The following is a 60,948-nucleotide window of genomic DNA, read 5'->3' on the forward strand; positions in this document are numbered from 1 at the left end:
TCACCGATCCAGGTGTAACATTTTATACTCGACGTTCGTGTGCAGGCCGCGAGCATTATATCCACAGAAGCAATTCTTTCTACTGATTTCTTCGTTCAGAAATCTGAACATTTTACCAGGGTTGTGTATAAAGGCTTTGAATGACAAGGACTCCTACATTTCCTTCATATTAGGAGGTCTTCTTTGTGAATATTAATCAAATTACAGTGACAGGAACATACAGGAAGCCTGTTGAACAGGAACATTCGGTGTTTGTTGATTGATTTGTCGTGATTCTTTACTTGACATAAAACTTCGAATGAAAATGGCAAAGAAAAGTACCTAGTGCCTTGGTGGTAATTGGTGGCAATCTTAAGAAAAGTGTTCAACAATTATCAGCAGCCTATAACCACAGCACGCAAATATCCTTTTTAAGCATGAGCGATTGATGTTGTCGTTTGTACTCTTGTAATCACTTGGTGCTGGCGTGTTATCACCGAGGAGGAAACGGTTGGATAATAACAGACTTCGTCAGCAGTGAATCTGACATGAGGCCACTTATTTCCCGGTTTGCACTCAGATGTTATGTTTAAACGTTTGTATGTGAGTACAAGATCTTTAATAATGAACTAGCTTATGAAGCCCAGTGCTGTATTGTAGGTTGCACTCAGTCAAGTTTTAAAGACAGTTTAAACGTCCCGACCATTATCCCCCAAATCATTGGTTTCCTGTGACCTTACACACATCTCTACCAAAGTATTTCTTAACAGTCCACCTTGTAAACAGGTGCCACACTTCAAATAATACATTACTGTATTATGGTCTGAATACAGGAGCTTAGTTGGTAGCTACCTTGGTACAATCCACCTCAACAACACCTACTAGACTGCTGCCATCTCGAAAGTATATAGCAGAGCAATTCTTAAACTTCTTTAATTCTTAATAAAGGAGAAAAGAAATATATATATATTGCAGAAAGATACCTTTGTGTGCTTAAAGCAGCGACAGGAATATATTGCTGAAGAATTCTTATGGAGACTTAAAGGCGGTGAGAAGTATACATTGCAGAAGAATTATTTTCTCCCAACATCAGTGACACATACACATTGCGGGATGATTCTTCGTGCAGCTAAACCAGTGACTGATACAGAGTGCATTACTGTATGTCATGTGTACTGAATTAAGGGATGGAGATGTTTTAGAAAACTTTGTTGTCGCTGCTGCTGTTGCAGAGGTCCGTGACAAAGTTTACAGAACCAATCCCACGGGTAGTGACTAATTGCAGAACCACAGATATCTGTAGTCAGTGACAAATACAAATTTAAGAATTGTGGTTGTGTGCCCACTGTTGAAATAGGGATACATTGGAGAACTTTCTGGTTTCAGAAAACTATGGCAGAAAAATTGCATTGCATTCTCACAACGCAATAGTCAAGACGGCATATTTATTTTTTTTTTAAATTAAGTGTTCATGTCCTGTAATTTTTTTTATTTGCTGTTCAATTTTCTGTCATTCTTAATTGACTGCCATATACAGTCATTCTTTATCCAGTGTGGATTCAGTGACTTTACAGTCGTTCTTTATCCGATCCATCAATGACACCTTCCCTTTCCTTTACATTTATAATTCCCACTCATTCCAGTGAGTGTCTTGCATTAATATTATCGGTTTGTACCAGACTCACTCTGGTGGACAACCTCGTGATCACGTTGGAAGTCATGGTTACAGCCAGCAAAAAACGAAGCTGTCGAGTAGTGGAGGTTATCGGTTGCAATTAGCAGCACACAGCGACGCCTCCCGTCCACTCTGTCACTGCCATGATTACAAAGGGCAGGCAACCCATGCTTCCTTTCACAAGGGGAAAAGTTGTGAAGATAAGAAAGGAGTGATGAGGTGTGCGGGTGGGGATGGAGTAGTGTTGGTTGGGGGTGGATCTACCCCGTAGTATGGATCGCAAAGCATATTCTAGCTGAAGCTTTGAATGATGAGATGGATAACGTATGGAAACCCTCTTTTCGTTGAAAGCCTTCTGGTCTCCAGTCCTGTCTGTTTTCTCTCCGACATGTTCGTAAACTGCTTCAGCAGCCGCTGTCATGTCAATGGGAGATAGGGTGCTTATTTCCCCAACACAAATGCAACAGACAATATTGCTGTCCACTCTCCACTCACCCAGCTCCCAACCATTTCCTGTCCCTTTCTTCGTTTGCTGGTACTGCTGGGGATCCTAATCGCTCTCTCTGTCGAAACAAAAGCTGACGTCCGTTAGGGCCTGTGAGCAGACAACTCACGATGTCTAACTAGCAGAAGTACCTGAGCTATCAGGGATAGCAAAAAGAAGTGGTACAGATTTATTTTGACTCGGTTTTCTTCCTGCCTTGCTTTTGACACGGTGAACCACTTACATTTCAGTGCCCCTCTCTCCTAATTTAAGAATCAGTTATAAAATATATAAAATATGCAGCAGAGGTCTGAACTTTCTGGAGTTTGTGAAGAAGGTATTCAGGGCAGCCAGCAAGCAAGGAGTTGCAGTAATCAAGTCTGGATAAAACAAACACAGACAAGAGTGTTGGTAGACAGCTGTAACCTGTCTATCATAGTAGGCAGACTGACAGACAACTGTGACTTGTTAAGCAAGAGTCATGTCTGTAGTGACAATCCCAGATTCCTGATGGAGGACGCAAAGGTGATGCTGATTTCGCCCACCTTGATGTGACTTGGTGGACAAACGAGTGAAGATGGATTTCTTCGTCTGGAACATAGGAGGGCTTCCGTTTTATCATCATTGAATTTAAGTTTATTTGTGACCATCAAGTCTTTGACTTCATTAATTCAGACTTCTATGGTGCTGGTAGCAGATCGAGTCTCAGTGGAGTGGAGCAGTACAGCTGTGTATCATCACCATATGATTGAAGAGAAACGCTGCTTGCTTTGTACTTATCCCTCTTTCTGTTACAAATTTGCTAAAGGTATTTAAGCCAGCATCTTTATTATCTCTCATGATTTTCTTAAAATATGGTACATCCATCACTTACTCGCTGGTTTCCCCTTTCTATCCCCTCGTTGACCAAATAGCGCCAAGATAGAACTCAGTTGCCAGAGATACCATACATACATGAAGTCACCGCCCAGTCGAAAACAAGTGTCAGACACAGATTTGAAGACGACTACTTTATAGTTTAAACATAGTCCACTAAACGACTATCATGGTTCAAACATAGCTGTCAAGTCCACGGCTAGATAGGACTGCCGTTATTGTCAACTTTCGGTTGAAGCTACCGTTGCAGTCCAGGTGTTGGAAACTCAGCAAAACCCTCCAACGTTCTGCACGCGGCGCGAGAAAGTAACCAAGGCTAAACACAGTGGCAGAAAATCAGCTGCAATTTGCGTGGAGCTTCGCAAGGCCCACCAGTGGGGCCAGTTACACACCCCACCTACCCGTCCTCCCCCTCCAAGTGCTAGAACGCCTCCTTTTATCGTCGATCTGTTCAGTAATCAAACTCGCCGCTTGAGCCGCGCCATCTTGTACTGCGATTCCCATGGGAGGTTCAGGGTCTCGACTAAGGTCTTTGTCTCACAGACTTTCAATCAGTCAAGACTTCGGGAGAATCTTTGTCTCACTGACTTTCAATCAGTCAAGATTTGAAAAGCGGTACTTTGGGACTTTCAGGCGAGGGGCGGGGAGTAGTCTTTATATTTTGCTATGTTTTGTCCCTTACTGGGGTATGGGTACCTCGTAGTGTAATGACTAAAACACTACTTTGTCACCACTGCAGTAAGAGACCAACAACTGAGTTTCGGAACACTCTGTGATCTGTTAGCTAGCCCGGCCGTCGGAGGTTTTATCAGTGTACTCCGATTCCCTCTCCCCCCTTGCATCATTCCACCTGCGAAATCATATATGGGTGGAACCACTGCTCACTAATAAACCAACCAACGAACTCGCTAACCCTTACTAGGGAAGGGGGTATGGGATGGGTGACTAATTAAAGAACCTTTTGTAACCCGGCAGCTGTTTCTGGTTGATAGGATGGCGGGAACCACTACACCCGAAAAAACAAAGTTCCACTTCTGGCTGCACACACCAAACCCTGACACTCTGTCTCAGCTGACAGACTAAACACAGTGAGCAGGCAATGCTGACATCACCCAGGCAGAAGTTTTCTGATAGGTCAACGGCCATGGCTGATGTGCCCCAAGATGAATTCCAGAGCCATCGTGCCCACGACTTAGGGGGAGCTACATCTTAGCTGTGGATTTGGGCTGTCAACCATCCTAACGGTGATGACCATGTGTTATAGACTGCACTTAGGACTCTGTTTAAGGATGTCACATTGCAAACTAACCATGCGAGACAGACCCATAGAGCTCTGGCCATATCATGCAGTTAAACCTGAAAAAAACAATTCATTCAAAGCTAGACGTCTGACAAGCATCGTCCTTCGACCGCAAAACTCTCTAGCGGTTTTTTTTTTTTTTTTTTTGTGGTAAACTTTCGAATGACGCTTGCCACTGTTGTACTTTCAAAAGAAGATTCTCATTAGACGTTCGATTTTTTCCCCTTCACACGCCGAGGCACTCATTTATTCTGTACTTTCGAGCGAAGATTCGAAGAACCACGCAAGCGACTGGCTTCCAATAGTACATATGCGCAGACTGTACCTAGCCGGTCAGGCATGCCCATAGCAGATTGTGTGTGTGTGTGCGCGCATTGCCGAAACGAAGCTTGTTATGGTTGAGTGCGGGCGGTGATAAAGGATTCTGGATATGTAAACAACTGCGAACGTGGAAGGAATGACTAAAGGGAAGAGTTTGATCCCCAGAGCTTCCGTTAATGAAAGCCGCTGCTCTTAAGTCTAGTCTACTGTTTATCCTGATGCTTGTTCAGTTGTTCTAAAGAAAAACCCAAAGAACATACAAAAGTAGCTTCGGTCATCTTTTGGACAACACACCGCAACATGGGCAGGCTTCTTCCTCCATCCAACCATCCATGCCTAGAGATGTAAACTCAGCATCACTCCACGATCCATTGATGGAGCTATCCATCCATATGCACCTGCCTTGCCATCCGATACTCAACGTGCATCACTAGGAAGTGTGTAGGAAATCTTCGATCCCTCAACTTCAGTCGGATCATGTTGACATATATTGACGTGGCACACGGGAGATTTTAAGGCTACAGTCGCTGTAAGCAAATCGTTCCACAAATCACCGAGCGCCAAACAGTGACGTCTGACATCAGGCTGCTAGCAATTTGATCCATCAAGCAGCCTCGCTTTGCCGAGGAATACTGGTGGTACTCCACTGGGGGAAAGACAGAAGGGAAGGGAAGCAAGCAAGGTTTAAAGACGCTGCCATCCCCCAAATTGTTTCCCTTTGAGAACTCAAAGCCTCATCCGTTTTTTGGAGCAACAAATAAAAGTGATAGCCAGTCTTTCACAGAGGAACTCAGTAATTACATTGCCATAGATGCCTCCCTTGATAAGCAAAATATGGCGTGCACAATGTGTATTGTCCTTCACAGGAAGAAGATTTTGGCTGATCTTTGAAGAATATCACACATAAACACAATTAAACGACCATCGCTATTCTAAATAATAAGTATTTAAAACATGATGATCAGCAAACTTGCGCGTGAGCTGGACTCATTCGTCGTTCCAGTGGCAGTGGTGGCGTCTGTTGGATTTGTTGAATTTACTATGAAGTGTATTGCGGCTTGTACGATGTTTTGATATTTGGACTGCGGGTTATTGTTCGTGCTGTGTGTGGACACGTTCCTCTGAGCACCGACATTTTGTCGTCTTATTCTGACGTCACCTTATTTTGAGGTCACCTTATTTTGACGTCACCTTATTTTGACGTCACATCGTCTTCTGCACCTTCTGTTATTTGTGAAGTGCCTTGAGCTGTCAACAGACCAAGGTAAGGCGCTATACAAGCAAACACTTTATTATTATTATGATTAATTAATTAATTAATTGATTAAACCGTAATCACTGCTGCAATTGGAGAAGTGGGTAGTCTGTAACACCTCACTTTCCTATGACCTGACTAAGGAAGTGGACAATAGTTACCTTTGCTGTTTCAGTTTCCGGTCAGAATGATAGGTATGTGTATTACCATTTATATATACAAAATGATATTGACTAGAGCATATTAAGAAAACACACACACACATGCACGTAAAACTCAAATAAACACATATGTACAAATAAATTAGTTTTTCTTAACAGCGGTGTTTATCGATTGAGGATTTTTAAAATCATGAATAACGTAAGTCTTTTTTAAAAATTCTGTAAAGGTCCCGCAAGTTGTCACATAATTGGTTACGAATACGTGGGTTCCAGACTTCCAGGAGACCATGTGGAAGTCCTACAACAAACAGAAAACTCCAGAATCCGCTGCTAGAAACAGGACGCATGCATTGGAACTTTTGGATCCTATTTTCGTAGTATATTTCTTGTTCCTCATTGCAACAAAACCTTCTGTTTTGTTAGGTTAAGTTTTTTTTTAGATGGAGGAGAGGTCGTCACAAGTCAAAGCTGCCATTATCAGCTTGTCGTCTGCACAAGCAGATTGAGAGAGTCATTTGCTGGCCTTCGGTTCCACCTTCAGTCCATCCCTCATGACCATCACTGAAACTTCGGCTTGGCTTCCATTCTGTTGTAAAGGCGACCAAGTCTCATCATCTCCTCAGTCAGGTAGGTCCTCGCAATCAGCACGGCAGGGATGTTTATGGAGCTGCGGGATAAAACGTATTTGGATCCTAACGGTGGATGTCTGTCAGACAATGCTTCACACTTTTTTCTTATTTCATCGAAAGCTTTGTCTCGTGATTTCATGTATTTCTCTTCCAACATTGTTTTTGTCGGTCTGCTTCCAAGAGTAGGCCTGTTTTCAGCTGCTAAATCACTGGCGGCATGCGCTTAGGTGAACAAGACCCCGCTAACTGTATCATTAAATGTGTGGCTCTGTCCCTCGTTAATCGCCTCGACAGCCTACAATCACCGTCTTTCTCGGTAATCATCGCGACAACCTACAATCACTACGACCCATTCTCTTGCGTGATGACACAGCATCGACCCAGATGTCCGATGCGTCGAGCTCTGCTTACCTTCTTGTACCTTCCATTGTCCCAGGTATCCTGTAGCTGTTTTTATATATTTTACGATACCCTGCGTTGTTTGGTATTATATATTGTAATACCCTGCTTTGGTTGATCCAGGTGTCTCCTGTTAACCTCATATCGTGTACTGCGTGGGCCCATATAACCTGTTATTTTTTAGTCTTTTTCGTCCTTGTTGCAGCCATATCAATACGTCATTTTCTATCTTGTCTGACCATGAGGTCTCCTTTGGCATTTTACTCAGATTTCCTTTGCCAAGCTCTTCCCAGCAGAGTAACTACCACAGATCATTAGTGTCTGAGGCTTTCTTAAAGTAATGCCTCACCTCTCAAAACAAATGACTAAAATCATATTGATGACTAGCGAGGTCTAGAAAATGAACCTCAAGGAACTCATTCACAAAACAGAGAGCAGGCAGGTAGGTCCTCAGAGGGGCTCGCCTGGGACAGAGAAACCGAGTTCCTCAATCTTTAAGAGTTCGCGCTTTGTGAGTTTTTCTGGGAAGTGGGGAGGGACGACCTCGGTGTAAGGCATGAGAAGATAATCATCGCCCACATATCTAACTTTCCAGTCCACATTCCAACCAATTACATCTGGTAGCGTGAGGCGCTTACTGTTGGCGGAGAAAGCTCTTCGTGGATGCTAACGTCCTCAAAGCAAAAGTCGCGCTGTGACCCCGTGACTGTCAAGTGACACTACTCGTTTGATGCCCTACTCACCCGCCTCCTCTTCGTACTCAGGTTGAAGTGTCATGTTGCACATAACGCCCTAATTTCATGAAGCGGATGCAACAAGCAGTCCCTGGGCGGAAATGACTCCGAAGACTGTGAAAACACTGATGACGGCATATGAAAAATAAACAAAGATAATCCAGTTAGGTTAAACCTCAAGGGAAGCCACCCGACTAATCTGTGCTATGAAGCTGTCAAATACACAGGCTATTTGATGCTATGAAACCTCTTTCTCTTGACTAGTGCCCACCATCTACAATCAGTATGACCTCGTCATATTCTTTTGTAGTAAACATTTCATAAATCAACAACCAGTTTAATAAAGATATCAATAAATATCTCTGCCGTGCACCGACTGAAAAGTGAAATAAAAATTGTAGTGGCAGATTCAGAACGATTTGCAGCTGATTTGTTTCTGTATTTGAATTTTCGCTGAAATATTAACAAAGTTTTATTAAATAAAAGATGACGCACCAGAACTAAAATAAACTCCAATATTGAGGAAAGAGTGCACTAAATTATTGATGCCATGGAAGATATACTACCAGAGGCAGCGGATATCTATCGAGAACCAATATTAGATACAAAAAGATGACCATTTGACCAGACTAAGGGATAACAAACGAACATAGGAATGCGAGTGTGGCGTTGCCAGGACAACTCATCCTTCGTGCAGCCGGTTGCATCAGGAAGCCCAGACCTGCTCTCCACTCAACGTCGTCCCGAGTTTGTCCAAATCCCCGAGCTGCCTTGCACTGAACTGAGCTCATTCAATGCCTGCTATGACCACCACAGTTAAGCTCAGTCCAGGGAGACAGTCTCACGAAAAAGACTGCCCCAGGATTCCAGTAGAGGGGCACAGATGACAATCCAGTCATGGTTCATCTTCCAAGTGTTCTTGAAAGAAATGGAAAACCACTCTAGGGATTGTCAGATTTAGTGGCTGCGGAAGCCTGGGCTGCTACTAGTGAAGTAACCATTGATGGAATACTACGTCTCAGAGTGCCAACAAAAAATCCATTTCTGAAGTCGCTGCTTTCATAGAATTTCGCGGTCAAAAGAAGATAATGTAGACTTATATGCATATGATTTCCTTCGGTTGAAACCCTCATCATGCAGCAGCAGCAGCAGCCACAACAACTGTACCACCCCTAAAGCAGGAGGAATGTCCCAATCATATCTACTGATGTCAGATGAGCTTCTTGTCTTGGGATGGTACCCATGTCTTAAAAAATAGTTTGACATACAGTGCATTAAGTCATTTTAAAAGATTATCTAGACTGCGTGCATGTGTCAAGTGCAAATTCATTGTAAAGGACGAGTTTGAAGACACGTGACAAAAAATACACCGACATATCACAACTTGCCCCAAAGCTTTCAAGTGCGATGCTGTGTTGCTGTCAGATGGATTTATTGTATTAATATATTAAAGACTTAGTGTAGAGTCGGAATGTAATGTTTTCCCCCAAACAACTCTCCAGTCATGATACCGGAAATCAACTCGTTTACAAATTAGCAGCTTTTCTGAAGGTTTGCCAAACTAGTGCGAGTTGACCTCTCTTGTAAACGATATAAAAAAGATCAGCACCGTGGTTTAGCAGCAGAAATGAGTTGGCGAATTTCATTGGAGTCAAATAGGAAACAGGAACAGTCGGTTGCATCTGTTTGGAAAGAATGCTGGAAGGAATTCATTGTGATGATGATGATGGTGGTGGTGTGGTGGTGGTGGTGGTGGTGGTGGTGCACGATGATGATGATGATGATGGGAGCTTTAAAAGCTCAGATAGAAATCCTGTTTCATGGAAGTTAATGGAATGCCAGGGCTGTGTCCAGTCCAGATTTCCAGATCGTGAAGTCGTTTGATGAAAGGAAATTCTGTCAATAATCAGAAACATAGATAAAATCGTCAGGCGACTGATGTATCTATATGATCACCAAAACGAAAAAAAACTGTCTCTTTTTCTTGTTTTTCCTCACATGCAAACACGCATGAAGGGGCAAATTTCCCCAACATCTTACCAGCTCCAAAAACGTCTCAACGCTCTTGAGGCGACAGCCCTAGTGGTTTGGCTGGAGGCTGGGTCCGGGGCGAGTGACAGTGTCTGGGAGGATATGTGGCACAAGCGCTTCACATCCAAAAGTCCGCGACACTAGGTGGCGTGCACACTGCACTCTGGGCGCCGGCATGTCGAGTGTTGTGTAAACACGTTGAGCTCATACAATCATACATTCTGCAGCCACCCAGCACTCTCTGTCACCTCTTTACTTCACATCTTCTCGCTTATCCCTGAGTTCATAGACTAGATTTTATGTCTGCGGGGCACTTTGAACTTTTCGCTGATGTCTAGCACGCGCATTCTGCTAACTTTCGTATTTAAAACTGAAAGCCACATATTCTGTTACCTTTTGAACAAAATTTGGGAATCAGCTATTATAATGTTAAAGCCGCTTAATAATGTAATTATTGAAAAAATAAATATGTTGAGGATTTAATGCACGTGCTTGTTGGCTCTATGTGCATTTGTAAGTGTGTGTGATATATATAATATCAATGCAATTATATAATGAATGTATATATATATATATGTGTAGGGGGGGGGGGTGTTCTTTGTCGGAAGAACCCACATTACATGGCGTGTGGCTTCTCTAAAAATGGTGTATAGAAAAGTCATGCTTACATGACACCGACTGCTCACTGCACTATTATATTTTCCCACTGTTTAAGTGTATCCCGTGCCGCCTTTGGCGTTGATGATATTCGTACTTTTTTCTCCTAAATTTCAATTCTCAACATTAATTTCTGGCACGTTCTTAGTCGTTTTTCCAAGGACTTAGTCCAAATACGCGTTACAAATACAAGATAAAAGGTCAAAGGTGAAATTCGTATTTATTTGACAGCTCGGGTGAGTCAACATATAAGGGATGAACACAGAGAGGATCGCTATTAGGACACAGTGGTTCTTGTGTTGCCGTGACAACAGAGCATTGTGGCCATTTCTTTCTTTAACAATGACCTGAAGCAGGGGCTCTCAACTCTCCCCTCTCCCAAACAAAAACTATTGCAGTGTAAAGGTGATCCGTGCAGTAATCTGCTCTTTAACACCATTAAGAACGAAAATGTGACGAAGGTGAACGATCAAAGCAATTTATAACGCCCTGCAAGTATCAGAAGACAGGTCTTATCTGAAGGTGTCGACGTTACTGGGGCTGTGGGCCATCCATGTCTGGCGCCCAGACTAATAAAACACATGGCCGCCATTAACTCCGTCAGTGGGGAAGCGAGCGTGAAACCCCAGGAAACCGTGGCTGGTCTCGCCTCTCCCTCGCACCTGTGGAAGCGATTCACGAGGCGGGGATTTCTCCACTCTCAGATCCTCGGCGAGACCCGTGACGGACCTTGTCTGTAGCGAAACGGAAGCCGGCGAGAGCGGTTATCGCCACGTCTCACCTCAAATTAAAATCTGACAGATGTTGGGCGGCGCCAGGTGGGCTTCTGCTGTGATGAGTCGATGTCAGAAGGACTTTCTCTTGAAGAGTTTGTCTACTCAAAACCTGTCCCTAGAACCAACAGCAAGAGACAGACAGACAGACAGACAACAAAGTAAAGGTAGTACAAGCTGCTCCTTTCCTAGCCCTTACAAACCCTGACAACACAAACATCGTCGTGTATCATGCCGACTGCGCTCATTATTCTGTATTACACAAGCAGCTTCACACTCACCAATGTTCGCAGGCAACACATGTCACATAGTAAGCAAGACAGCGCTTTTAATGAACACTCCACGAAGAACAATGAATCCAGAAAAAGCTGCTGTATCCTAATACCCGCGCCCTCAACAAACAAGATTGGAGTAGGGTCCTGTGTTCTCACCCCAGCAAGTGTAAGCAGAAAAATCAGCCGCATATAATGGGGTCGGAAATGAACCACAAAGAATTCGGGGGACTTTGATTAGCTGGACTTTACACCTGCTGGAAGTACGAAGGTCTTATGGCACTTTTTCGATGTACAAGAACAAAACATCACAAGAACCGGCTTTGTTTTGTTTATTTTTCGGGAGTGGGTAGTTTATTAGCTTTTTGTTTGTCTTTATGTTTGTTTAAATACTTTTTTTTCACTCGTGTAGCGACCTTGACACACCTGGCAGTTGAAATTATAACCATACTGTCAGCTCAGTGGCTTGTTTTTATCGCCATATACAGAAATAAGTCAGCAGTGTTTCTTCACCAAATATTAGCTTCTCGACTTATTTTCTCTGTTATCGTCAAGTGGAGTCGCTTTCGCACACAGTCGATGTCTCATCGGTATTTTTCTGTCACAAAATTCAACATTAAGGAAACGTTAGACGTGCAAACTGTTAGAAAAGGTGCAATGGCTTTGTGTCTTATACTATGTCTCATAGACTTTCTCGGCAACAGTGAACCGTAACGACATTGTTGTCCTCGCAACCATCGCACTCTTCGCAGTTTGGTGATACACTTTGTTTATCCAGTCTATGGTGCAATGACTGGCAGTTCTAGCTACGTTCATGCATTATATATGTGGCCAGGAACAGGTCCTGAATGAATACATTGTGAGGAAATGATGGCAGTTCTCACAACACAAATGAAAAAAATACTACACACCGGTTTACACTCGAGAGATGAGAAAAAATTTAAATTGTCTTGTGGTGCTTATGTCGATGTTGTGGGCTTTTTTTTTTAGGACGATTAACGAATTTTATCGTTATAGCAGATCAAAACAAAATGAAAATGTGATATTGTTTGGATCGTCAGAAGATTAAAGGTTACACACGTGAGATGAAATTCATACCCCTCTGTCGTCTTTACATAACTCTTTTTGGCTGTAGGTTCACAAGAGCAGTTTTGTTCCCCCGAGGAAGACTTTTGTCAGATATATGCACTTTTTTCTAGTTGACTGTGTTCGCATGTCCAGAAATTAGAGTAAATAACCTCATCATGGTCTCAAGATTACAATCATCCGCTCATAGAGGTCAAAAAAGTCCTCTGGTACCAGGAATCTACTTGATAAGCTTACGTTGTGGATGGTAGAACCAGCGAGACCGGATGTTGCGAATGCTTTTATCAAGCCAGGACTTAATTAAGCGCCTTAAATAAGTGTATTCCTGTATTAATGAGTGTCGATCTCTTTCTTTGCCTGAGTATGTTCTATCTGGAAAGGAAATAGGGGTTATAGTGATTCAAATTTTAGGAAACATTATTACTGCAATTAGTCTAAGAGTTTGATAAAAAGATTTTGATGAACCTTTTGTTTCTCGAGAGCAATTTTTGTTTGCATCTATATTAAGCACAACGAATCTTCTCTCATACAGAAAGAAAGTTTTGTTCAAAAGTTTATAATGAAGATAACTTGTCGGTCCAAATACTGACTTTGTAACTTATATTCGTATAATATACATAATTCTGTTTATGTGCAGTCGTCATACGATATAGTTTTCAGTGTTGGTGCAAAACTGTTAAGTGTTGTTCCACTTAATAACGACCTCGAGTAAGCACTTCATGACGAAAGACAAAGGTCAATGAGTGATGATCGGAAGAGGACAGTGCAAGTCGACCATGAAATTCTTCAGCAGCTTTTCGATTCATAGCAGAAGCTTGGCCACAACCTTTGGTATCAACCCCCATTCTCTTACTTACTGGAAGGAAGCTATGTCGCACAAGGTACACATGGGTCAACTCTTGTTTCACTCTGAGATGCATTTTCCAGATGACCCCGAATACGACGTGCCGATCAACAGCACGACCCAGAGATGAACGAGACGATGTCTCGACGAGGACGACGACATTCTGGTAAAGGTTAGCGTGAGCGGCAGCAGCGAACAGTAAGGACAAGTGCAAAGGGATCAGAGGTCTTCTGGCAGGCTTGGCAAACAACACCGCGGTGAATGATGGGGCTTGAACGACGTCATTGTTTTGGTACGATGACGTTTTATGGTCATGAATGAAGCACACTGACGTCCTCACTGTTCGTGCACGTTGACGTTCTTTGTCATGGGCGAGATGACCAGCAGAACGACGGTCGAGACTGAAGGTGACAATGACGAAGATCCAGAAGAAGAGTTTGTCCATGACCCGCGCCACCTCCTGCCATTCACAGACCGCCACGCGCTCTAGCTTGCCTCGCTCATGTGCTTCCAGCACCGCCCGTAGGTACAGGAGGATCTCGCGCTCTGTTCTCCCCGCGCATGCCTGCGGGGTCCCGCCTACTCCGCCTCCGTTTCCGGTGTGCTGGCTGTTGGCGGTGGAGGGGGCTGTGCCGTCGGCGGGTCTGCTCCAGTCCCCAACCAGGCCGTTGAGGCCCAGGTCGATCACATGTTGCCGGTGCTGCTGAATGTTATTGTGTTGGCTGAGACAGCTCTGGTTGTTGTGGTTGTGGTGGTTCTGATGCTGGTAATGCTGATGAATGACGTGTTGTTGCTGTTGGTGTTGGTGGTGTTGGTGGTGTTGGTCGTTGCATTCCTCCTCGTTATCGGTGGGGGAGTTCAGCTCGTGGAGGCCGTTCTCCAGGTAGGAAGATGAGGTCGTGTGACCGAAGATGGAAGAAGGCTGTCTGCCGCAAGGGGAGGTCAGGTTGTTGCTGGCACACCTGCGGTAGGGGCCCTTGTTCAGGTAGCGCAGGGACATGCACATCATGCGCGCGATAGCCAGCGCCACCAAGCGGACGATGGGATGGGGACGGTGAAGCATTGCGCCACGGTGGTGACAATTGAGAACGAAGACTGACAACGCCACCGACAGCGCGCTCATCGCCATTATCACCGTCAGGTAGATACCTTGAACAGGTACAAACACATAGGTTAATCAGGTTTGTTGACAGGTATACACAGACACGCATCTTGCTGTCGAAAATGACTCACAGATTGATAATAATAATATATATTATTGTTATTGTCAGTCAAGTGCATGAAACAATTAATGTAGAAATAATGATCACTGTCAGGTAGAGGAACAAAAGGTACAGGTAGCGAACGGTTATTGGTGGTTTTCCCAGCCTATTAGATGGAAATGTTTGTACATGTTTTACACCTCAGTGAAGGGGCAGCAGTCGACTTCATCACGCCCAACATTGATACATAAATCACTTTCCAATCCATCATCCATCATCCATCAGTCTACAATACCCCTGCAGTGTGCAAGACTAAGAAGTAGCAAAAATCTCCATTCAGTCTCCCACTGTCAAAGGTCAAAGGACACAGGTCAACTCACCGACGAGAGGGACATACTCTGAAGTGGGGGGCATGTTCTCGGCCACCAGCAACATGAAGACAGAGAATGCCAGCAGCACGGTCAAGCCCAGGGTCACCTTCTCGCCGCTGTCCGGCGGCAGCAAGAAGCCGGTCAAGGACAGGCTGGAGAGCAGCATGCAGGGGATGATGACGTTGAGCAGGTAGTACAGGATTCGACGCCGGATGTGCAGGTAGAAGACGACATCGGGGAACGGTTCAGGACAACACTGGTAGTACTTGACGTTGCGGACGATCCTAGTGTCCATCAGCTGCCACTCGCCGTTGTCCACGTAGTTGGACAGGTCGATGTTGACGGTCCGGTTCGTCACGTCCACCTGACGTCACAGAGGACAAACAACACGGTGAAAACGTGATAGATGATGAAAAGTACAGTGTGACAGCAGAGAATGACAAACTGCACTATGGCAGAGAGCACAGAGGGGCAAACAGCCTCGGGTCGGTACGCAGACAGGGTGTGACAAAGACTATTGTACGGCAAACTAACGAGCAAAATAGCACAGTGTGCGAAGATACATAGCTATGGCAAAGACCATGGCACGCCACATAGCCCAGCGTGAGAAAGATATGAAGCCGGACACTGCATGTGGCATGTGAAAACTGTTCACCTCAAATACGATTTTAACACTTGCAACATATTTATTATCTCTCTCACTCACACACACACGCACGCACACGCACACATATTTCTGTTCCTGAATGACAAAAAAAAAGATTTCTTTTATTTAAATGAAGAAAAATTGAGAAAAAGATAACAAAGGCTCAGTTATCTCAATCGTAAGTCCTTAGCCGCCCGTTACAATGGATAGAACGCTGGAGTCGATGATAGAATTCCTCATCAACACTTTCAGTTCTCATAGTCAACACTTTACCTTCCATTTGAAAACAATTTCATTCTATCAAACACAGGTTAGGACCACGTTTCGAGGCTTTCTATGTCTTCTCATGTCACCTTCTCATATATACATAACTTAGCTATCTCCTTCCTTTAGTTATCCAGTGGGACCTAGTGACACGCGTTTGGCTGCAGAAGGTTCAGATCGCCTTACCACCCTTGCTGCCTGTGCTTCAGAATAATACTTCGATTTGTAGAAGCACTTCTTGCTGATGTCTGCCCGCTAGCAACATGGGGTTCATCGAGTGCGGTGATGTGACCACCAGCAGATCAGACGACAGGCTTCATTCCATTCGCCCCATTGTTGAATGTTCCCGCGGAATGTCGAAGGATGCATGAAAAGCAAGTGGACGACGCGAATGAGAAAGAGCCGAAGGGGAAGGAGGCACGGCAGGCGGCTGGGGGACGGGGAGGAAGGAGGATAGAAATGAATTGATGGAATAATTGATCTAGCTGACGTCATGAATCGTTTGGTTTCAAACGGCGCAGATTCGACTCTGCCATTTTGGTGATCAGGGAAAAGCAAAGGCCCTGCAGCTGCACGGCTCTTTCCCATAAGAATGATTGCCTGATCTGCCGAGGAGATTGTTCGCAAAACCATCGAAGGCGAGCGATTAAAACGAGAAGCTTTGCTTGAAAATAAAAAACCAGCGCTTCAGGATGGCTCGCAGATTCACGGAACCAGGCAAAAACAGGATCTGGGCAAGATTATTGCTGACCAAGGAATCGAAAGATGGAGCCATTGCCAAAAACGTCGCCTCAGCCGGTAACCAGTTTTCGACAAATTTCTAACAATTTATTTACGAACGAGATTTGCTTTTTGTGCAGCTTTCAAATAACAACATTATGTGATGGGAGGTTGAAGGGGGATTAAGTCTTTCTAATGTTAAACAAATGTTCACAAAGGAAGGGCATGTGGGTAGGACTTTACTTATTATTCACAAACCAACCTGCAGTCCATCATATGCCCAGGATCCCAGCTTTAGGGTACAAATCTGATCATCAAAAGGGAAGTAGGTGATGTCCATCTTGCAGGAGCTGCGCATGCGTACTATGGGCGGCCAGAAGACTTTCCCGTTGTGCTCCACCATGGCCAGCGACTTCATGTACCCTTTGTTATGGTTCTCCACACTTGTCATAACAAAAGGGACATGTCACCTTGTTATAGTTCTCCCAATGATCAACGACAAACATACAGGCAGACAGACAGTTACAATATCCCCAGTGTTCCCTCCAAGACATGTTCTTTGTGCAATTACAATGTACTCAAGTCCTCTGTACTGCAAACACAGACCTGTTGTACAGGACAATGTCCGGCAACCAGATGAGGTCACATGGTATGCGTAGAATGGTAATGTTGGCAAAATCAGACGTGTTCCATTTAAGTTTTTGATCCACCCACTCCTGAAACACAGAACACATAATTTCATCGAATGAAAACACTTTTAAAACAAACAACAAGCACTTTGTTGCATTAAAGCGTACTTGCAACATAGAAAACACACGCTTTAGACAGGTAACAAACATTGTTCGCATAGAATACTCTCCTGAAACACAACTTAAAACTTTGCGTTTAACAAACTACTCAGAGCAAAGCTCCTGTTTCATTCAATATACTTCTCAATCACGCCTACAACAGGTTTGTAAAGGTCTGAGCCAGTGGGAGTGAGTCAGTCATATGTTAGGAGCATTTGTGTACAAACATGATGTCACGCTTTTGGTATGCACCTGGTGATGTTCGCAGGTGTGTATCCCAAAAGCAAAAAAATTGGTGAAATAGAATCTTGCACTGAGATTAATAAAATGCATACAACTAGACCTAGACAGCAAATTTGCATTTTCACGCTGAAGAAAATTAGAAACTATAAGTCTTGAAAAAAAAAAACCTTCACTGAATTTGGAGAAAGTAAATTGTTGAACAACAGTCTTTTCCAATGGGTCCAAGTAAAAATAAATCTGAAGTGAATAAATGTAATTATAAGGATATTATGCAGAAGCTGTCTTCCCATGCCGAAGTCCTTTCCCGTCTCCAGTCAACTTGACAGATCCCTCCGGACACGGAGGGAGGGGATTGCCGGTTACTGGGGGGAAGGTGTGCGTGTGGCGGCGCTATTGTAGCCTTACAGTCAGCGCACCTTTCATAAACGAGATGTCTCAAAAAGGTGTCAAGTCGTACCACCCCGAGTCATTATTTGTGAGACGCCGGAAAAGCTGTGCTCTTAGATAATTAGAGGACGGAGAAGACGTGGTTTTCTATGATCAAAGCTCGCGATAATGGCAACCTAGCTGTTATAGTAGGCATGGGATCTGAAATTATGAATGTGTGTTCAGCTATTAAGGTGATGATGCATCATACCTATGGCACAAAATGGACAAAAAGGAACTTCCGTCTCTAGGCAACCAGTTCATTAGAGCTAAAGTCTTTTCCTTAAAAAAAGCTTTAGTCTGTAGATGTCACTAACTCACTAGACGTTTTGCGAAGCTTAAACCAACTAAAAATGTCAATTAAATATGGTGTTCTGTAAATGTAGAACGGGACTCTATCCTCAACCAACCCGAGACAGTGGACTTTATATTCTCGTCCCTAGCGCTTAGTAAAACAGTAAAGTGAAATTACTTATTGCAGATACATACTAAACACCGGCTTAAGTCACTAACAAGTATCTGTAATGTGTTAATAAGTTAGCTTTTAGTTTCACTGCCCTTAGTTCTAATCTGATAAAGACTAGTATTGTACTAAAAGTGCTTTCGCGCGTGTAAATATAATGAACAAGTTCTTTTACCTGGGGACGATGTTAACATTAGAAAATTTGGCGAAATCTTGGAAAGAGTTGCGAAATTGTCCTGGGAAATTTTGCGGTCGTGTAAGCAAGGTCCTTGGCTAATGAAGTTATTATCACTAAAAATGAATAATTTGCTTAATGTTCCGAGTTTCTGTTTTCTTTTATCTGCAACAATTTTTTCTTAAAGATGTCTACATTTCCAAATCGTGTTTGCTGAAATGAATCTGCAAATTAAAAAAAACTGCTAACACAATAGCTAGCGAATAAGAGAGAGAGAGAGAGTAAAAAAAGAAAAAAAACCCAAATCCCCTTGTACACCGGGTTTTCTCGGCTTTAACCCTGATAGGCTTCTCCCCGCGTCTGAAGTTTATTAACAAACATATAACAACCAGATGCTTCCATTATGTGATGACGGACATTATGTAAATAACTTTGTGGTGGTGGAAACTTCTTCGTCTGTCAAATGATATCATTTTTATACTTATCTTCCAATACACGAACTAACATGTTGTTGATAATCAACATAAACTCTCTCTCTAAAATCGTCTTCGTTTTAGCGTGGGCAGCCTGTATGATCAAAACTTGGTTTTTACACGTCTGTGCGTGAGTTTCTTGCTAGAAATATTAATCTGACCGACTGAGTCTCTTGCGAGTGAAGCAACATTTTTGAGGATCAACCCGAGGTCACTTTGTCGATACCCACGTCTTCGCGGCTTTTTGGATTTTTATAACCCTCCGAGCCATGGATTAGTATAACTTTCTTCTCTAGTTTTTACTTTAATATTTAGAACGATAACTGAGGAGGACGAGGCAGGGTAAGGAGAGTTGGGAAGGAAGACAAAGCGAAAGGGAGAGTAAAAAAAGGGATGAAGGTCACGAGGGAAGGGACTACAGAGGTAGTCAGGGAGCTGTGAATAGACAGACACTTAATTCTTCATACTGCAGGAGAAGTAATCATCTTCCACAAGAAATCAATGCAGATGTAAGCCCTGGAGCTTAAAATTGAAGACATCTCTCTTCTTTCCGTCCTTCCTTCAGTCCTCCGTGTTTTCGATTTAATTACGTCATTGGCACTGATGGCCTCCAACCTCCGGATGTGGCCTTTACTTCTGGCACTTGAGTGTCATGGTTGGGGGGCACTGGGTATGTTTGAGGGGAGGTCTATGTCGGCACTTCCTAAACGATCTTTTGCCTTGTTCAAATAAGTGTCATGTTCTCGTTAGATTTTGCGAAAAGAGGGGCTTTTGGGTAGAATATTTGTACAGGGAATCAATCTGAAGATTTGTAACCGAGGGCCTGCTTCTGGAGTGAGGGCGTATGGCAAGAGATACATTCGTTTTCAGAAGTACAGCGTCAAACCTTGGCTCGGAATCTGTAGCTTTTCAGGAATAGAACTCTTATTGACAGAATTTTAAGGAGAAAACCCCGATGTTATCAGTCGACATCGCAGGCAATTATTCTCTCCGTGACAAAAAATATGTATCATTCGTTAGCTATATGCTAACTACAAGAGCATTGTTCAAAAAGCAGTGAAAGGCCAAATACAAGTTCAAGGAGACTAACATGTGTTGAGGTCTGAAAGTCGCCTCTGACCATTGAAGCCCAAGGAACAGGCCTCGAGGTAGCGTGGAGAAAAACTAAAGAAGTCAAAGCCTTTGAGTACCCTCATTTGGCTAGAAAACAAAACACGACACTTGTACTTACAATTTTCAAGGTCCATCTTTGTCAGCTTGAGGAATGATGTCAGGATTGTTAAAAAAATGTTTGAAAGTATTTTTCATGCCTAAGATATTACGCGGCAATGAAAATTAACAACATAAATACACTGTCTGCTCTGGTTCAAAATGCAACTCTCGCCAGTTCTTTCGTGTTCAATGCCCTTTATTACCTTCATTACGCTTTCCATAATTACTTTCTTTATCGAGATGATAAACTGAAAATGACTGTGGCGACGATTAGATTTCTTGAGCCACTCAAGTTTCAACGACTCCGGCAAGCATCGCATTTCATCAGAAGGCGCACGCAGGAAACTGAATTATAGGAACTTCTTGAGATATAACCACCTTATACAAGGCCTATGATTATCAAAATTTGAAAAATGTGAATGCTTAAGGGCATGGATGTGAAAAAACCACGTTTAGGAGAGATTGTGAATATAAGGACAGGCAAGCTCTTAAAAACAGAGTATCGAGTAACCTCCCGTTAGAATGACGTGAGCACTGTATATAACTGATTGTTAGTTTCTAAGCGGAAGATCCGGAGCTCACATATCCATATAAGGGAATTTCAGGAAATGTGTGTTATTTTACACGATTGGTTGGTGATAGCATGTTATCAGCTTTTTTACATTCTTGGTATTGGTTACAATAACTTGTAGATATATAAATATTAAAAGTCAGTACTATGGTAAGATCTTCAAAGCTCCAACTGTTGATTTTTCAACTTATAATAAGTGTTTTCCTCTAATGTTCAACAGCCTACGCCCCATCTGGAACTCCCGAGCATTATCCTTCCGCAGTAAGACCCGCATCTTCAACACCAGTGTGAAAGCTGTGTGTGCTAAAGACATTAGCATCAAGGACATGTTTCCTGCGAGTCCTCATGGACTGCTCTTAGTGACTGGATGAAACTATGATTAGTTTTGTGTGTGGTCGCGACAGAGACCTTGTGCAACTGGGTGGACAAGGCTGCCATTTAACGATCGGCAGTTCCTGCTGCTAGAGTGCAGCTACGCATACAGGTCCCGAGCCTAGAACAAGAAATATTGACCTTTCCTTTTTCCTGGCATCCCAAGAAAGATATAAAACTTTCCAGACGTATCCAAAGCGTCTCTATTTACAGACAAATATCATAAATGGCGATGGTTTGATCACGTCTTACTATGCAAGAGGACTGGGCAACGGCGGCTTTTCTGAAGTATCTATCCTAACTGAATGGAAAAAATATGGCATAGAATTACGGCAATTTACGAAGCACTTCCGCCAGAAAGGGAACAAAGTAGTTAGTAAAGGGTCTCGACTGGCAAACATAACATTTTTAAAATCCCAAAAAATATTCCTGGCAGAACTTTACCCCCTCCCCCCACCATAATCAGGAATGGTTTTAAGGAAAAGCATTGACTGCCCATTAAAGTTATGTATCACGGGAAAAAGTTTCAAAGTTAGTTAAAGGTAATTATGTCTAGGATCACCAAGAGTAGCATATCGGCATTTAAATTTGATGGGCATGAAATAGTTATTGAACTGGAGAAACTGACGATCGTGATAATAGAGTTTGCATTTAAGTAAAAAATTGCTCAGCAGTTTTTTTCCTTCAAAATTGCACGAACATGATAGATTATGATTAATTCTCAGTTGAAAAAGTAGGAATTCCGATCACTGTCCCTAGGTTCCCTGCTGCACTACGCTATAAAATAATTTTCTAGTGAAAGCGTAGTTTTACGATGGCCCCGCTGCTATCAGTAACAGAATCTCGCAGCACTTAGCAGCCCAAAATTTACAATCATAGTTTCCTTTCTGATGCTCATGGATGGCTCTTTTCAATTACGCTAATCCGAAAAGATGGCTCCCTGATGACCATGTATGTTTGCTCGATGGCCCGTCCTAGTGGGCACACCCGCACTTGATCTTCTTCCGGTGCAAGGGCCTTCATTGATTTCACAGGGCCAAGGGGTTGCTGGTGGGGGTGGGAGAAGGGGTAGGCAACTCTGATAATGGAAATGGAAGAGTAACTCTCTGCTGCACCCGAGAGCCGTGGCCCAGGACAATCCCTCGAGTTTGTATCTCCGTGACCGGTGTAAAAGACTTTCTTCTTGGACGCCATCTCCTACAGCACCGGGCTCCCTCACGGACTTCCGGTCTGGCTCTTTACACACTGAACGTCTTCGATACCAGACCCCAAACCCAATCAAGCGAGTTAACAATGGGTGGACGGGGGATGAGAAAAGAGCGATTATGCACACACAGATAAACACCACAGAAACGGTAATTTCTATTTATGCCTCACAAAAGCATGAAATATGGTCTCTGAATAACACGATCAGTGGAAAACTTGCAAGCCCGGGTGTGCCAAGCACAGTTACAAAGTGCATGTTCGAAGGAAGAATTGCCGGAGATCTGTTTTGGTTTTAATGCGACTGAAAAGCCTGTCATGGAAATTCTTAATTGTTGCGTTATGCAAGCATCTTCGTAAAGAAAGCAAGCAGAGCTGTGTTGCAAAGATTAAATTTCCACCACAGCATCTTTTTTTTCAACTCTTGAACGGACCACAGTTCAGGATGCTTTACATTAATCAGAGAGAGAGAGAGAGATGCCCTTCCTCCGTGAATATTTTGACATGAGACGAACTCATTCCCTGCCATTCGTTCATGTGTTGACATCACAGGATTCATACTCTCAAACGCACAGCTAGAACATATCTCCAGTAAATAATATTGTTAAAGGAATGTACAATTAAAAACATATCTTAGTATTAATCATCTCCAAAGCACGACTAAAAACATATTGCATGAAGAGGGAGTGTCATATGTCGACTGCTGTGTTGTCTTCTGTGTCACGGGGATGCTAAAACCTATTTTTAATTGTAACAATCCTCTTCCATCAGAATTAATTCGGAAATTAAAAGAGGCTGCACAAAGCAGCTGCCCGATATCTCATAAATAAAGCAGAGCAGAGCTATGAGTGTTTGTTTGTGGCAGCTCTTACAACCCTATGCAAATTCATGTTGCTCGTCGAATCTTCACCAAGTTTGACAAGGTGATTCCCATTGACTATGGCTTGTTGATGGGCGAAGTTTGGAAGATGTAAGCTGCTTCGGAACATGTCAAATTTTATGTCTGCAAGGCTACTACATGAATGTCAGCAAAAGGAAAGAGTTAAGAACAAAGGTTGGAGAGAGAGAGGATGGAGAGATAATATCGAAAAGGGAGGTAGCAGGAGGAACTCTACAATGAACGTAGACACAATTATGACAGCAACATTTTGCTGTAGACCCCGGAGGAAAATATTTACTCATTGATTTCTCGGAACATGTAGTTCAGTAGTTTTGCGAGGCAGAAAGAACAGAAAGATTTCTTACAGCTACTTACCTGATCGAGCCAAACATTGGTTGTAAGAACTTGATTTTTCTCGTCCTGCAACACGAGGTAGGTAGTGATTATACTAGTACGTCTTTGTAAAGTCAGAGAAGAACAGGGTCTCCTCTTTTCTTTCACCGTGAAAAGGGAGTCGTGGAAGTAGTCCTTTTAAAGTCGGTTTACAAAATGTGAATCTTTCATAGCATTTTTGTTTATTCAGAGGAAGCACGCCAGCACACGCACACACGCACACACGCTCACCACGTCAATAATCTGAGTCAGCGTTATGCCGAGGTGGATGACGACGGTCTGTCTGGCGTCGAAGACAGGTCGCACCGCGGGGTCATAGTTCACACGGAGAACGTTCAGCAGGCGTTGCTCGTCTGTCAAAGCCTCGTCTCTAGGCGGCGCTGGAAACCAATGGTAACATGACCACTGTAAATACGCCACGCTTCCTGCTTCTGAATAGTAAAAAGGAGTTTTGCAGCAAAATTACAAGTTGAGAAATAATCAAGATCGATAACAGCACTCAATAAAAAATGCCCACAAATGCCAATCAAAGTCATCTTCGTTGCCATGGTTATCTTCTTCTTCTTAGCCCCTCCAACTCCTCTTCTCAAAGCACACATCGTACAATTAAGTGCCGGATTATTTCTGGAGTATTTTGACAGACATTACTTGCAAATAAATGTCAAAAAGAAGGAAGAGAAGGAAATGTTACTCATGTAGCTAATTCTAAAGCTTATTTCAGGAAAAGGTGTTTTTTAAAGAGAAATCTTCATTCTGCAACCTCCTTGAAGAACGCAAAAGATTCTTGTGACATGCACTGTGTGAATCGTGATACTGATTTGCCCGTTCTTCTTAATGAAGTTGTGACACTTTTTTCCAATGCAATCAACAATTTTGCCTCCTAAGTATTGTACATAGATACGTTTACGCTGAATTATTTTTGCGATATTGTCATGTGCACTATTATGTAACTACTCCATCTCTACTCTGCTTACAGTCCTTGTATCCTATCATATTTTTCCCCATTGCTTCTACTCTTGTACTTCATCATTATATTGCTCAGTGTACCTATACTTATCTCACCCTCTACTGTCTGTTATCTAATGTTCATTCATCAGTACTAGTCTGCGCAGAGAGTGGTCGTGATGCTGCGCGTTACAACAATAACTACAACGACGACGACGACGACGACGATGTTACGCTGTGAAGGCCTCGGCGAATGGGAGCTGGGACTATATGTTAATTTTGCGTACAAGCGTGACATTAAAATGTTCTTTCTGTTCATGCTGCTATTTGTTTATGTTGTCTGCACTGAGCTTTACCCAGTCATCAGATAAAAATGCATCCCAGGAAGGGACGACTAAAGTGCATGGACGAAATCTACTCACACCGTACTGTCATCAGCTCTCGCAACCACGTGACACTATTTTCCAACGATCATGACGTCACACAAAGGGCGGCATGCACGATGTCGGATACACAACGTATGGGCTCGAGTGCCAGCAGTCACGAAGTCCCGGATGAACACGAAGGGGGAAAGGAAACCCGGGGACCCGGAGTGCACCCCGTGCGATTAATGGCTGACACCCGCTGGTCCATGACCATCAATTTCGCCGTCACAGTCACGTGCGGCGGACCAGCAATTTGGCCACTTGATACTGAGAGAGCGCTGACTATGAGTGTAATTATGAGCTCCCTGCACTGCTCCCTTTTTTAGGCGGTCTTCCTTCTGCGTCCCTAAAGTGTTGGTTCTGAAAGGAAGAAGAATCGAAACCTCTCCTCTTCCGGCTATAGCCTTTCATCTTTCCTGAATGCCGGCAACGGATCAGGTATAGCTGTCGATTGACACAAGGTTTTTCCCACCCTGAGCTGCTATGGCACTTAGGGAAAACCCACGGTAGGAAGAGCTTTGAAGTACCACGGGTGTGACCTCCATGAGTAAATGCTTTGGCATTGTTGCTTAATATTTCATGGATGACTTCGGCTGTTTGTAGCTGGTTTACGATTTTTCAGTTTTAGAGCCCACTTCTCAAAAATCGCTCAACGATCATTTTTTCATATTTGAAAGATATATATAGAGAGAGGAAGAGGGTGCGTGCGTGCACGTGTTTCAGAATTCTGAAAGAGACAGCTAAACAGAGTAAAATAATAAAGCGATACCTGCTTCTAATGACGTCATTCTATTCGTCTGTCTATCGAGGGACCAATCTATCCATTTGTCTTTACACTCTTGCATTTACCTAACATAATATTACACGGTCTCAGACAGAGTGAAAATAGAAGACATGTTTACAATCATCTTAAAAAAGAAAAGATCAAATATTACTCTGGTTGTCCAAAGTGCAACTATAACGTCTCGGGATCAAAAAAGAGTGGCTGAATAAAGTTGAAATATCACAGCTCCCCTCAAACGTGCCGGGCTGCATGTGCAACCAATCAACCCTCCTGCGTGATTTCCTCCTGCTGCGTCACGTGGGCCCACTAATGGTGAATACTGGAAAGCGCACTACAGCTAATTTCCCCTGTGCAAGGACATCCGCATGGGGACTCATCAGACTACTTGAATATGCTTGACCCTTTACACAAACTAAATGGTATACATTTTCGACCTTTTTTTCCTTTTCTTCACTTTGACGGCGTAGCTAGAAATAGACTCTATCAGCAAATATATAAAAAAATACTTAATATCAAACATACATTATCATATACATGTATATATATAAACATATGTAGACAGTACTGACAAATACTTATCACCAAATTGTGGTTAATTTCAAGTAAATGTTTATGAGCAAATGTAGCAAATGCTGCCCAACTTTCATCAGGAAATACAGACAACGCTCAACCAAGGTCTTTCAATTAGTATGAGCAATGTTGAATCAATGTTGATACAACAGGTAAAGGCATTATTCCACCAAAGACCATCAAAAAAGAAAAGATATTGTTGAAGCAATGTCCAAGAGAAATAGTAGAAAATATCAAACCGAAGTCTTATGCCTAGTGTTTATCAACAAGAATAAGGAGTCTTCGAGTCAGCAAGAAAAGCCAACATTAAACCAAAGATTACCAGCAAATTTATCAAGAATTAAGCCGTAGATTATCAGAAAGGATATGCAATATTGAAGAATACTCAATCAGCAAGAGTAGAAAATCTTGAGCAAATCTAAAATTAATTGAATATTAATCCAAGGTCCAACAGATGGGGCGGTGAGGATGGGAGTGCGAAAAGCGCTTTGTCAAGAGCATTCCCTGTAGGATTCAAGATTGTTTAGTATGTACTGTTTTTTAAAAAAATGAAAAGACTGTACCCCGTAGACTGATCCAAAGGGTTAAAAAATATTCTCGAGCTCTGAATGACTAGCGTGTTCACTAAGCGTGCGAATGGGAAAAGCTCTGGAAATCGATCGTCGATCCTGTGAGACGTGTACCGCCGCGGCCTCCGAATCACGCATGCTTTAACCTCGTTTAATCGAGGTAAAGCCTTTTCGTATTATTACCTAGAGATGGACAAATGAGAATGGGTATGTTTGGTTTTAGATTTTTTATTATTACCTAGAGATTGATAAATGAATGGTTTACGAGGCGAGAATGTTAAAGGCTAACCAGCTCATTTGAACCTTGTAAAAAAGTTGTTTTTTTTTATTTTTAATGGAAAAATATGTAAATTAGCTTTCCCGATAGTAGTGAGATGTCCTCAAGCTTGAAAATACGGTGCACTGTGCACTAAAGAAATGTGCACTATATCGTGAAGCCTTTGTCACACGTTCTCCCCCAACCCACCTGGCAGGACTGCAAAGGACCCAATGCATTACTGGGAGTGTAACTAGAAAATGGGCGGACGTATTCACAACTGATTCGAAATCGCCATGTTTGTCATTGTCTCGGCAGTCTCTAGGCTTGCTTTTGTCAGGCGATACTGCCCTCAGTGACGCCTGTATGTGTATTTTTTTTTATTTTTGTGATTTGCTGATACTAAAGACTATTAAACGATGAAACTACTTAGTATTTGAGAACTGATAACATTACAGTGATCATAGATCAAGATAGTTAAAAGAAAGAAATCTGATTTTGCCTGTAAATATAGAATTGATTGGACTTTTAATTGAACACATCGCTTAGGTTGAACCAAAGGAATTTATACATTTTTTATTGACCCGTGTGAAGGTGAACATTAAATGTAGTTTTATGCCATTTGCTCTTCATCCCTCTGACTGTAAATCTTTCCACACTAAGTGTTTGGTTCATGTTTGAAATGTGTTTTAAACGTAGCCGAAAGTTGAACACTATTAGCAGAGTGAGTTTCAAGTTGTCTTGTCCAAAGTTCTCCATCTACGACATAGACATCCAAGAAAACCAATCACCCTGTTGCTGTTGAAAGGGTGCGCACATGTCCCGAATGAACGCAGTTTGGTGACACTAATCTGTCACAAACTTATCATGAACTCCATTTTCAGATATAGTTTGCTGAAGGTGAAGGGAGAGTTCATCATCTCAAGCCCATCAAGTCTGGGTCAAGGCCCAACCTCCTGGCATCATTTTGAGCATATCGTACTTTCGTAAGTTTTCGTGGCTCAAAAAGAGACGAGAGCTACAAACGATTTCACGCTAATGCAGGCGAAAAGCAATCAATATGTATTCAATTTATTGCTCCCTCTGACCTTCTTCGCCTCTTTTGTGAAGGGTCTTGTTGGTCGATGCTGCCTTGGAAACGCTTCTGATGGGTTTAAGAAAGAAATTTGGAAGGAGCTAATTCTCGTGAAATTTTTTTAAACGTCTTATCGAACAATTCTTTTCATGTCAAGAAGGACTTCAGGGAAAGATAAAGATTTCTCGGAACATTTGCCAGCAGACTCTACGTCAAGGTCTCAAAGAAACTGTCAATCTTTAGACCTAGTTACTTCTAAAAATAGAACTGTTCTTAGAAGTAAGGTTCGACTTATAGAAAGCAAGGGACATAGAATGTAACAGAGAAATAATGGCTTTGATAATAGTAAGAAAAAGTATTTTTCTGTTTTACATACAGAACTATGCCTAATGTAGTCCAGAAGTTTTGTTACTTGAAATATAAATTATAAATTTGACTAGACCTTATTTGTTAGGTCACGTATGTTTCTGTAGATATTATAGACCATTATCATGTCACCTTGCTGAATATGTTAACGTGACATCAATTCGGTGGATTGATTTAGAAACCTGCTGTATAGCAAGGACTATTTGCATACCTTTTCATCTTTCAACAGCCGTTGGTGTGGTGACGTCACCTGTTCAGGCTTTTCCTGACATTCATAAGAAAATTAGCGTTCAGCATGCCAACGACCCACAGCAGTGAGCTCGAGACTGCATGATACATTTGCATGTAACGAGATCCGTTTCACAGTTTGCGAGATATATTTCACCTTCGCTCAGCGAAATTTTAAGGATTACGCCGACTATATCAAAAATGCTTTGCAGACACTGAGCAGACGGATGTTAAACAGATCCAAATATAGAAGCCACATGGAGACAATAAAAAGTGTTGCAGCCTGCTAATTTATTTTTTTTCATACAGGATTCGAAGTCTCACTGAACATTATTACAATTTGCTTACTGTCGAAAAACACGATTTAATTCAACTAACAACATCGGCTGTTGCGTGGCTTTGGGACTGCCTTTCAAATCTCTTTCGTTCAATGGGCGTGTGGAATGTTCTGGCATCACGACATGGGTTTCTTTGTTCCAGTCAGTCGGCCAGTGGAACGTTCTTGCTGCACGAAGTGGATCCAATGTGTCCTCTAGATGGCGAGCGGCCGACAAAAAAAAAACACTTTTCATTTTCCACTGCTTGTCATTTGAGGTTAGACATCGGCACACAAATGGACACAACTTCGATGAACAGCGGGTAAAACCGGTCAATGTTTCCCAGAGGGAAAGTAACTACACCTTCTATAGTTTGACACGGCGTCCCGATTCCGAAACCTGTTATTCACGCATGACAAAAAATAGGTTTCTTTTCCGACAACCTTGCCTGTGTGGGAAAAGTGTGTTACAACATTGCATGTGTCCTAAGCCGAAAAAAGTTGCATTGGTTCTTATAAAGTCACTTGTGGACAACCAGTAATAGAATGTATCAAGACATCTCAAAATATTTTGTGTTTCTTTTTGCTCACAAAGTTTAAGTATGTTCTAGCTCTTTGGATGTTTTGACATTCAATGTCTGCAATATCGGCGTGGAAAAATAACTTCAATTTAAATAACTTAAAAATAACATAATCCCTAAAACAACATGTCTCGATATTGCACGGTCGATGCTTAAAGCAGCCATCTTAAGGTACCGCAACGACCGGCATCGCAAAGCAATAGATTACATTCAACAGCTGTAAATCGCACAGTCTTTAAAACAGGCGGAAAGGATAGCTACAAAAAGAAAAGCAATTGGGAAGGCTGTTGTGGAGATGAATAAAAATGACCTGTTTAAAGGAGGATCGATGCGCATGCATACCAATAACTTCCGGAATCTATGTATTAACTCACTCCCGAGAGCGTGCGGAAACAGCCTGAGATCGGCTTTACATGCAGATGAAATAATGAGACACAGTCTTGAAAAAAATACTTCGACGGTTCGACACTCAAGCCAGATCCGTTTCTTCAGCGATCGAAATGGCCGACGAACGTGTAATAAGCTTTATAAAGCAGTTGTTTTATGGTCATTACAATATTTTCCTGTGCCGAAACTTGACAACAAACAAGTGCATAGATTGAAGTGTTGTATCGCATGGACTCTGACAAGAACGATTCATTGGTGTTGCCTGGTTCACATGTAGCTCACAGAAAGAAACAAAGGCGCTCTCTGTGTCAGCGCTAGGAAAATTCTCATTCAGTGTCTGTGCTTGGACAATTCAAGTGGTTCAGGCGAAACAACAAAGTTCTTGTTTAACTTGTCTAAGAAACTTTCCTGTTCGTTAAAGTTTGAAAGTGTCTGTTTCAATATAATTTACTAAACCCATTTTTTCCTTGTAATTGTCGTTCGAAAATACAGGTGATGACAAATTTGTCTCTCTCTTCCCTGGCCTGGGTTATGCTTTCTTTGTGTAAAGTGTTTTTCTAGTGTCTGTAGGAATGCCAGCGTTCAGGAGCAAGCATCCGGAAGTGACGTAATAGCCATGATGGCCTAGTCCTCACTTCTGTACGGCAAAAACTAACATGGCTGAGATTCATGGGAACTCATGCAACGAAACTCCATATAGTTCTTAAAAATATTCGAGTAAATTAGTGAGCCACTGGGAAATATTTCTAAAGCTAAATGCGATACAAGATCCGTCTCCGTCACTTCAATCTCTCTTTCTCTTTCTTTCTCTCCTCTGCCCCTAACCACCCATACCCAACTACGTTACGTGCATGGCTGATTCAACATTTCTGTGCTGAAAGGTCTAGCGTGGTGTATCTTTTAACTCCACAGACATTATCATTACTTACGGAGACTTTTTCCGTGTCAGTGCTGCTGGGCAGTCTGGTGGCTGGGAGCATACTTACAGTCGGTGTTATCTGTGGACACACGTGACCTTACATGTGACCTCGTCCTGTCCATGGCGGTTTTTGTAGACCTGTTTCTCAGGTAATGGAACACGGGTTTTCCCTCCAGTTTTTTGGAAATAGCATCTTGCACTGCGATTTACTCATTTATTAGCTAAAATGCTGCAATCCAGTTGGCCTCTGATTTGTCCTCCCATGATGCAGATGTCTACAAAGAAAGGAGCTGAATTATGACTAGTGAAGAGACAGTGGCCACCACTGACTATTAACTTTAACACAGAATGTTCAATTAGCCATGGAAGCTATTCCTGTGCTATTCTTTCTTGAACGTGCTCTCTTTCGTGTTTCTCTCTTTTTAACAACAATTTATCGTTAAAGGACAAGGCCAGCTTACATCCTATTGTATCCACCTGCTCTAAAGTAATTGGACAGTCCAGAGTGGTCTTCAATCTCTGTATAACCAGCAGATTCTTCTAAAAGCGTCTGAAATCCTTCGTGTGACAAGCATGTCCTGTCGGGGAATTTTTCCAACTCCTATCGTGCATGCAGGACCAGCAGACTGAAGCTGCCCGAAGTTGTTTCATCCGTGCGACTTCTGAATGTTATTGTTTACCAATGAATGCAACTGTCTGCATCTGTATGTTTTGCGGATATGAACATGTTCTGGTAACATGTTGTGGAACTGTTTTGTGCTTTCATATCGAAGCTACCCCGGATTGTCATCTTAAATAAATAACGTGTTATTCTGTTTCTCTTATTCTTTGGAACTCAGGGTGTCCTCAGTAAAGACTTTCCAAAGAAGAGGGAGATAAGTTGTTTCTCGACGTGGCAACTCTTGCAGCAGTCTGGCACTGTCCTTACCGAAAAGTCGGTCTTGGAAGCTTGAGAGTGATCACTAGCCCTTCATTCAGCATCGATCGAGGAACAAAAAGCGACACTGCTCAGCGACAAGTGAGTAGACCTCCACCATGATTTCTCCATTAAGTAAAGGCTGCCGCTTGAAAGATTAGGCCGATATGTACCAGGCCGACCGCACAACGGCCAGAGGGTTTCTTCAGGCTTCAGCTGACAAATTTCGATTTATGCTGGGCTTCTGAGTGTTTTGAAGATCGCCGTTCCGATAAATCGCACTTAGTGACGAAGAGTTAGCTTAGGAGACTTCGGAGATTATTACCTCCCCTTTCAAGCATGGTGTTACTTGACTGTCCGACATAGCCTGCATGCTCTTCAGTAGCAAGATGCTAGACTATTCGTAGTTTACGACTGTTTTTATTGTGCACCCTTCATAAACGATTCATGTACACATCGAAGATTAGTTTTTCACGACTCTAGTCTCGAACTGGGAAACATATCTTTGGAGCAGATGAAAGGAAAGTGTTGTTTAATGCAAGGTAAATAGGCCGTAAGTAAAATATATTACTGGATGCTCACTGTTAAAAACTTCAAGTTAGGTTATTTTTTTTCTATAATGACCTGAAGTACTCGTTATTTTGCAGGTGTGGAGATGGTTGGTGGTGATCATAAAGCTTATGGAATTCATTTTTGTACCGTTAGAATCTGTGTGATGAGAACAGAGGCATTCTCCGGCCTGGACTTTCACTGATGCGTTTGTAAGATGGTCTGGTAAAAGAAGCTCACACTTTCCATATTCGTGACGGAAAAAAGTTTAGTTAGCACTGTCTGAGGTCACACGTGTGTGTGTTTCCATGTGTATATTTTTATGTTTTTGTGTGCCCCCCCCTCGCGCGAGTGTCTTATGTGGTATGTGTGTGCGTATATGTGTGTACATACGAGTGTGGTCGCAATGTATCTGAAATTTGTTATTATTTCCACGGAAGCGGTGGCTGTGGCAACGAGACGATGGCGATAATGATGATATACGGTACAACTATGACATGTAAATTAGTAAAGAAACATTTATGTCAAAAGTCGTTTGGGCAAATTTATGTTGCTGAAGTCTGATCACTCCTTTAACATATAATATAGGAAATGGAGTCGAGTGTTCATGCTTAATCAAGCCCATCATCCATTACCTGAACGTTTTGCGTGTTTTATCTACCTGGATTAGTTTTGTACACATAAATCACGGACGTGTATAGGTGGATTGCTGTCTGTCTGCCAAGACCAACCCTTAGTCTCTTGCGAAGTGATCCGCTGTTAGTCTCGGCGAGCCTAAACCAAAGAATGTGACTAAACCGGAAGCTTTCTTGTCTCATGCCGAGTTTTAGCTGTTAACTGGAAAAAAATCGTGTGGCAGCAGTCCAGTAATACAAGTTCGTGCACTATTCACCTCTATTTGCCAGCCCCTAACAGACCGTTTGTAATTCGAACTGTTGTCTTTTGAGACAAAATATCAACTCGTGTAACGGTGATGCCCCCTGTCACCGAACCTTCTTCCTCCCAAATGATATCCTAGATCACATCCTCAACATCACAGGAAACAACACCAAGTTCGTCGTAGAGCTAGTAATACCTTTTCGGTGCTGTTCACCCCTTCGTACTTTGTAGTGATTAGAGAAACGTACGGCCAGACCTTAATTTAACTCGTCAAGTATACAAGCGCGAAGGAGTGTGGGCTAGCCTCATAACTCTCCAAACGCAACGATGCCGAGAAAAAAAAAACAACAAAAAAAACCACACACACACTTCAGCAAGAGTCAATTGAGTTCACGCAAAGATAACATTTTAAAAACAAGTTATCCGGGGCGTATTGACGCTAGTTGCAGCAGCTCTGAAGTAGGCGCTCCCTGACAAAATGACTCGACTATCGCTCGGCGGGGAAAGGAGGGGTGGAGAAGGACAGAAGGGAAAAGCGGTGCTCGAGATGCAGAGATTACCGTTCTTGCGAATCAATGGCGGTCAGCACTGGCATCAATTCCCTATCACCAGTCCCACTCCACGGAGACCCTTTTGTCCACAAAGCAGTCGGAAGCTATGGGCAGACAACTCTCCATTGGTCTATCAGACTCGTGCACGTGCGACGAGAATTTTTTTTTAAAAGCAGAAACACGTGGGAGTAGGTACTGGCTGGGCGAATGTTTGAATTTCACAAACCTACCCACACACAGACAGCTACCCAGACACTTACTCACCCCTCCACTCACACACAATACAAAGACTGTTGTTATATGATGTGGATGTCAGATTATAACTGTATATATCCTAGGACCACAAAGTTAATAATGTTAAAATCACAACATTTGAGTTGAAAGTTTTCAAAAACGAAAGCGTTTGTTGAAATAAGACCTCGCATCACGAGCTGAACAGACCAAATGTTTGTTTCCACAGTCACATGCCAGTCACGTGTTCATTGCGTCACTTTAGCTCAGCACATCGAGCTACAGGCCAGTGACTTGTGACCTCCTTATTGAGGTCAATGAGTTGACTGACATGGCACACGATTGGCTGGGAGTTGCGCCTCCATTAGCTTGAGGCTCTTATTATTCTGACCAAAGTATCCATCAGTCGGACCCTTTATTCTATTTTTTTAAGTCTGGAAAGAATTGAAGCTAATGAATAAAAACAAGCCCAGGGCTTCGTGCTCTGTTTTCGTTAGCGAATGAGTTTCGTATTTATAAATTGAATTTCTGGGCAAGTGAGTAAAAAAGTTAGAATTTCCCTAGAGCAAGAAGTATAAAAAAAAGTTTGTGTTTTTACAGTACAATGTCCAGGATAAAAAGAGGTACAACTAAAAGAAAATTCCCAAGAGAAATTCTTGCAACTACTCGCAAAACTTAATAGAGTAGAAGGAATGGCTGCACCTAGAGATTTCGGATGTCTTTGAGGAGACCTCGGAATAAAACTGACACCAAGGTACATGAAGGTTTCAAAGTTCAATCCCATACAACCGTTACGGGACCACCTTTTTCTTTTACCTGCATTCATTCCACCAAATTCTAGTCATTACTTGGTCCCATTGGGAACCTTCCCGGTACTTTATCTCGGAAAACCGATCCTTTATCTCCATAGCTCTTGTCTCACTGTGTTTTAAACTTCAGTTACGATTTTTCTTGGGCGTGGCTGATGTATGTTTTGCATGTTTTTGCATGTTTTTGTCATTTTTTTAATCTAACCCTACTTGTATGAATGTTTTACAAAAGTAACCATTATCCTTAAAGTAAAAGGCAAGGAGATTGACAGGTTAGGCAAATACAAATTATTTTGTTCAAAATGTTAGGTTTTAAACAATCTGCTTACTAATAATCATGTCTAAAGCACACAGCTGAGCCCCGGTTCTCTGAGACTGCCATGTTTTGAACTCTTTAGCGAAGAAAAACAAACTGACCCTTACTCGTTAGGTACAAGTCACCATTTGACATGAAAGATTTTTTTTTTTTATCAAGCCAAGCTTCTCTCTTCCTCACTGTCCTCGGGTTCGAAATGGTATAGCATAATACCCATGATGTACCCGTGATGCCAGCGTTTCATACCAAACTGTTTCACACTATGTTATTTTTATAGAATGTAGGTTACCAGGAGGCAATCTTTTGCTTCAACAAGCTCTTCGATTGGGTCTGTCCCTACATGTACCTTAAAAAAAGAAAGAGTTGATTGCCCTGGATGACCTTTATGTCGAAAAGTCTAATATGCGATTTCCTCAGGAAACATTACTGGAAATCCGATAAATCTAATCGAACTTCCTGCTTTTCTTCACATATGCAGATTAAATGCAGAGCAATTAAACCACCTCTGAGGACAGCTACTACTAAATGTGAACATACGGGCACTTCTGAGCTCAAAGGCTACGTCACACTATCACACGGTCTTACAGAGCTTGATCAATTATTCATGTTCCTCCACTCTTCCCTTCGTGATGAAAGGTTGTACAGGTTCCTGGGCACCCTGGTCTTAACAACTAGGCTGTGTCTATACCTCACGACTATATGTTTGATGATATCAACCGTGTGTGCAGTAGAGAACAAGAATTTGTTTGATGCTGTGGTTTTGTTTTTTTTTCATTTTCTTCTTTTATGATTATTTATTTTGTTTTGCTTTGTTTTGTGTTGTTTGCTTCGCTTTGGAAAGGTAAACGAATGATGCCGTGATGGTGTGTACTATAATAATCGAGGATGTGGGATCTACAAACTTTAACACTAGAGAAATTACGAACTGAGTGGTGTCCACAGAAGTGCGTGTGCGAAAGGAATAAACACGTGGTTTGCGATAACGGCCATTATTTCTATCGGACGGACGTTTGTTACTTCCTACACTTATTCTCTGTTTCATTTTCTTGTTTTATCTTATTATTTGTCTTAGCAAAGGTCTTCGGTACACTAGATCCGAACTTTTTTCTCTCTTTTTTTATTTTCTTTCTCGGTCTTTTACTCTCTTTTTCTTGTTCTTCTGTGCAGCCCTCGCTGGCTTAATGAATCTTTCTGAAACGGCATTCCTTTGCACAGAGATCACAATCCTGCCGAGACAAGATGATAATGCAATCGTCCAGCAGGACGAGGTCCTGTGATCTTTTCTAATGGCCATGAACATTTGCATTCAGTGTCAAGAAGACTCGCGACCAACTGCACTTGATTCTTTTGTGTGCATCTTGCAGAAGAGGAAACGAAGAGGAAAGCGCGTCGCTTTACACACTCTTCTGGAAAGAAAAAAGAAATCCAACATGATCGAAACTGCCGCAAACCAAATATAACGGTTGAGCCAGGCCTTGGAAACAGGATTAAATCAACCTCGAATACAACCATGGGTAGAGCCGAGCATACTCAAACGTCGAAAATTTCATTTTCCCTTCCTAAAGAATAAAATGAGTTGTTTCCTTCCTTTTATGGATGCAGACACTGTAAAGTCTGCTGTGGCATCATATCTGCAAATCTAATCGAAAGTTCAAGAGCTTTAATAACCCAGAAAAATGCGTTGCAAACACAACTTGTAAGTTACAATGTCACAGTTATGGAAATGTACTGTACACAGAGTCGTGTCTACAACACAGCTGAGCGTCAGTCTCAAAACCGACTAAAATGACCTTTCGTGATAGAACATCAACATTAAAGAGGCTTTACACATCAGTCTTAGTATCTATCAGGCTGATAGACTGTGTGTGTGTGTGAGAGAGAGAGACTTAGCTGTGACTTGAATGTCTGACAGTGGCGAAAGTCTACTTCCAATGCTGAGCATGAGCTACACGCTGGCTGTTGTAAGAGGACGCAGATGAAAAATTGATGAACATAACCTCCAGAGGGACTTTGTTTTCAAGCCAACGTCTTGATGTATTGAACATGTTACTAAAGGGCAATTATATCTAGTAAACTCGCGGATATTTAATTCAAAAATCCAGAGAATAAACGCTGAAAAACTGCTGAGAGAGAGAGAAGTAGAGAGGGGGTGAAACAGCGAATGGGAGAGACAACAAGAGAGATGGTGGGCAGAGGATCGGTACCGTGCTATTACCCAGCTCTGAAAACAGAAATGTCCACCAGCAGTATCTCTATTGATTACAGGTCGATAAAGAGGACCGTGCCCCATTTCATATTCTATGCCTGACGAGGGAGGAGTTTCAGTCTGAAGCCCCTCGACTCTGTTCTGATCCTGAATACAAGCCGCATATTTACTCTTCTGGACCCTCGCCACTCGAGACCCACGCGAATATCGCACGGCCTGGTCTCGACCTTTAGACATAAATAATCATGGCTTTGCCAACTCACTGTGATAGTGATTTTCAGAGAGGGCTCCTATTTTTGTAAAGAAAGTGGAAACAAAACGTATCTCGGATAAAAAATCTAAACATAGCATGTAAATCGGATATGTTCCCACTACTACTAGAACAATTATATTTTTCTGCTTTGATAGGCTTTGACTGTAGTAGTAAGTACTTACTATTTGTAGTTTCATTGTTTGACTCTAGTGCTCATTATTGACTTTCGCACCCTTTCTTGAACTGTTTAAGTTCGGTGTCTGTTGCTTGGCTTTAGTGCCATTTGTTTCACTGCAGGCCAGTTGTTTGACCGTACATGAAACCTACCAAATAAACCTACCAAAATACTCTGATGCTTGACAACTTAGAAAACGCCTAAAACAGTATATTTTCCCTAGCTGTGCACTTTATAATAATATTGAATTTTCTTTACTTTGTCTGGCCTCTTTCTATATAAGTGAACACTTTTAGTACAAACTTAATTTGAAAGCGATAACAATTTTAAATGTTAGAGAATATTAAAAAACCGTGAACTAATGTGTATTTTCGGAGACTAAAGTCAAACACTATTCTGAAAGGCGTTTCTGTGCTCGTGTGTCAAAACATAACTGTCAGACAAGTTAGGAATGGCACAAATAAGTTGTGTCGTCGATGGGGGAATGTAAACAGGATGTCCATGCAATTTCAGAAGCGGAGACAACATTACAGCCCATAGACAATAAAAAAAAAACCCAGCGAATGCAGTTTATGTTGGGCATGATCGCCTGTATTTGTGAATAACTGGTCGGTCTGGAAGGATGTGTGGCTGCAGCATCAGTAAAAAGGACACTGCGCGTGAAATATGGAAATGTGAGATGTCACTGTGTATAAACAAGAGCAAATGTGAACGAAAAATAAATAGAAGATTGATAACATATCAGATTACTCGAGTCCTAAAGGAAGGTCCAATCGATTCTCGAGACAAAGTACAAACTTTTAGAAAGAAAAGCAGTACACAAATTTGTTTTTGCTTGCATCCTTACATTAAGTTTTTAAACATATTTTTAAGTCTCTGATCGCAGATTTTATATGCCAATTGTATTGTTTTTAAACATTCAACGAAAAACCTAATCCGAAACCAAAAAGAAATGTTAAAAGTTTCCAAAATAACTGAACAAGTTAGGCGAGAAAATCTAAAAGCTACGACAAAAATGAAATGAGAAATAAACGAAGATGAGAGAAAGAAGCAGAGCTATATTTTTCTAAATTTAGGTAACCGCAAAGACATTGAGCAATGGTGTAAAAGTTTTTTTTTAAAGAGCCGGTTAATCGGTTTGTGAACTACAAGAGTATTTCTCGGATGAACAATTTTTCTCAAAACCTTCTCCTGTGAACTAGATTAAAACGTTAAAATAAACAGGCTTTGCTACGCCTCTCCTCGGTCTTCTCAGCCTTGTGACATGGAAAAAGGGAAAGAGAAGAAGGCGATGAGTACAACCAGAAGACAAGACTTAAAATTCGTTGACAACAGGGGAAAATAGTTACAATCAGCTTATTTTACATTTATACTTTTTAGAAACATAGAATATTGCTTATCTCAATGAAATTAAGCTCAATGATAAACAATTGCGAAAGAACTGCCATATTTCTGAATTTATAAGTTGACCACAAAGCTGTTGTCTAAAAGAAATATTTGTCTAACGGCTTCCTGGATACCTCACTCGCTGATAAACTGCGTTGCCCTTTCGATCTTTGATGTTCTCGGATTTTAAGGACAATGTATGTAACAAAGAATCCCTATAGGATTTGGGTTCAGACGAACAGAACTGAAAGGGTATTAAGGCAAACAAGTTCCCTTGTTCCCAAAAGAGGCCTTTTAAAAAGACCTGACCCGACCGTGAAAGACTTGTGACCGGAGGACCAAACACTCCTTTCTCAGGAGCACGCGACACATGAAGCTGTCCACCAGGGAGTGCGATGAGACGAAAGAGAGGAAAAATGGGGGAAGTAAGGGGAGATAATTACGATGATGTTAATAAAAATAGATGACAGAAAGAATCTTCACACGAAGCTGTTTTATCGCGCGAAAAATGCAGGGATCTGCCGAAGCAAGGGTCCCTTTGGCCCGTGCGGGCAACAGAAGAGGAGAGCGTTTAATCACTAGGAAAACTAGAAGCCTGGCTTAATCAGACACATTCTCGTCCCAGCCAGCACGCGAGCTGCGGTGGGGGACTTTTATGCCGCCTCAGCAGACATCGATCTGAGATTTTGTTTCCTGATGACTGATGGTTGGTTTTGAAAGAACATGAGCAATAGAACATCCCCTCGCTGCCCGTCGCCTGATACACAAAGCTGCTGACACGCTTCTAATACTTGTTACAACTCCTGGCGATTCTCCCCTAAAAAAAAAATCCAGCCCCGAGGATGTCAGTATTTTATTTCAGACACGCAAAGTGATGAATACACAGACAAGTAAACTTTGTCTGTGCGAGTCTAGCAATTTAGTTTTGAGGGCTCCATAATCTTATGGTTAGTTTGCTGGCTTCGTAGCCCTGTTTGTTTCTTGGCTCCAAAGCCCAGTAGCTAGCTTGCCTGCTCTTTAGCCTTATGTCTAGTTTGCTAGCTCCGTAGTACTTTGCTAGTTTCCTAACCCTTCTGCAGGTTCAAGGCTTGGGTCAGTGGTTTTTGTCGATCCATCAGGTAATAAGAACCTGATCTCTGAGGTTATGTTCAAAGGCAGCAGACAAAGAAAGTGTGGCTCTGTTGCCCACAAAACTTACAATTTACTGCCTCTGCGGCCATTTAAACTTTCATCTTTGACCTTTACCTATACAACACTTTTGACTACCGTGAGTGTGGACACATCCAACTTTTTCAAATAAATTACAATGAGTATTAAAAACGTACAAATATCAGTGAAATCCATTTACCAAATCCCTGTCGCCCAGAATTTAAAGGCAATGCCAACCAAACACGCTGAACGTCAAAAGAAGAATTTTGTTTCCAAAATTACATCGACAGCTAAGTACCATCATGTAATTGAAATGCCGAATGTTTGTGTCTGCAGGTACTAAAACAGCTCACTGAACTGGACTGCGTGATTGAAGCCAGACAAAGACAAGCCACCGTAGCACTGAAACTGTTTACAGAAACACTTGTCAAAGTAACAGCAAGCGACACGTCTATTCATCCCTCACGGGACATGAGGATGAAGGAGTGAATAACAAAGCACGAACAATCATCATCATCATCATCATCATCATCATCATCATCAGCAGCAGCAGCAGCAGCAGCAGCAGCAGCAGCAGCAGCAGCAGCAGCAGCATCATTTGAAGAATAGGAAGATGTGGGGTATAGAGTTGGATGAGAGAAAGAAGCTCTCGCCACTATTCTTAAGACGAGGTGGGGAACATTCCAGGCGACATTGATCCCGCTATTGTGTTCGCAAGAAATGTAATCTCTACTTACCGGCAGCGTGTGTCGACAGCCCATCAATCGAACAGTATTGAAAGAGTTACCGCCAATGAATCTAACGGTACTGGGATATTTCCCGCGTTATTACCGCCTTGTCAATCGAAAGCTGTTTGTACAGGCTATACAATAGAGTAGTTGACAGAGAGCAGAGTGGCAATTTAACCTTCTTTTGATGTCTTTTTGATGCGGTAATATTGGTCTTTCTGCTTGTGTGACTTCAACCTTTTGCCTCCAGGCGTCGGTTTGAGCTGCGTGCTATCATAATGTAACTTCACACAGCAGCGTTGAGGTATAATCATCTCGACAAAAATAAATAAATGAAAGACAAAGTTTTACTGATAATATGAAAACTTATCAAATGCGAATAAGGCAATCATATGATTGATTATTGCTTTGCGGATTTTGATATAGCGCGGACTAATATTGTCCATCTGAAAGCGTGAAGAATGCAAAGAAGACTAAAGAGCACTTGTTGGAACTGCGATATTTCAGAATTTACGACATTGTAAAACATGCTGATAGTGTCTCCTAGTCTTATGGTGCATGGCTGGCTGGAATGAAAGCTGTTGCACCATTTTCAGTGTCAGGCTAAATCACGATATTCTGGACGAGAAGTTCCTGTCCCTAGCGGGACGTAAAGCTGAATGCTCAGCAGCCCCTGCTTCCATAAATATACACAAGGGCTCCATGCACCAGTGCGCTTCAATTTCAAATGTGTTCATTCACGGGGTACCCGGTATTGATGGTCGTTTGGCATGTCCCGGGTAGCGACAACACGATCGTACGGGGCTGTGATGCGGCTAATCAGTACGGGAGAGAAACATCGCCCTTCTGACTGCTTGAAAAGTGATGATATAAAATGAGAGAAGCAAGAGTGAGGGACTGGGTATACGACATACAGAAACAAAATACAGAGTTTGCGTTGTCTATCGGGAAGCAGATAATCGAGTGCTTTAAGTGCAGGCATCCGAATTGAGACGAACCGGTTCGATGCTCGTGTAGCGCACCAAACTTCCCCCAGTAGAGTCAGCTGGTGAGATGGATACCTGACAGGGTTTGCAAGGTAAGGTTGTGAGGAAGAGGAGATCGGCATTGGCCTTACTTAAGGCTTGCCCCCCTAAAAGTGAGGTCTCTAACACCTCACTCCCCAGTGACCTTTACCTTACCTTTGTTTTTCCATAGACTATAACCATTATAATAAAGTGCTGGGTGATAAGAAGAACAACTGTTAAAAACTTATTGAGGAGCAATTTGAATGGGCGTTACAGAAAATGAGAGAGTGATATTTAGTTTTGTAACGGAAGACATGACACTGAAGATTATAATGATGGTAATGGATGATAAAAGCAACTGGTGTAAACGAATGAGGAAAAACAAGAAACGAAAAGAAAGAGGAAGAAAAAAATAGACTTCCATTAGATGATAAAAGGTCTGAAAATTGAATGATTAAGAACTAATAATGGTAAAGAGTGACAGACGTAAATAAGGATCAAGAGATAGAGGGAGGGAGAGTTTGAGATAGTGAAACAGAGGAGGAAATAGAGATAGATGTTGAGGTAGAGGCAATGTCTAGGCTGGACAGGGTCTGGCATATCCAGACATCAGGTTTACAATCTGCACAAGTCCTTTTTAGTACCAATCCTGATTTACACATGGGAAACGTAGACTCTGTAGACCACGTGACTTCTTCAAAGACTATCATTCAAGGTACCGAGGGAAGTAGTCGCGAGGTGGCCGAAGGATGAGTTTGTTTACGAATGTGAAGGAGGGGACTGTCGTCCTGTGCAGGAACTGCTCCCTAGCGCAAGTGGCGAACCTTATCATCTCAGAAGTGTGCTTCCCACACAGGGACGACTGACTGACTGACTGAGAGTGTGTTTGTAGCTTGTGCACACCATTTGCACTTCTCTAGGACAGAGAGGCTGCAAGTGCAGAAAAGTGGGTCTCCAGTGCATGTGTGAAGAAATGAAGCGGAGAATTTTTTTCTCATTTCACTTACATTTTATTTCACTCTTAAGGTGACGGGGGAATATGTTTATGGTGTGCTTCATTAATCTTGTGTGCTTAGAGCTAAAAGATTTAAAAGATTTTAGTGACCATATCCCACATTCTGAAATTGGAGTAAAGAGTTACTAGAGAGAGAGAGAAAGAGTCTGTGTGTGAGTGAAATTGAAAGGATGTGCTAGAAAGAGAGGTATTGAGTGTCTGAGAGAGTGTGTGTGAGGGGGTGAGAATGAGAGAAGTAGAGAGTGTTTGACATAGAGAGAGAGAGAGCGTGTGTGTAAATTGAGGGATTGTGTGAGTGTATACATATTTTTTGGTAAGGGATTGTTTCTTTGTGTAATCCTTATTGTATACAGGAAAGCGAAAATCAGAATCTTGAATATTGAAATGCACCAGAAATGCTCATTTACTCTTTTAAGTTGATAGACAACCAAAAAACCCTGAAGTGAGTGGGGTTCTCAGGTTTCATGACGATTGTGGAGACAACCACTATAAACAAGTCTATGTGTATGCAAGTTGTTTGTGTATATTTGAGTGTACATCACTATAAACAAGGTTTTCATGCCGTAAACCCCTTGAAACAGGCTAAGGGCATGCAAACATGCTGCATATATGTATATACACATTGTGTCAACATTTCTCTTATTCAACAGAAGACACATGTCAATAGGGCCATCAGAGACTTGTTAACAACATTAAAGTTCCAATATTTGTTGTTGTTTTCTTTGTTGTTTATAGGGTACAAATTTGGATTCTTGTCGTTTTAACTGTGTAACATCTTCGAACATAAAAATGGATAGAGATCAGAAACAGCTTTAATGTTTACTGTGCGAAAGGCAGGTCCATTATAAACTACAGTTTCTATTCTTGCAGGTAAACACCGTTGATGTAGACTGCTTTACTGCTTAACATATTACTTCCTTCAATTACCATGGTAACAGACTGACGCCAGACTCAAAACTTCTTTGTGCCTCACAAGCACCGGGTAAGCAGACGAGCAGTGACGTCAGGAGGGTAAAGGGCGTGAGAATAAATTTTATTCTTATTTATCGAGTTTCTGTCCTTGCACCTCTTGTTCCTTGTTTGCTGACACTATACCGTGTGAAGAACTTCACATCTCTAGCGGCTGGCAGCTCAGTTCGCGCAGCACGTTGTCATCAAGAGGTGGGGGTGTTTGGGGGGATCGGGGATTTATCTATTCCCCTCCATACTCACAGCGGAGATAACGGAAAGTCTGGAGGAACCGCCCTCCCTTTGCCTTGGGACTCGCCGTGCAACATTTACGCCTCTTGCGATAATCGATAATCGATTTTGGACAAAACGCTGGCAGTTCCTGAACCATGCCTAAGATGTCGCCCAAGGTCTGAATATGAGGAACAAATGTGTTGTAACCTTTGAGATGAAAGTAAGTAACTTTAACCAGACTCAGACCTTGATAAAGGAGTTTAATAACAGTAAATATAACAGGAGGACAACTGCACTCCATGAACACGGCTTCGACAAATATACATTTATGATGAGTGTAGGGGTGGGGTCGGGGTTCGCCTGAGTTCTTTCTCTTGGAATTCAGAATCAAGTTGTGGAAATAAGTCGAGAAAATGAAAGCGAAAGGAATTTCCCCTCAATACGTGGTTGAGAATAAAGCAGAAACATTTCCACTTTTCAATACTTTAAATAACTCATTATCACTCTTAACCATCACAGTAATTAAATTGTAATAGTTCGATAATTCAATCTTTGTTACCTTATTTCGATATGCCTATATTAATCATTTGATAAGTTTGTTATATCGTGTAATAACATTCATCTCAGTTGTATTTGTGAGAGGCTATTTGTCTACATTAACAATTCGAGAAGGTTATAAGCAACTATTTGGTAAGTTTCCGATATCGTATAGTAATATTAGCCTTGACCTTATGATACGACTATAAATTAATGAACTATATTGACAAGTAAATAGACTAATTAATTAACAATAATTTGACAACTTGGTCTTCGTTATACTTTGTGATATTGTTATGATATTGAAAGCGATGAAAAGCGCGAAAGAGACAGATTTTTCCATTACATGAAAAGAACATGTAAGAGTATGGCTAACCCGTATTCACAGCCATTCTATGTCTGAACAGGACCAGAGTAAACAAATCTGTGGCCTTGTCTTCGGCAGTCGTTGGTACTTTGAACATTTATCGTACCTCTCACTTTCTTCTGGAGGACAGCAGGGCAAGCAGTTGCAGTTTATGGGTGGGCAGGATCCCTCGGCAAACTCCAACCCGCTTAACCCTTTCTAGATTCAATGCTCACAAGCTTCTTGTTCTCACAGCCCGTCCGGTAGTCTGGTCTGCCCCCTAGCGGCAGATAATCAGTTTTCTGACGGTCTGGGGTTCAGTCTGTTTGCCAGGCTCCACTTCGGGACTGGTTTGAGAGTAACATTTGCACAACTGTTTGAAGGGAGGAGGGCTATGCTGGCTTATCTTCCCCATGGGCACAGCTAAAACCTGTGGACCCTTCTAAGGGGATACAACTCTAGCGATCGGGTGTTCCAGAGATAGTAATGGGTCTACAACGCCCAGAGGACAGCTTTCTGCTTCTATGGGAAGACGTTCAGTGTAGTGAGAAGGAGCATACAACTGTCACCATCGAGCACACACCAGCTCGACTAGAATGACGAAATGACGAGTAGAAGGAAATACTTCATCAGATCTTCGTCAGTCATCGCATGGCCATTCCGGATCACAGACTCTGACTATGTTAGCTTGCGACATTAGCTTCTTTATGACAAAGACAGCAGGACCACTTCAAACAATATTCAGTTTAGCTATTGTGTTATTGGTCCTTTATCTCGGGAGCTGTAGACAGGAACCATTAGCCAGCATCTGGCCATAGTTTCACGAGAGTTATGTCGTTTTGATGTGCTTTCTTGTTTAATTAAATTTGTTAAAACTAAGCAGACTTTACACTCCTAAAGATTGTTAATCCGCGGTGAGTGGAATGATAGGACAGAGATCCCTGTCATTCAATCTTTGGTTTTACTTTAATTATTTACAGAAACTGTTAAATTCGTCAGAACATTTTACATCATAAACGCTTGGAATAATGATGATGATGATGATGATGATGATGATGATGATGATGATGATGATGATGAGGATGAGGATGAGGATGAGGATGATGCATGAAATGTTGAAACATGGCAAAACTACACAAGGGATCCATATATTTTCTGTACGATGAACATTTTTGTGATGGGGACTTTGGCCAAATTACTGCATGGCTCCCTTGTCTTATTGCTATCCCGCTATCCAAGCCGCTGAAAGTTAATTTAATCAAACTTCTGTCGCGTACCCTGAGACTAGCTCGGGAATGCCTGGTTCATTCGTCTCCCCAGAGCGATGGGAGGCCAACTTTACGGCCGAAATAAAGCACCGCGCATCCTGCTTTTGCTGGGCTTGGTTAAACCAAGTGCAGCAGATGTCGCAGACATTAGGGACTCACTTTGAATGTTCTCTTTCTCGCAGGAAAGCCAGCCAACTCCTGTCGAACCCAAACCATTCATACATCGATTATATTACTACGCGTTTATTGAGCGAGAGCCTGTGGCATTCTTTTTAATTCTGTTATTCCTCTTCAATTTAAAGAAGAGTTATCACGGATATTTAGTGGAGCGTATCAGAATTATCTATAAAATTTAACAAAAAGTTTAGCAATACCCTCGCTTGTTCTCTCCAAACCTGGCAGCAGTGAACTGTGTCCCGTTCCTGCCAGAAGGAAGAGAACATCTCTCTGACAGGAGTATCCAACAAAAGTCTGCGGAATTTGTCAACGTCAGGGGCAACTTGCCTGACTCCTCACCCAGCAGAATTGTCGCAGCATCAAGCCCTCTGTGATGGACAGTCTCCTGAGCGAGATTGTGCATCACGTGACAGACAGCTTTAAGGACCAGACACTGCATTACCCCTGGGCCCTCAGCTGGCAGAGAAACCCAGTCAACCTTGTTTCAACAGTTTCACTTTAAACCATGGCTCTTCTTAACCGTTCATCAACATTCAAAAGTGCGCTCTTGTCCTCCATTATGCTTCTATGCTTTATGTACACCTGCTTTGTCTTTTTATTACTTACAGATAATCATAGTAGAGAGGTATGCTACATTCAGTGAAGCAAAAGAGTCTATTTTAAATCTTTTCCCCAAATACCTTGGCATCTTGAAGCAGTTTTCTATGTAACATGTAAATTGAACACTAATTTATCGGTATTGCCGGCGTTCACTGGCCTTGCCTGTCGAGAGATCAAACATTTTTGGACGAGAAGAAACACATTCACCCAGTGACCTTTGAGAGTAGGGAAGAAATTCGTTTTAGAGATGAGATTTACTGCATCCACTGTCAGCATCTTATTCTTGCTCTGTCTTCATACTTTTTAAGTAATTCTGCTGCCTTATTAATGAAATGAAGGTAAGAGAGAGCATTGAAAAGGAGAAAAAGAAAACCAACACGTTTAAGATAAAAAGAAGCAAATTTATAATTAGTCTGTGTTTCCCACATTTGCACGCCAATGCAATTTTTTTCCCTACTTTGACCTTAAAGTGACATTAAAGACTTCGTGAACAAAGCAGACAAGCCGTTGACTATTTGCTGTTACGGACATTTTAGCTAGCTGGAAGGTCATAAAATACTCAACAGTTTTTACAGATCCAAAGCTAGTTGCATAAAAATATGTTCAAAAATAAAACCCCAAATACTTTGTTAGAAAAGCTAAACAATTAGTGTAAGACATTTCCGTCTCATTGAACTAGCAGTTCTACAGTCCTAAACTATTAATATGTTAGTACCGCATGAACCTCGTTCTCGCTGATCCTCTAAAGTAAGCTACACAAATGAGAGATGAATCCCCTTTGTCTCTCCCTGCCAAGTACCTTGTCATGACAGAGCAGATAGCGGAGACGAATTTCAAAAGAGTGCAATTACCCCAGGGGCACGTCCCGATGGTAGAAGTAGATCATGAAGACAAGCACAGTGTCTCGTTTAGTGTACAGAAGGGATCTCAGAACAAGGAGGACTGGAAACTACAGTCAAGATATGAACCTGAATGAACCAATGAACCATTGGAGAATACAGGATGAAGGCGTTTATAGAAGAGCACAAGCTCAAAACGGTCATTCGTTCACTCTTTATGCACGTGCATATCGGTTTTGTCAAGCAATCAAGTCATACAATGCGTTGCAACAAAAGAGCAAAGTAGTTGACAAAATGTCATGTAAGAAAGGATTACTGTTATTGTGATTCTAACAGAAGCACCAGTCAACAATGTATCCTGTAAACAGAAACTCGTTTCCTCTTTTATTTCGTTTAAATTGTTCGCCCATTCTTTCACCTGGAATTTTCATCCATCACCTATTCTGTTGAGAAGGGCAACGCCATCATTCATTCAACTTTTCTCAATCATCAAACTTCCTCCACAACGGCGTTGGCGGTTGAAACGGGTTAATATTGTCGCTATTCGTTCAGAATTGGAGTTAAGCCCCCATTGAATCGTTCTTAGACCACCAAGGCCAAGTTAGGTCAACTCACTAACACATTGGTTCTGTCCTGGTTTTCTGTACCGGGCTGTAACCGTACATAGCAATCTTCGAATTGATCGTCTGACATATCTTTGGATCAGGAGAAATCAGCCATATTGGTCTCTGCAATTCCGTTGGCAACCGTCAGAGGTGGCCTTTGGGGATGACGACTAGGGCAACCGTCCCAGGCCTGGGGCGCCCCATGGTAGGAGATTCTTCTTCTACACTTACGGTTGTTGGCTCCACATACGGCACTCACCCAGGGTCCCGCGTTCTGCTATGGCCGCCTGACATGTGCTGTCTTCTAGCATTTTTTCTGCTACACTCATAGTTGTAACCTCTTATAAAAACAGATTTTACTTTTTTTGAGTTAATGATTACTTCCTTCATGTTTTACCCTTCGAATTCTTCTTTTCTACCTTTGTTCTTCAAATCTTTATTCCTCCTGTAGATGATTATTCTTTCAGGTCTTTCTACTCCATAACCCAGGCCATAAGACGGTGACATGCAACAGCTTGATTGTTCCTTCGACCAGCTGTGCGTGCATTATTATGCCTGAGAAAACAACAGATGGTGAAGGTGCGGTAGCTATTTTCTCTTATATCTATCCTCTTATTTCACTTCTACCTTTAAACACTTTATACTACCCTGATAATGTCCTGATAATGTCCGAGGAAGAACTCCATGACCCCGTCACCTGTCGAAGCGCGTGCGATGACCTGAGAGCCAGGTGTGCAGACTGACTTTCAGTGCTTGCTTTTCTGGGACTTGAAAGCTGCAGATATAACCCTGTTATACATCACTCGTTGGGGCCGCTCCTCCTTGATGAGTTGTTTGCAGATTATGTTTCCCTTGCAGAACCCTCTATCTTTGTGTGCCCATGCCAAAGAAGCAAACTAAACTCCTCCCGTGTACACAGACACACACGAGCTTTGGGTCGACAGTCGTGTTCACTCCTCTAAGAATGGCGCAGACGGCTGTGATATCTATTATCTGTGTATGCTTTCTTTTACTTCAACTGTACTCTGTACCATTAATTGTATCCGGGATCTCCCTGTGCTAATAATAGCGAAACTGCTGTTAACGCTTTTCCAGACAGTGAGAAGAATGCCATTGATTTTGTGACAACCACAAATGATTCTGCTGTTACTGCATATTTTGTTTCTTTTATCTCTGATCAATTTTCACAGAAGCTAATCAGTCTTTTTACAAAGATGAAGAATCTTCTACTCGAAACTTTAGCTTCCGGCAAAGTTTTATTTTGACTTGTATGTTTAGTTCTTCATTGCGAGTGTTCAGGTGATGAAATAATGTATTTTGAGGCTCCTTAGCTGATCAGAGTCTGTGAAACATCCAAAGCTCTTACTTCTGGCTCTGACTCTCTTTGAAGATATCGCACGTGTTATTTTTCTACCCACACCTCACAGATTGGTATATTTTATCCTCGGTCTTAAGTGTACCCCGAGAGGTCAGTCTGTAAGGTTAACAAAACACCTGGGATTTCAACATTTACAGTTGTCGCCTTAAGAACCTTTGTTTCGTGCATCTTACAGGGGGCAGCCGTTATTTCATTTCCCGAGTCTGCGAATAGCAGGTATGGGGATGCGGAATTGTGGGTTAGTGAATGGGGACAGCACATATTTCACAATTTCAACGCTTTAATAATTTATTCTAAACAGAGTTCTCTGATATTTGCATGCCAGCCAGCCTTCATGAAAGGAGAAGAATTTATTCATTACCAGTTTGCCGTCATCGACAATGTGTAGCAATCCCAGGAAATTTTCATTTTATTAGGTAAAATATTGTATAGCTCCTGTGTCAGCTTCAAGAGAAAGCTTAAATTCTTGTTGAACAGCCTTCAAGTCGTGTATAGATCATTGTTTTTCTGTCATTGTCTAGCAATTTTGGATCACATCCAGACAGCAAAGAAGCCGTCTCTTGCATTTGCATGTCCATGGCTACCCCGAGACACCCAGTCTTCCCACCAAAAAGCATGGAGCTTGAGAAGGCTGTTATCTGTGGAAAGTCATCTTGACATGGTTTAGCAATCCAACATCTAAAGATTCAAACGGAACATTTCGTGATGTCTGTGCAGGAAATGACTTCACCAAAGAGAAAACAAAGTGAAAGGCTATATAACCACTGTTTACGAGGAAGTAGATAGAATAAACAGATCTTCTTTAGGAAATTAGATATTTTCTTTCGATGAAGCGACTATGGCGGAAGATGAAAGAAGTAAGAATGATTGCTCCTTCATTGGGTTCGTCTACGATGAAAGAAGACTTCCTTTAGCACAAACCTCTAAAACAATTTCCTCTACGAGCTCTTCGTTTAGTTCCCCTTCTGTCACTTATTTGTGAGTCACCTATAAAAACTGTCAGTCATTTTCGTCTGAACCAGTGTATGGCAACCTTTAACTTTCACCACCTGAAATTATCTCCCCTTTCCACGAGAAGGGCTCAAGTCATGACAAAACAGACTTCAAGGTGTTAAATCCCAGGTTTATTAATGGGGCCATGAAGTGGATAGGTTTGTTTCACACCATCTCCACGAGGAAAGGTATTAGATGAAGAGCAGTGATTATTCACGCAGCTGTAATCTTTACACTCAGTCTCCTCTGGTACCTTTTTTTCATACAATTTTCTGCTCTTGTCGTGCTGGAGATTCCAATTCTGAGAAAAAAGATGAACAGCTGAGACCCTCCTTACTGTCAGAAACGGAGGGAACTGGTATCTCAAGAGGCGTTATGCTTTCAATGGATGCTTAAGCCCGGTGGCAATTCCTTTTAAGCTGTCAGAGAGACACCTAATTGACAACATTCTGTGGACCTACTTTGTTCTACAGAGTTCTAACCCATGAGCTGCCTTGTCGGTCTCTAGATGCCTGGAATTTCTCAACAAAGTTTCTGCTAAAAAAAATCTGAATGAAGCAGGGTTGTAATTTGCAGGAAGTATTGTTACACTGCTGAGAGGCTCTCGGCAATCTTGATCGACAGATAAAAAAATCTAGTTTGGTTTTGGTTTTTTCCGTCTATTGACTAGTTCGCCTGCTCATCTTCCTTTGCAGATTTCCACAACTCACAACAGTTTGTTCCATTGCGTTATTCTATGTTTGTCTTTTGTTACTTGTCTGTGCGGTTGTTTCTTCGTCCGTCCTTTGTTTGCCGTCCATGCCTCGCTCTTGTCTTTTGCTGAGAGCATCCTCCTTCACGAGAGTGACCATGCGCTACATACAGTGAGCGTTCATTTTATATTATTATAGTGGTTAGTTTCTCTTTCGATTAGTAACATGTCTAAGTTCATGCTGTCGCGTGTCATGATTTCGTCTAGGTCTTCATTTCTCTCAGCGCGCGGGGACGCTCCTGTATTGGAGAGGTAGCTGACAGCAGACGACAGTTAACGTGTGTTTTCAGGCTATTTTTGTCCGGTTCGCGGGAAAAGGTCAAGGCCTTCGCCGTTGTCTGTATCAGCACCTGACGTCACAGTCTTTCTAGGTCACGTGAGGTCTGCTTGAGGGCTGGTCGCGGCTGGGGAGAGATTTCTTACCAAGGCGCTGAGTAGAGCGGAGAGTTTTTTTTTTGAGAATAGGACTGGAGTCTGTGCTGTGAGGCAAGTTGCCGGTTGTATGCTCTGCCACGACTGACCCAAGCTTGTGGACACTGAGAGGCTGGTTGTACTAGCGAGTTGATGGCAGCAGTGACCACCGGGACTTGTGGAAAGTGTGGAGGGTGTCGGAATGACAGCATATTGGGCTGTGACATCCAGTGTCTACGGGAGTGTGCTTCCGTTTCTTCTCGGGGTGACCGTTGGTCATTAGCATAAGCCGTGTGGGCTTTTTGTGTATGTCCGGGGTGCACACCCTTAGTGTGTATTTACTGTGTACTTCCTGTGTATACGTGCTGTGCGTGCGTGTCTTATGTCCTGGCTCCACGCCTTTTGTTCGACGAGCATTCGTCTGAGATATAATCAACCATTCTGCACTTCTTCATTTGTGACGTCTACGTCTACGGGTTCTACACCTGCATTCAGAAAGGGAACTGTACTGTGAACAGCTCCTGAGACTGTGTACTAAGCGCCTCAAGCCCCTGTTCTGTGTTAAGAATTAAAGACTCAGGGGGAAACTACGTTTAACTGACTGTACTGGGCTGCGGTGCGCGGTTTTTGTTTTTCTGTTACAATTTGTGCGCGTTTGCGCTTTGTTTTTATTTTCTTTGCGGGGGTGCAGTACCTGGTTGTTTGTTTTTGTTTTGTTTTGTTTTTTTGTGTTGTGAGTATTCGCATCGGTATTTTCTTTTTCTTGGTTGTATTAGGTATTTGGGTGTTTGGGTATATATATATATTTTTTTTTGATTAAACTTCGTATTTGTGTCGTTCTTTCCGTCTTTGTCTTGGTCTTCGCTTGGGCCCGGGTTCGAGAAGTAAGTCGCATCCTGCCTCCGGCTGAGTGACTGAGTGTGTGTGGCCTGCTGTGTGAGTGGTCTTGAGCGTGCTCCTTGGACGCTGGGGGTGGTACGCGACACATGCATGATACGGTGTCCGGTCACTTAATCCCCAGACACTTCATCCCCGACACTTCATCCCCGACACTTAATCCCCTAGACTTTTAATCCCCAGACACTTCCTCCCCGACACTTCCTCCCCGACACTTCATCCCCGACACTTAATCCCCAGGCACTTAATCCTTTATAAAGCATTATGTAATGCTTCTGTCAAAGCATTGAATTAGAATACGTCCTCCCCACACATTTACTCCTGTACAGAGCAATGTGATTTCTAATCACTGATTCTTTTATAAAGCATTGTTTAATGCCTGTATAACACGAACAAACAACTCTGTGGAGGGTTGGCATCACGCCCTTCAATCTCTCTTCTCCTGTCATCACCCAACAATGTGAACATTCCTTGAAGGTCTACGTAAGGATTGTCAGCTACACAAGGCGTCTGTTCTACAATCATGCGCCGGCACAGAGAAACGTCCAGAGAGGAAATACGCTGAGTTAGCAACATTGTAGAGAGATATGAGTCAATGGATCGTCTTCTGTACCTCCGATACCCTCCATATTGATTAACAGCAATTACCTCGTGAACACTCAAGAACAATTTTCATATATTGTTGAAGAACATTAAATTTACTAGCTTATATGAACTTTAACTAATGTTGTAGATGTTCAAATGACGTTAAAGTTAATAGCATGATTTGAATTTGAATTATTTGAATTTCAATTAAATTTTTCGCTGACTTCATAATTTTTATAGCTAAGGATTTAGTTTAGGGATTAAGTGTCTGGGGATGAAGTGCTTAGGGATTAAAAGTCTAGGGGATTAAGTGTCGGGGATGAAGTGTCTAGGGATTAAGTGACTGGGAACCGCATGATACACACAGGCACGCACGCACACACAGATGACCTACCAAACATTTTCGTCTTGAAGGGTTAGTTATGCAATCATCCTTACAAAAAGTATACTTCAGATAGCATTCTTCTCTCTCAGACTGTTTGCAGTCTACCTATTATCGTCAAAGGCACTCAGACAAAAACAGAGACGGATCACGTGAATGGGAACCCAAAGGAAGATACATTCCTGCCGCCTTAAGCTCATGGCCCGTAAATCGTCTCGACAACTTGAAACTATTCTCGGACAAATCACTCGCCCCTAGAGCGGACGTGGATTGTAGTGAGCAAATAGGACTGCAAATCGAAACCAGTTTTACTGATAGATTCCGGACCATGGATGCAAGAAAAGGCTACTGAAAAAAACGTTATACAGTCGATGAAGTCATCAGACTTGGAGATGGAGGTCTGTCTGTGCGCGGCAACGGTAAATGCCGAAGCTTCCGCGTTAAAATTGGGGGCACAAATGTGTTTTCAGTTATAGACAAGCAATACTCTTGGTTTGTATTTATTTTGCTTGCAGTCATACACAAGACAAGACAAGCACGCGCGTTGGCAAGAGAAGATAAATTTTCATCTTCCTAGAAGAAGACAGTTACCAGACCTTTGAGATGCACTAACTCACCTGAATACTCATTTGTCCCACATCATTCTAGGGCTTATTTGCGTACCAGCAGTGTTTTCAAAGCTAACTCCTGTTCCAGACCATACCAGTCTGCCAAGCCCCATTTACTAGACATTTAGCAGCTATTGTAGGTGCAAACCATGTAACCATAACCATACATTTTTTGCTACAGGATGTTCCCGACTGATTTTTAAAAATTTTACTGCCGGTCTGTCAAATGTTTTAGCAAGTAAATTCTCGTAGATACATTATGTTTAGACATATGTTACAGCCCTGACTAATTTATGTTCTTAACAAATATGTACGGTGCATTTTAACATAAGGGTTCTACAGGCTGGCCAGATGGAGTTGTACTTTTGACAGTTGGTGTCTGGTTAAGAAGACTCTTAAAGGTATGTTCTGCTATAGCGGAAGTTATTTCCTTTGCAATAACACTTAACATGTTCTTCACCTTTGGCAGTCACGGTCTTGGAGACCGCAAAGAGCACGAACAAGGACCAACGGGACGAGGTGGAACTGTTCCGAGCACTTTCCATGCTCTGCTTCTAACAATGGACGGTGGGCAAGCAGGTCCAGCGGTCAGTAATGTTTACTTACACGTGCGTGAAAACGGCCATTACACAACGGATATCTTGTCTACACTTGCAGCGTCGTTTTCGTTTCAAAAAGGCTGCACCCGGCGACACGGGAGGCACGTGCAACCAACCAGAACCAGGGGCGTGCGCAACAGATTTTTTTTTTTCAGGCGTGCGAGTGAAATTATCTCTCGGTTTTCACACTTCCTGCTGCCTCTGGCATCTCGGTTTGGGCATCCCCAGCCGTTCTCTAGCTGTCATCACACGAAAAGTCTGTCACCTTTCCTCACAATGGAGGATGACTGCGCCCTCTGTGAAGCGCGCACGTCGTCTCTAGAGTTATCGTCCCTGTATCGCGAAGGCTGAGGAAGCGAACCTCGCTGGCAATGGCGTCAGGGCAAAGACCACAAGAGCTGCGGCAAATATTGAAACAGACAGAAGAGTCTTTCTTTTTTCTGTCTTTCTTTCTTGTTTTCATTTTCTTCTCTGCTGGCTGTCCGTCGGACCATTTACCCCATGGAGCTGCTATTGATCGCTTTGGTCACTGGCCATTTAGCACGAATGTCTCCATTGAAAGTTTTTGTGACGAGTTTGCGTAGCGTCGGTGGGCGTAGCAGGTGACTGCACATTCACAGGTCGATTCCTGTAAGTGACGTGACTCAGTTTTTTAGCCTCCATTGCATTGCCAGTGTTGCTCCAGCGTGTACATCCATCTTTTAGCAGAGAAAATACCTTCTTTGGAAATGCACTCGGAATCTTAATGGCCTCGTTAAACCTGAAAATCCTTCCATAGTTCTGTTTTCACGGCTATCACTGTATTTTTCACAAAGTAAAATATCTCATTTTATAACAATTCATATAACCGTTACATTACAAATATCTTCAGCATGTCACTGTAAAAGTAAAGCAAGTTCATTTTTATAACCAATATGATAGGTGTCTGTTCAGCAAAAAATAAGGAGAAATGAAAACATTATCATACGTTGCATTTTTCCTCTACCATAAGTAAGGCTACAGCAGTTTTTGTTGAAACTATGAGGCTGAGATCTTAAGTGTGTCAGTTAACCTGAACTTTTTGTCATCCATCATTTGCCTCTTGATCAATATGCAGTTGCAAGTATAAAAATGTATAATGGTCTGAAACTTTAGAATATTGATTTCACTGGCATTCTTTTAAAGGAAGTAAGGATGTTTGTGAGTTGTTGTAGCTGCTGTTGCTAATGTTCCTTTGGCGTGTCATTTCAAAGAAAGATAATTGAATTTTAAATAACAGCCATGCAAAAGAGAGAAAAGGTTAGATGAAAGAAAGTTTACATAGCACAGGAACCTGCAAAAAGACAGATAGGAGCTAGGAGACCTAATCGATTAATTGAAGTGACCTCTGGTCAAAGTAAATGGCAAACAATAAAAAAGGCAAGAGGCCTAACATAATTTATTTCTTCATTGCATTTCATGTGGTGAAACCCACAATGCCTGGTCAAATGTTCGCACATTATAGGAACTGAAAGCAGAATGACAGAATCTCCAGACCTGACGAACTCGTTAAAACATTTCTTCGGAAAAAATGGCGAGATTCCCTGGTCCTCAGCCTCAGGCATGTGACTTGTCATGTCTGATGTGTCACATCCTTTCACATACACATCTCTTAGTTACAAATGCTCGTGCTGTTTTGTAGTGTCTTAATACCCAAGCCAATCACAAGATGAATGATAGAAGTAGTCAAAAATACAAAAAGGTTTTCACCAGGAACTGGAAACTAAATGTTCATGAACAGTGAAAACAGTCGGCTTTGACAGATGTTTGGCTGAGCATCCATTACTGTCCATGCCAAACTGTCTCCAGAGTTCTTTTATCATTTTTAGGTTACAAAAATGACCACATGCCTAATACTGGGAATTTAAGGTAAAAATGTCGAAGGTTCCCAGACCGCTAGTTTGATGTGAATCGCCGACATCGCCTGAGAGAAAGGCAGGTTTTGGTATCAACTTCAACTATCTCAGGAAACTAAAGCCTCTTCTATCCCACAAAAGACATGTTCCATTTGCTACCTTCAGGACTTTTATGCTATTTCATCCCTTAAATGTCTGTCGGTAGTCTCAGAAGTCCGACAATTTATTTCTAGAAGAGACGAACGCTGTAGCAGCTGGGAGACGGGAGTACACAGTTGTAGTTATCGGGAGGGGGAAGATGGGGAAGAAAAATAGATCGATGGAGGAGGTAAGGCTGGGGAAGAGGTATTTTTGTGAGAAAAGTGAGGGAGGCACTGCAGATTAGCACGAGGGTCGATAGAAAATATTTGGGGGCACAGAGAACTAATGGAAGCATAATGAGTAAGTGGCAGGATGTGCTCTGCAGTTTGTGCGAATAACAGCAAGTAGATGGTGAATAGTGACAAATGTGAGCGAGAGACGGCTTATTAGAGATCAAGATTATCTGCTGATAACGACCAATGAGAAAAAAGGGGAAGGGTTTGGAAATGTCTGGCGACACACAGGACACAAATCAATGTTTTGTGAATATTGCGAGCGTCTAATGAGCTTTACGCACGTCGAGATAAGACATTTTTTTAGGGAGCATCAAACATCTATCTGTGTGAGTATGTATGTATGCATGTTTATATATGTATTATATGTACTGTATTATGTTTGATGTATGTTCTATATGTGAGTATGATTACGTGCAAACCATCAGCTCATGTCGATTCTTTAATTCTAGATGCACGTGAGTTGCATAATGCACATTTGAGTTTTTTTCACAAAAACGTTTTCAGCTGATGTCTTAATGTGCTTTTAGATTCTACTTCCCTCCTCATAAACATGCAAGATGCTGTTTCTACAGCACTCGTCAATTCAGAACTCGTGTGCCGACATGCAACAATGTCATCTGGAGGACACCATTTTTTTCTGCCATCGTGCGCGAGGCAAAGTTCCTTCTGACTGTAAAATTGCAGCAAGGGTTGGCCCTCAGATGTCTAGGATGTCACACCCCACAGCTGAGTGGACTATAAACTGACATCGCTCAGTTCAACCTACCCTACCTCCACAGTTCATAAGTTAATGTGAAGTTACAGTTGAACCAAACTAAGGACTTATTACCCACCAAACATATACAAAGCGCAAATACTCACTCATATGCATACACACATATATTCCATAAAAGTGTCTCGCGCTGAATCAGTAAACATACATTCACACACACACACACGCACTCTCGCACGCAACATACATGTGTTGTGAAAACTGTGTTTGTAAACTCAGTAAAGATTAAAAGATGAACGACAGACGCATAAGAGATAAACATGTGAACATGTAAACAGGCAACCAGACAGATAGGAGCTAGGTTGTAAGTGGGTAAACATGCAGATAGAAAGGCATGTTTGTAGGCTGGTAGATAACAAGGAAGAAAGCAGGCATGGAGGAAAAAAAAGACTAATCCATCCACTTAGATACACAGACAAAAGCTATGAACAGACAGAGACAAAGAAATGCTTGAAAGAATAATATAACGAAGAAGAAAGTCACAACAGAAGAAGAAAAAGAATTAGAAAGTGAGGACCTTCATGTCCAACAAATAAATGTCCAACTTACCATCTGAAGATGCTGTAGCAGCGAGCAGGAACCACAACAACGCCAACGGCCTCAAGCAAGAAGACGACTCCACTCCGGGGGAGGAAAGGCGCTGCAGACGCATTCTCACTCGTCCTTCACACTCTCTGACGACGACGACAACGACGACAACGACGACAGTCTAAGTAGAAACAATGAGATATAAGTTCGTGGTTCTCAGCATCTTCATCGATGGCGATGACATCTGCTTTGAAGCCGGTCAGAGTCGGATCTGGGACAGGGCATCTGCTGATCGAATGGAGAAGCCACTGCTCAGGTCATCGAGGTCAAGCTCTCTGCAGGATACGCAGCATGTGAGCGTGCAAGACACTTCTTTTCAGTTCGAAATCTTGCACGAGGCCAGATCATGCGCAGAGTGTCAAAGCCTGGACAGCTTCCGTGATGATCAAACTACTTCAGCTTGGGTTCTCTCTGAAGAAACAAAGAGCACTAACAAATAAAATCAATTCTCAATGGTGGCTGATGCATCTTGTTACCGTTTTTGTTTTTTGTTTTGTCTTTTCTAGCTATTCAACAAGGCAAAATCTAATTGTTATTTAAAATTCTTCAAACGTATTTCTCTAGCCACTTCACAGTAAGAACTACACTTCAGCGGAAGTTGTTGATGCGAAGGCTGTCAGCCTCGAGCCCTGTGAGGTTCTCGACATTACAACAGCTGTTTACACCTCAATGCCCTCCTTACAGCTCACCTGGGGCTGGAAACGAAGGACTTGCATGACTGGCTTCTGCTTAATCATGTCTGGCACGCACGTATTCCTAGTCTCACCACTGTCGATAATTCAAGCTGAGGTTATCATGTTCTCGCTTTTCTGGTCAGGTGGGAAGTAGTGTGGAGTGGTGACGTGTTGTGGACAGGTGGGGAGTAGTGTGGATCGGTGACGTGGAGGATGTTCACTGTGCAATGATTCTCCGATTAGTCATTCCAGCGGATGTTGTAAGTTGTTAGATTAGCTTACAATGGTGTCGTCCCAAACAAACAGCGGCTTGTTGTTTAACCACGAAACAACTGCCCCTGAAAAACCGTCTCCGCATTTACAGGTGCCGTCCAAAACAACAACAGCAGCAGCAGCAGCAGCAGCAGCAGCAGCAGCAGCAGCAACAACAACAACAACAACAACAACAACAACAACAACATAAAACAAACAAACGAAGAGCTTCTTTTCTGTCCTCACAATCGATAAATATATATTTGAACGATCGTTGTTCTCGTAACTTACTACGATCGCTTGTTTAAGCTCCAACAAGTGACTGACTTACCTTCATGGTTCACTTCTCCTGAAGGCACAGAAACAAGTCTTTTTTGCCTTGAAGTCGCTGCGGTGTCTCATTTTCGAACTCTCCCACACATGCTGCAGCTGAAGTCCCAAAACGGAAACGCATGCAAGAAGCAGACGACACTGAGGTGCGTGCGCGTGCGGTTCGCGCGCCGTGTAGATGGGAACATTATTGGCTGCAGCTCAGCTGGGACGTTGCCTCGTGACCACGGACGGCGTGGGCCAGACAGGCGGCCCTGGCAGCCATAGTGGGCGGCAACTCGGCGGGTTAGTTGTCTCCCTTCTTTCTTAGAGGACAAAGTGGGTTTTAATTGGTTTTTTTTTTAAAAACTGAAAAAATCGTCGATCTACTAATGTGTAATCTTAAATGTTGAGGACTATTTTGCCTTGCATTCTGCCAAGTCACAAAATGACTGCTGCAATCCCTCCATTAATT

At 42.3% G+C, this 60,948-nt stretch overlaps 1 protein-coding gene and 1 long non-coding RNA gene across 3 annotated transcripts; one reads left to right on the forward strand and one right to left on the reverse strand.

The window, feature by feature from the left end:
• The first annotated feature begins 6,347 nt into the window (after positions 1-6,347).
• Positions 6,348-33,094, forward strand: LOC112554395. Its single transcript, XR_003097233.1, has 3 exons — positions 6,348-6,678; positions 32,139-32,317; positions 32,863-33,094. It is a non-coding gene; the product is annotated as an uncharacterized LOC112554395 (long non-coding RNA).
• LOC112554394 (neuronal acetylcholine receptor subunit alpha-2-like) lies at positions 11,585-60,736 on the reverse strand. 2 transcript variants are annotated; one of them, XM_025222154.1, is made up of 9 exons: positions 60,496-60,736; positions 59,928-60,250; positions 59,200-59,649; positions 24,110-24,258; positions 23,861-23,905; positions 17,286-17,395; positions 16,942-17,122; positions 15,059-15,413; positions 11,585-14,625 (listed from the first exon to the last, which is right to left on the reverse strand). In XM_025222154.1, exons 3-9 carry the CDS (start codon positions 59,300-59,302, stop codon positions 13,325-13,327), a joined length of 2,244 nt encoding a protein of 747 aa, XP_025077939.1. In that variant the 5' UTR covers positions 59,303-59,649; positions 59,928-60,250; positions 60,496-60,736; the 3' UTR covers positions 11,585-13,324. The 2 variants fall into 2 exon arrangements, with proteins under 2 accessions (XP_025077939.1, XP_025077940.1); XM_025222155.1 differs by lacking the exon at positions 59,928-60,250.
• Positions 60,737-60,948: the final 212 nt, after the last annotated feature.

This window comes from Pomacea canaliculata, linkage group LG13 (assembly GCF_003073045.1).
Source record: "Pomacea canaliculata isolate SZHN2017 linkage group LG13, ASM307304v1, whole genome shotgun sequence".
NCBI lineage: Eukaryota > Metazoa > Mollusca > Gastropoda > Architaenioglossa > Ampullariidae > Pomacea > Pomacea canaliculata.

Bases quoted from the DNA above. Each gene is read 5' to 3' on its own strand.
- LOC112554394 (XM_025222155.1), bottom strand. From the start codon at position 59,302: ATGCGTCTGCAGCGCCTTTCCTCCCCCGGAGTGGAGTCGTCTTCTTGC. The intron at 17,396-23,860 runs GTAAGTAGCTGT...TCTGTGTTTCAG, and splicing joins CCAATGTTTGGCTCGATCAG to GAGTGGGTGGATCAAAAACT. The intron at 14,626-15,058 runs GTGAGTTGACCT...TACCTGTTCAAG, and splicing joins AGAGTATGTCCCTCTCGTCG to GTATCTACCTGACGGTGATA.